This window comes from Triticum aestivum, chromosome 5A (genome assembly GCF_018294505.1).
Source record: "Triticum aestivum cultivar Chinese Spring chromosome 5A, IWGSC CS RefSeq v2.1, whole genome shotgun sequence".
Taxonomy (NCBI): Eukaryota; Viridiplantae; Streptophyta; class Magnoliopsida; order Poales; family Poaceae; genus Triticum; species Triticum aestivum.
Genome location: NC_057806.1, coordinates 42,189,541 through 42,261,629, shown reverse-complemented (window position 1 = coordinate 42,261,629; position 72,089 = coordinate 42,189,541).

Below are 72,089 nucleotides of genomic sequence, written 5' to 3'. Positions count from 1 at the left end.
TTACTTTATGCTCTTAGTTTTTCTCTTGCTTAGTGTTAGCTTTATTGTTGCAAGATATGCCTTGTCTATAAAATATAGCTAGGGGGAGTGTTGATCCTAGTATGTGTGTCGTGTAGTCCAAAGCACTTATCTAGATAGCGCACATCTAGGGGGAGCCCATTTATATTCTAGAGATGTGGGGTTTGCTCATGTTCTTTGTTATCTCCCTTTGTGCAAATCCCGTATTGTCATCAGTCCACCAAAAAGGGGGAGATTATAAGGGCATCTTTATTCCTTAATTGTTTGGGTGATTGATGACAATGATTTTGCGGACTAATCGTGTGCATTGAGTATTTCAGATATATCATGACTAGGCACAAGAAGATTTGGTACCCCTCGAAGACTATTGAAGATGGCGTTTCTCTACGTTTCTTTTCGGTGGGTTTGAGTCATAGGAAAGCCATACTATTAAGAGGGGGTCCGCTTTGGAAAGGTTTGGGTGGAATCATCACGTACATGTCTTCTCCGTTCGCACCTCCTTTCCTTTGGCACTTTGGAGCATCCTCCGTCTTCTCTTTTCTATGCAAAATGTCGTGTTTGCTGAACTTGGGCATGAGGTAGTACTGCTCCTAGGAGCGGTAGTACCGCATGCCCTTGCGGTAGTACCGGCCTCTGGCGTGGTAGTACCGCAAGTGCTAATGGTAGTACCGCTTCCTTGGAGCGGTAGTACTATGGTCTCAGACCAGTCACTGCAGCTTTTGCGGTAGTAGGGGCAGATGTAATTTTTTACATCCGCACCCTACGCAGTAGTAGCATGCTCTGTCCAGGCTCAGGAGCATGTGCGGCAGTCGGGGCGGATGTAATTTTTTACATCCGCGCCCTGTGCAGTAGTACCGCTCTAGGCTTACGGTACTACCATGTCGGACTTTTACATAGATCGCAACTCAGCGGAAGCTTCCACGGATGTATTTTTATACGACCGTGTCTTCCCAAATCTAGGCTATCCCTGCCTTGTGGTGGTACTGCAAGGGGGAGCGGTAGTACCGCGCCAGCGGTTCTACCGCCCTCTGCCTCACAGCTTCAGTGCTAGTCTAGATAGTGTGGCATGGGCGGTACTACCGCAGTGCCTTGCGGTAGTACCGTGTGCCCTTGCGGTAGTACCGCGTCCCCGGCGCGGTAGTACCGTGCTTCGCATGCTGAGTTGGTGGATAACGGTTGGATTTGTTCTTCCACTATATAAGGGGCGTCTTCTTCTCCGAGTTGACCACCTCTTCCACGTCTAAGCTCCAAGCTCCATTTTCATCCGATCTCTCTCCCTAGCCGATCAAACATGTTGATCTCCTAGGGATTGGTTGAGAAGGCCTAGATCGACACATCCACCAAGAGATATTTTATTCCCCCACTAATCCCTCGCGGATCTTGTTACTCTTGGGTATTTGAGCACCCTAGACGGTTGAGGTCACTATGGAGCCATATTCCATTGTGGTGAAGCTTCGTGGTGTCGTTGGGAGCCTCCAATTAAGATGTGGAGATAGCCCCAACCTTGTTTGTAAAGGTCTGATTGCTGCCTCCAAGGGCACCAATAGTGGAATCACGACATCTTGCATTGTGTGAGGGCGTGAGGAGAATACGGTGGCCCTAGTGTCTTCTTGGGGAGAATTGTGCCTCCACATCACTCCAACGGAGACGTACTTCCCCTCAAAAGGAAGGAACTTCAGTAACACATCCTCGTCTTCACCAGCTCCACTCTTGGTTATCTCGTGCCTTTACTTGTGCAAGCTTATTTATATTATATCCCTTGCTTGCTTGTGTGCTTGTTGTTGTTGCATCATATAGGTTGCTCACCTAGTTGCATATCTAGACAACCTACTTTGATGCAAAGTTTAAATTGGTAAAGAAAATCTAAAAATTGTTAGTTGCCTATTCACCCCCCCTCCTCGAGTCAACTATATCGATCCATTCATAAGCTAACAGATGGGTCTAGTCCATCACATCATTCTCTAATGATGTGATCCCGTTCATCAAATGACAACACATGTCTATGGCTAGGAAAATTAACCATCTTTGATAAACGAGCTAGTCTAGTAGAGGCATACTAGGGACACTCTGTTTTTCTATGTATTCACACATGTACTGAGTTTCCGGTTAATAAAGTTCTAGCATGAATAATAAACATTTATCATGATATAAGGAAATCTAAATAACAACTTTATTATTATCTCTAGGGCATATTTCCTTCAGTCTCCCACTTTCACTAGAGTTAATAGTCTAGATTACACAGTAATGATTCTAACACCCATGGAGTCTTGGTGCTGATCATGTTTTGCTCGTGAGAGAGGCTTAGTCAATAGGTCTGCAACATTCAGATCCGTATGTATCTTGCAAATATCTATGTCTCCTTCCTTGACTTGAACACAGATGGAATTGAAGCATCTCTTGATGTGATTGGTTCTCTTGTGAAATCTGGATTCCTTTGCCAAGGCAATTGCACCAGTATTTTCACGAAAGATTTTCATTGGACCCGATGCACTAGGTATTACACCTAGATCGGATATGAAATCCTTCATCCAGACTCCTTCATTTTCTTCTTCCGAAGCAGCTATGTATTCCGGTTCGCACGTAGATCCCGCCACGACGCTCTGCTTGGAACTGCACCAACTGACAAATCCACCATTCAATAAAAATACGTATCCGTTTTGTGACTTAGAGTCATCCGGATCAGTGTCAAAGCTTGCATCGACGTAACCGTTTATGAAGAGCTCTTTGTCACCTCCATAAACGAGAAACATATCCTTAGTCCTTTTCAGGTATTTCACGATGTTCTTGACCGATGTCCAGTGATCCACTCCTGGATTACTTTGGTACCTCCCTGATGAACTAATAGCAAGGCACACATCAGGTCTGGTAAAAAACATTGCATACATGATAGAACCTATGGCCGAAGCATAGGGAATGACTTTCATTTTCTCTCTATCTTCTGCGGTGGTCGGGCATTGAGTGTGACTCAACTTCATACCTTGTAACACGGGCAAGAACCCTTTCTTTGCTTGATCCATTTTGAACTTCTTAAAAACTTTATCAAGGTATGTGCTTTGTGAAAGTCCAATTAAGCGTCTTGATCTATCTCTATAGATCTTGATGCCCAATATATAAGCAGCTTCATCGAGGTCTTTCATTGAAAAGTTCTTATTCAAGTATCCTTTTATGCTATTCAGAAATTCAGTATCATTTCCAATCAACAATATGCCATCCACATATAATATTAGAAATGCTACAGAGCTCCCACTCACTTTCTTGTTAATACAGGCTTCTCCAAAAGTCTGTATAAAACCATATGCTTTGATCACACTATCAAAGCGTATATTCCAACTCCGATATGCTTGCACCAGTCCATAAATGGATTGCTGGAGCTTACACACTTTGTTAGCACCTTTTGGATCGACAAAACCTTCTAGTTGCATCATATACAACTCTTCTTTAAGATATCCAATAAGGAATGCAGTTTTGACATCCATTTGCCAAATTTCATAATCATAAAATGCGGTAATTGCTAACATGATTCGGACGGGCTTAAGCATCGCTTCGGGTGAGAAGGTCTCATCGTAGTCAACTCCTTGAACTTGTTGAAAACCTTCCGCAACAAGTCATGCTTTGTATACAGTAACATTACCGTTAGCGTCAGTCTACTTCTTGAAGATCCATTTATTCTCTATGGCTTGCCGATCATCGGGCAAGTCAACCAAAGTCCACACTTTATTCTCATACATGGATCCCATCTCAGATTTCATGGCCTCAAGCCATTTTGCGGAAACTGGGATTATCATCGCTTCCTCATAGTTCGTAGGTTCGTCATGGTCAAGTAACATTACTTCCAGGACAGGATTACCGTACCACTCTGGTGCGGATCTTACTCTGGTTGACCTATGAGGTTTGGTAGTAACTTGATCGGAAGTTTCATGATCATCATCATTAGCTTCCTCACTAGTTGGTGTAGGAATCACTGGAACTGATTTCTGTGATGAACTACTTTCCAATAAGGGAGTAGGTACGGTTACCTCATCAAGTTCTACTTTCCTCCCACTCACTTCTTTCAGAGAAACTCCTTCTCTAGAAAGGATCCATTCTTAGCAACAAATATCTTGCCTTTGGATTTGTGATAGAAGGTGTACCCAACAGTCTCCTTTGGGTATCCTATGAAGACACATTTCTCCAATTTGGGTTTGAGCTTATCAGGTTGAAGCTTTTTCACATAAGCATCGCAGCCCCAAACTTTAAGAAACGACAACTTGGGTTCTTGCCAAACCACAGTTCATATGGTGTCGTCTCAACGGATTTCGATGGTGCCCTATTTAACGTGAATGCAGCCGTCTCTAAAGCGTAACCCCAAAATGATAGCGGTAAATCAGTAAGAGACATCATAGATCGCACCATATCTAATAAAGTGCGGTTAGGACGTTCGAACACACCATTACGTTGTGGTGTTCCAGGTGGCGTGAGTTGCGAAACTATTCCGCATTGTTTCAAATGAAGACCAAACTCATAACTCAAATATTCACCTCCACGATCAGATCGTAGAAACTTAATTTTCTTGTTATGATGATTTTCCACTTCACTCTGAAATTCTTTGAACTTTTCAAATGTTTCAGACTTATGTTTCATCAAGTAGACATACCCATATCTTCTCAAATCATCTGTGAAAGGTCAGAAAATAACGATACCCGCCACGAGCATCAACACTTATCGGACCGCATACATCAGTATGTATTATTTCCAATAAGTCTGTTGCTTTTCCATTGTTCCGGAGAACGGGGTCTTAGTCATCTTGCCCATGAGGCATGGTTCGCAAGCATCAAGTGATTCATAATCAAGTGATTCCAAAAGCCCATCAGCATGGAGTTTCTTCATGCGCTTTACACCAATATGACCTAAACGGCAGTGCCACAAATAAGTTGCACTATCGTTATTAAACTTATATCTTTTTTCTTCAATACTATGAATATGTGTATCACTTATATCAAGATTTAGTAAAAATAGACCATTCATCAAGGGTGCATGACCATAAAAGATATTACTCATATAAATAGAACAACCATTATTCTCTGATTTAAATGAATAATCGGCTCGCATCAAACAAGATCCAGATATAATGTTCATGCTTAACGCTGGCACCAAATAACAATTATTCAGGTCTAAAACTAATCCCGAAGGTAGATGTAGAGGCAGCATGCCGACGGCGATCACATCGACTTTGGAACCATTTCCCACGCGCATCGTCACCTCGTCCTTAGCCAATCTTCGCCTAATCCTTAGCCCCTGTTTCGAGTTGCAAATATTAGCAATAGAACCAGTATCAAATACCCAGGCGCCACTACGAGCATTAGTAAGGTACACATCAATAACATGTATATCAAATACACCTTTCACGTTGCCATCCTTCTTATCTGCCAAATACTTGGGGCAGTTCCGCTTCCTGTGACCAGTCCCCAGTAGAAGCACTCAGTCTCAGGCTTAGGTCCATACTTGGGATTCTTCACTTGAGCAGCAACTTGCTTGCCGTTCTTATTGAAGTTCCCCTTCTTCCCTTTGCCCTTCTTCTTGAAACTGGTGGTCTTGTTGACCATCAACACTTGATGCTCCTTCTTGATTTCTACCTCCGCAGCTTTTAGCATCGCGAAGAGCTTGGGAATAGTCTTCTCCATCCCTTGCATATTATAGTTCACCATGAACCTTTTGTAGCTTGGTGGCAGTGATTGAAGAACTCTGTCAATGACACTATCAACCGGAAGGTTAACTCCTGGCTGAGTCAAGTGATTGTGGTACCCAGACATTCTGAGTACGTGCTCACTGACAGAACAATTCTTCTCCATTTTGCAACTATAGAACTTATTGGAGACTTCATATCTCTCAATCTGGGCATTTGCTTGAAATATTAACTTCAACTCCTAGAACATCTCATATGCTCCATGAAGTTTAAAACGTCCTTGAAGTCCCGGTTCTAAGCCATAAAGCATGGCACACTAAACTATCGAGTAGTCATCAGCTTTGCTCTGCCAGGTGTTCATAACATATGGGGTTGCTCCTGCAGCAGGTTTGGCACCTAGCGATGCTTCCAAGATGTAATTCTTCTGTGCAACAATGATCCTCAAGTTACGGACCCAGTCTGTGTAGTTGCTACCATCATATTTCAACTTAGCTTTCTCTAGGAACGCATTAAAATTCAATGGAACAACAGCACGGGCCATTTATTTATAATAACATAGACATGCAAAATACTATCAGGTACTAAGTTCATGATAAATTAAAGTTCAATTAATCGTATTACTTAAGAACTCCCACTTAGATAGACATCCCTCTAATCATCTGCTACCTTTTGAGCACTTGCATTGGTTTTCCCTTGAAGAGGAAAGGGTGGTGCAGCAAAGTAGCGTAAGTATTTCCCTCAGTTTTTGAGAAGCAAGGTATCAATCCAGTAGGAGGTTACGCGCGAGTCCCTCATACCTACACAAAACAAATAAATCCTCGCAACCAACGCGATAAGGGGTTGTCAATCCCTACACGGTCACTTACGAGAGTGAGATCTGTTAGATATGATAAGATAATATTTTTGGTATTTTTATGATAAAGATGCAAAGTAAAATAAAGCAATGAAAATAACTAAGTATTGGAAGATTAATATGATGAAGATAGACCCGGGGGCCATAGGTTTCACTAGTGGCTTCTCTCTAGAGCAAAGATATTTTATGGCGGGTGAACGAATTACTGTTGAGAAATTGACAATATTGAGCATACTTATGAGAATATCTAGGTGTGATCATGTATATAGGCATCAAGTCCAAGACAACTAGCCTGACTCCTGCCTGCATCTACTAATATTAGTCCACACATCGACTGCTATCCAGCATGCATCTAGAGTATTAAGTTCATAAGAACAGAGTAACGCCTTAAGTAATATGACATGATGTAGAGGGATAAATTCATGCAATATGATAAAAAACATCTTGTTATCCTTGATGGAAACAATACAATACGTGCCTTGCTGCCCCTACTGTCACTGGGAAAGGACACCGCAAGATTGAACCCAAAGCTAAGCACTTCTCCCATTGCAAGAAAGATCAATCTAGTAGGCCAAACCAAACTGATAATTTGAAGAGACTTGCAAAGATAACCAATCATACATAAAAGAATTCAGAGAAGATTCAAATATTGTTCATAGATAAACTTGATCATAAACCCACAATTCATCGGTCTCAACAAACACACCACAAAAGAAGATTACATTGAATAGATCTCCACAAGAGAGGGGGAGAACTTTGTATTGAGATCAAAAAAGAGAGAAGAAGCCATCTAGCTAATAACTATGGACCCGTAGGTCTGAGGTAAACTACTCACACTTCATCGGAGAGGCTATCGTATTGATGTAGAAGCCCTCTGTGATTGATGCTCCCTTCGGTGGAGCTCCGGAACAGGCCCCAAGATGGGATCTCGTGGATACAGAAAGTTACGGCGGTGGAATTAGGGTTTTGGCTCCGTATCTGGTCGTTCGGGGGTACGTAGGTATATATAGGAGGAAGAAGTACGTCGGTGGAGCAACAGGGGGCCCACGAGGGTAGAGGGCGCGCCTAGGGGGTAGGCGCGCCCCCCTACCTCGTGGCCTCCCTGTTAGTTGCTTGACGTAGGGTCCAAGTCTCCTGGATCATGTTCGGCGAGAAAATCATGTTCCCAATGGTTTCATTCCGTTTGGACTACGTTTGATATTCCTTTTCTTCGAAACCCTAAAATAGGCAAAAACAACAATTCTGGGCTGGGCCTCCGGTTAATAGGTTAGTCCCAAAATAATATAAAAGTGGATAATAAAGCCCAATAATGTCCAAAACAGTAGATAATATAGCATGGAGCAATCAAAAATTATAGATACGTTGGAGACGTATCAAGTATCCCAAGCTTAATTCCTGCTCGTCCTCGAGTAGGTAAATGATAAAAACGGAATTTTTGATGTGGAATGCTACTTGGTATATTTTCAATGTAATTCTTCTTAATTGTGGCATGAATATTCAGATCCGAAAGATTCAAGATAAAAGTTTAATATTGACATAGAAATAATAATACTTCAAGCATACTAACTAAGAAATTATGTCTTCTCAAAATAACATGGCTAAAGAAAGTTATCCCTACAAAAACATATAGTCTGGCTATGCTCTATCTTCACCACACGTATTTAAATCATGCACAACCCCGATAACAAGTGAAGAAATTGTTTCATACTTTTGACATTCTCAAAACGTTTTCAATCTTCACGCAATACATGAGCATGAGCCATGGACATAGCACTTTAGGTGGAATAGAATGGTGATTGTGGAGGAGACAAAAAAGGAGAAGATAGTCTCACATCAACTAGGCGTATCAATGGGCTATGGAGATGCCCATCAATAGGTATCAATGTGAGTGAGTAGGGATTGCCATGCAACGGATGCAATAGAGCTATAAGTATATGAAATCTCAAAAAGAAACTAAGTGAGTGTGCATCCAACTTGCTTGCTCACGAAGACCTAGGGCATTTTGAGGAAGCCCATCATTGTAATATACAAGCCAAGTTCTATAATGAAAATTTCCCACTAGTATATGAAAGTGATAACAAATGAGACTCTCTACTATGAAGATCATGGTGCTATTTTAAAGCACAAGTATGGTAAAAGGATAGTAGCATTGCCCCTTCTCTCTTTTTCTCTCATTTTTTTATTTGGGCCTTTTCTCTTTTTTTATGGCCTCTTTTTTTCGTCCGGAGACTCATCCCGACTTGTGGGGGAATCATAGTCTCCATCATCCTTTCCTCACTTGGGACAATGCTCTAATAATGATGATAATCACACTTTTATTTTCTTACAACTCAATAATTACAACTCGATACTTAGAACAAAATATGACTATGTGAATGCCTCCGGCGGTGTACCGGGATATGCAATGACTCATGAGTGACATGTATGAAAGAATTATGAACGGTGGCTTCGCCATAAATATGATGTCAACAACAAGCAATATGACAATGACGAAGTGTGTCATGATAAACGGAATGGTGGAAAGTTGCATGGCAATATATCTCGGAATGGCTATGGAAATGACATGATAGGTAGGTATGGTGGCTGTTGTGAGGAAGGTATATGGTGGGTGTATGATACCGGCGAAAGGTGCGCGGTATTGGAGAGGCTAGCAATGTTGGAAGGGTGAGAGTGCGTATAGTCCATGGACTCAACATTAGTCATAAAGAACTCATATACTTATTGCAAAAATCTACAAGTTATCGAAGCAAAGTATTACGTGCATGCTCCTAGGGGGATAGATTGGTAGGAAAAGACCATCGCTCGTCCCCGACCGCCACTCAGAAGGAAGACAATCAATAAATAAATCATGCTCCAACTTCATCACATAACAGTTCACCATACGTGCATGCTACGGGAATCACAAACTTCAACACAAGCATTTTTCAAATTCACAACTACTCAACTAGCACAACTCTGATACCATATCTCAAAACAATTAGCAAGCATCAAACTTCTCTTAGTATTCAACGCACTCATAAGAGAATTTTATTATTAATCTTGTATACCTAGCATATAAATATTATTTAAGAAAATTACCATGCTATTTAAGACTCTAAAAATAATCTAAGTGAAGCATGAGAGATCAATAGTTTATATAAAACAAATACACCACTGTGCTCTAAAAGAAATAAGTGAAGCACTAGAGCAAAACTATATTACTCAAAAGATATAAGTGAAGCACATAGAGTATTCTAATAATTTCTGAATCATGTGTGTTTCTCTCCAAAGGTGTGTACAGAAAAGATGATTGTGGAAAACTAACAAATAAAGACTCAAATCATACAAGACGCTCCAAGCAAAACACATATCATGTGGTGAATAAAAATATAGCTCCAAGTAAAGTTACCGATAGAAGTAGATGAAAGAGGGGATGCCTTCCGGGGCATCCCCAAGCTTTGGCTTTTAGGTGTAATTAGATTATCTTGGGGTGCCATGGGCATCCCCAAGCTTAGGCTCTTGCAACTACTTGTTCCATAATCCATCAAATCTTTACCCAAAACTTGAAAACTTCACAACACAAAACTTAAAGAAGAAAATCTCGTGAGCTCCGTTAGCGAAAGAAAACAAAAGACCACTTCAAGGTACTGTAATGAACTCATTATTTACTTATATTGGTGTTAAACCTACTGTATTCCAACTTCTCTATGGTTTATAAACTATTTTACTATCCATAGATTCATCAAAATAAGCAAACAACACACGAAAAACAGAATCTATCAAAAACAGAATAGTTTGTAGTAATCTGTAGCTAGCGCAAGATCTGGAACCCCAAAAATTCTAAAATAAATTTCTGGACGTGAGGAATTTATTTATTAACCATCTTAAAAAATAATTAACTAAATAGAACTTTCCAAATAAAAATGGCAGCAGTTCTCGTGAGCGCTAAAGTTTCTGTTTTGTACAGCAAGATTAACAAGACTTTCCCCAAGTCTTCCCAACGGTTCTACTTGGCACAAACACTAATTAGACACAAAAAACACAACCAAAACAGAGGCTATATAAATTATTTATTACTGAACAGAGAAAAAATCAAGGAATAAAAATAAAATTGGGTTGCCTCCCAACAAGCGCTATCGTTTAACGCCCCTAGCTAGGCATAAAAGCAAGGATAGATCTAGGTATTGCCATCTTTGGTAGGAAATCCATAAGTGGCTCTCATAATAGATTCATAAGGCAATTTATTTTTCTTTCTAGGAAAGTGTTCCATGCCTTTCCTTAATGGTAATTGGAATCTAATACTTCCTTCCTTCATATCAATTATCACACCAATCGTTCTAAGGAAAGGTCTACCAAGAATAATAGGACATGAAGGATTGCAATCTATATCAAGAACGATAAAATCTATGGGCACATAATTCCTATTTGCAACAATAAGAACATCATTAATTCTTCCCATAGTTTTCTTAATAGTGGAATCCTCAAGGTGAAAGTTTAGAGAGCAATCATGAAAATCACGGAAACCTAACAAATCACACAAAGTCTTTGGAATCGTGGAAACACTAGCACCCAAATCACACAAAGCATAGCTTTCATGATCTTTAATTTTAATTTTAATAGTAGGTTCCCACTCATCATAAAGTTTTCTAGGGATAGAAACTTCCAACTCAAGTTTTTCTTCATAAGATTGCATCAAAGCATCAACGATATGTTTAGTAAAAGTTTTATGTCGGTTATAAGCATGAGGAGAATTTAGCACAGATTGCAACAAGGAAATACAATCTATCAAGGTGCAATTATAATAATTAAATTGCTTGAAATCCAAAATAGTCGGTTCATCAATATTTAAAGTTTTGATCTCTTCAATCCCACTTTTATCAATTTTAGCATCAAGATCTAAAAAATCTGAATTCTTAGAACACCTTCTAGGTAAAGGTGGATCATATTCAGTCCCATCATTATCAAGATTCATATTGAAAAACAAATATTTAATAGGGGACACATCAATAACTTTTAGATCTTCAACATTATTATCATGATCTTCCGGCTTAGCGTCCATCTTATTAACTAAGGTAGCCTGCTTATCCGAAACTTCAGCTATTAACTTCTCAAGACAAGCAATTTGGAATCTCAAACCATCAAATTCTTTAGACATATCATCGAGCTCTTTATTCATATAACTCATAAAGATTTTTTGTTCTTTAAGCTCATTTCTAAAGGAAATATTATGCTCAAATTGCAAGACCATAAAACTCCTAACGTTGCTTTCGATTTCTTCTAACCTTTTAAGGTGAAGATCGCCAAATCGGGGAAGAGCCATCAAGACAACCAAGCAATCCAACACACAAGCAAACAAGGAACGGGAAAATAAAACGGCAAATAGAGAAAGAGAGGGAGGATAGAGAGAGAGAGAGGGCGAATAAAATAGCAAGGGTGAAGTGGGGAGAGGAAAATGAGAGGCAAATGGCAAATAATGTAATGCGGGAGATAAGGGCATGTGATGGGTACTTGGTATGTTGACTTTTGCGTAGACCTCCCCGGCAACGGCGCCAAAAATCCTTCTTGCTACCTCTTGAGCACTTGCGTTGGTTTTCCCTTGAAGAGGAAAGGGTGGTGCAGCAAAGTAGCGTAAATATTTCCCTCAGTTTTTGAGAACCAAGGTATCAATCCAGTAGGAGGCTACGCGCGAGTCCCTCGCACCTACACAAAACAAATGAATCCTCGCAACCAACGCGATAAGGGGTTGTCAATCCCTACACGGTCACTTACGAGAGTGAGATCTGATAGATATGATAAGATAATATTTTTTGTATTTTTATGATAAAGATGCAAAGTAAAATAAAAGCAATGAAAATAACTAAGTATTGGAAGATTAATATCATGAAGATAGACCTGGGGGCCATAGGTTTCACTAGTGGCTTCTCTCAAGAGCATAGATATTTTATGGTGGTTGAACAAATTACTATTGAGCAATTGACAGAATTGAGCATAGTTATGAGAATATCTAGGTATGATCATGTATATAGGCATCACATCCAAGACAAGTAGACCGACTCCTGCCTGCATCTACTACTATTAGTCCACACATCGACTGCTATCTAGCGTGCATCTAGAGTATTAAGTTCATAAGAACAGCGTAACGCCTTAAGCAAGATGACATGATGTAGAGGGATAAATTCATGCAATATGATAAAAAACTCATCTTGTTATCCTCAATGGCAACAATACAATACGTGCCTTGCTGCCACTACTGTCACTGGGAAAGGACACCGCAAGATTGAACCCAAAGCTAAGCACTTCTCCCATTGCAAGAAAGATCAATCTAGTAGGCCAAACCAAACTGATAATTTGAAGATACTTGCAAAGAAAACCAATCATACATAAAAGAATTCAGAGAAGATTCAAATATTGTTCATAGATAAACTTGATCATAAACCCACAATTCATCAGTCTCAACAAACACACCGCAAAAGAAGATTACATCGAATAGATCTCCACAAGAGAGGGGGAGAACTTTGTATTGAGATCCAAAACGAGAGAGGAAGCCATCTAGCTAATAACTATGGACCCGTAGGTCTGAGGTAAACTACTCACACTTCATCGGAGAGGCTATGGTGTTGATGTAGAAGCCCTCCGTGATTGATGCCCCCTCCAGCGGAGCTCCGGAACAGGCCCCAAGATGGGATCTCGTGGATACAGAAAGTTACAGCGGCGGAATTTGGGATTTGGCTCCGTATCTGATCGTTTGGGGGTACGTAGGTATATATAGGACGAAGAAGTACGTCGGTGGAGCAACAGGGGGCCCATGAGGGTGGAGGGCGCGCCTGGGGGGGTAGGCGCGCCCCCTACCTCATGGCCTCCCTGTTGGTTGCTTGACGTAGGGTCCAAGTCTCCTGGATCATGTTCGGTGAGAAAATCACGTTCCCAAAGGTTTCATTCCGTTTGGACTCCGTTTGATATTCCTTTTCTTCGAAACCCTAAAATAGGCAAAAAAAACAGCAATTCTAGGTTGGGACTCCGGTTAATAGGTTAGTCCCAACAGTAATATAAAAGTGGATAATATAGCCCATTAATGTCCAAAACAGTAGATAATATAGCATGGAGCAATCAAAAATTATAGATATGTTGGAGACGTATCATCATCTAAGTGATCACATTATCCATTTCAACTAAACCATGTTCGATCATCACATGAGATAGAGTAGCTTTTAATGGTGAACATCACTATGTTGATCATATCCACTATATGATTCACGCTCGACCTTTCGGTCTCAGTGTTCCGAGGCCATATCTGCATATGCTAGGCTCATCATGTTTAACCCGAGTATTCTGCACGTGCAAAACTGGCTTGCTTCCATTGTATGTGAACGTAGAGCTTATCACACCCGATCATCACTGGTGTCTCGACACGGCAAACTGTAGCAACGGTGCATACTCAGGGAGAACACTTGTACCTAGAAATTTAGTGAGAGATCATCTTATAATGTCACCGCCGAACTAAGCAAAATAAGATGCATAAAGGATAAACATCAGATGCAATCAAATAAGTGATATGATATGGCCATCATCATCTTGTGCCTTTGATCTCCATCTCCAAAGCACCGTCATGATCACCATCATCACCGGCTTGACACCTTGATCTCCATCGAAGCATCGTTGTTGTCTCACCAACTATTGCTTCTACGACTATCGCTACCGCTTAGTGATAAAGTAAAGCAATTACATGGCGATTGCATTTCATACAATAAAGTGACAACCATATGGCTCCTGCCAGTTTCCAATAAGTGTTACAAAACATGATCATTTCATACAACAATTTATATAATCACATCTTGACCATATCACATCACAACATGCCATGCCAAAACAAGTTAAATGTCCTCTTCTTTGTTCTTGCAAGTCTTACGTGGCTGCTACGAGCTTAGCAAGAACCGTTCTTACCTACGGCATAATAACCACAACGTGGTATAGTGATTGCTTTTTTATTTTTAGAAAGAACCCTGTCCATTGAATCCGATTCAACTAAAGGTGGAGAAACAGCCACCCGCCAGGCACCTGTGTGGAAAGCACATCGATAGAACCAGTCTCATGAACGCGGTCATGTAATGTCTGTCCGGCCCACTTCATCCAACAATACCACCGAATCAAGAAACAACAAGTGATAGCAAGCAATATGTATATACCCACGCCCACAATTTCTTTGTGTTCTACTCGTGCATATAACATCTATGCATAGACCTGGCTCGGATGCCACTGTTGGGGAACGTAGTAATTCAAAAAAATTCCTACGATCACGCAAGATCTATCTAGGAGAAGCATAGCAACGAGTGGGGAGAGTGTGTCCACGTACCCTCATAGACCGAAAGTGAAAGCGTTGAGTAACGCGGTTGATGTAGTCGAACTTCTTCGCGATCCAACTAATCAAGTACCGAACGCACGACTCCTTCGCGATCTACACACGTTAAGCTTGGTGATGTACCTCGAAATCTAGATCCAGCTGAGGCCGAGGGGGAGTTTTGTCAGTAGGACGACGTGTTGACGGTGATGATGAAGTTACCGACGCAGGGCTTCGCCTAAGCACTATGACAATATGACCGAGGTGGAAATCTGTGGAGGGGGCACCGCACATGTCTAAGAGATCAACTTGTCTGTCTATGAGGTGCCCCCCCACCCGTATATAAAGGAGTGGAGGAGGGGGCCGGCCGGCCTCATAGGGCGCGCCTAAGGGGGGAATCCTACTCCTACTAGGAGTAGGTTCCCCCCTTTCCTAGTATAACTAGGAGGGGAAGGAAAGGAAAGAGGGGAAGAAGGAAAGGGGGAACGACCCCCTTCCCAATTCGGATTGGTCTTGGGGGGCGTGCCCCTCCACTTGGCTGCCTCCTCCTCTCTACCACTAAAGCCCATGAAGGCCCATTAACCCCCGGAGGGTTCCGGTAACCCCCGGTACTCCGGAAAATGCCCGAACCTATCAGAAACCTTTTCGGTGTCCAAACATAACCTTCCAATATATCAATCTTCATGTATCGACCATTTCGAGACTCCTCGTCATGTCCGTGATCACATCCGGGACTCCGAATAACCTTCGGTACATAAAATCACATAACTCATAATGCATATCGTCATCGAACGTTAAGCGTGCGGACCCTACGGGTTCGAGAACTATGTAGACATGACCGAGACTCATCTTTGGTCAATAACCAATAGCAGAACCTGGATGCTCATATTGGTTCCTACATATTCTACAAAGATCTTTATTTGTCAAACCGATCGCATAACAATATACGTTGTTCCCTTTGTCATCGGTATGTTACTTGCCCGAGATTCGATCGTCGGTATCATCATACCTAGTTCAATCTCGTTGTGGCAAGTAACTTTACTCATTCCATAATGGATCATCCCGCAACTAACTCATTAGTCACATTGCTTGCAAGGCTCAATGATGTGCATTACCGAGAGGGCCCGGAGATACCTCTCCGACAATCGGAGTGACAAATCCTAATCTCGATCTATGCCAACTCAACAAACACCATCGGAGAACCCTGTAGAGCGTCTTTATAATCACCCAGTTGCGTTGTGATGCTTGATAGCACACTAAGTCTTCCTCCGGTATTCGGGAGTTGCATAATCTCATAGTCATAGGAACGTGTATAAGTTATGGAGAAAGCAATAGCAATAAACTAAATGATTATAGTGCTAAGCTAACGGATGGGTCTAGTCCATCACATCATTCCCTAATGATGTGATCCCGTTCATCAAATGACAACATATGTCTATGGATAGGAACTTAACCATCTTTGATAAACGAGCTAGTCTAGTAGAGGCATACTAGGAACACTCTGTTTGTCTATGTATTCACACATGTACTAAGTTTCCGGTTAATACAATTCTAGCATGAATAATAAAAATTTATCACGATATAATGAAATATAAACAACAACTTTATTATTGCCTCTAGGGCATATTTCCTTCACGCGCAGCATATAGAGTTGGGCGCGCGGTCCGAATCCCCATCGCGCGCCGTGTATTTGGTGTGCCCGCTTCCGCGTGCCGCACTCTCTCCGCCGCGCCACCTTCGCTCCGCCCGCCCCGCCGCCGGCGAATTGACCCAATATACACCTGCGCCGGCACCCCCCTCACCCTTTCCTACACCCGCGACCCCTCCACCATCGTCGCAAACCCCAGCACGGGGAGCTTTGGCTTCGCCTCCGCCGGAGCTCCTCCAAGCACCGGCATCGCGAACGACCTTTTTCATGCCGCCATGGATGACCTCGGCGTCGGCGGCGGGTGGCAACGCGCCGCCGCCCGCTGTGAAGCCACGTGCCCCCCTCTCGAAGCTCCCAAATGCGGCACGGTTGAAGAAGGGCAACGTATCCATGAAGAAGAACAAGGCGGCGGACAGCTCCAGCTCCCCGAAGCCGTCGAGGAAGAAGTTTGGAGGGCGTGCGATGGACGCAGTGGCTACTGAAGCGCCGGCGAGCTCACTTGTTGCGCCGGAGGCCGAGCGCACAAGGTGTTCGAGGAAATGCCCCAAAGGTATAAAATTTCGCCAAGTTTTTTGTTGTTATTTTTTAATGAATACATATAGGGATCTTATTTGCTTCGTTGTATATACTTTATAGTTTCTACAATGAGGCATATATGTCAACTATGGGTGTTGGCTCCAACAATTCGCATCGGTCTCAAACCAATGACATGCATTTCGATGACCATGAGTTCGAGGTGGACGAGGATGGTGAGGGCATTGTCGATGCACCTAAGGAAAGAGGAGGCAACTACACCAATTATGAAGACGTCTTGCTATGCAATACCTGGTTGCAAGTGTCGAGGGATCCATCCGTTGGAGGTGATCAAAGTAGAGATGCTTATTGGAACCGGATGAAGGAACACTTTGATTTACACAAAAAGAGTGGAATTGACTGCTCGGAATGATCTCTTCGCTCCCGGTGATTGACAATCAACCGAGATTGTCAAAAGTGGGAGTCCGCACAAAAGGCGGTTGACAAGAACCTGAGTGGCACTAATGATGAAGATAAGGTAAGTGCCATTTCATCCAGAAGTTCATCATGCTTGTTTTTGGTGTTTGTAGTGCTAACTTGTTTTGTTTTTATGTAGTTCAATATTGCAAAAAAATTCTTCAAATGAGAGGAGAAGAAGAGCAAGAAAGGGAAGATCAAGAAAGGAAGACCATTTAGCTTGCCTCATTGCTATGAAGAATTGAAGGATGATGATAAATGGAAGAAGCGTGATGATATGGATGATTTGGATATGAGCAACAAACGCAAGCGAACAATTGATTTGGATGATGATGAGGAGGAGGCATCAAGTGATGACGGGAAGAGAAGCCCCACACCAAACTTGGTTTCATACTTGAAGCCAAAACGGCCGGATGGGTGCAAGAAAGACGCAAAAGAAAAGAAGAAGAGGAAAGGAGATGATGAGCTAAAAAATGCTATGGAAGCTATTGCGAAGGCAAGAAAAGAAGCGAACGAGGTGAGGAAGATGGCAAGGAACCAAGATGTCGCGGCCGAGGAGAGGAAGGTGGCATTGGAGGAGAGGAAGGTGGGCATGGAGGAGCAATCTAGGTTGTTGGATTGGGAGAAGTACTTGTTCTTCATGGACACATCTATCCTCAATGAGGCGCAAAAGGTGTATGTCAATATTGCCCGTGAAGAAGTCTTGATCCAAACAAGAGCCATGGTTCGCGGCATGGGTGGCAGTGGCGGTGGCCTTGGCGGCATGGGTGGCGGCGGCCTTGGCGGCATGTGAGGAATCAGTGGCTTCAGAGCTACCATGGACGGAATGGGTGCCATGGGTGGCTTTGGAGCTACCATGGATACCATGGAAGGCATGGGTGGCTCCAGAGCACCTTCGGGCGGCATGAGTTTTGCGTCTCTCATGGGAGGCATGGGAGCACCTCCGGGCAGCATGTCTTCTGGTGTGCCTCACACACCTTCGCATGAAGATGTCATTGAAGATCTTGCCAACACCTTCCGAGCTTCACATGATGATGCGGCGTGCGACAATGAAGAGGAGGAAGAAGAATCGTCTGTTGGAAATATGCCCTAGAGGCAATAATAAATTGGTTATCATTATATTTCCTTGTTCATGATAATCATTTATTATCCATGCTAGAATTGTATTGATAGGAAACTCAGATACATGTGTGGATACATAGACAACACCATGTCCCTAGTAAGCCTCTAGTTGACTAGCTCGTTGATCAATAGATGGTTACAGTTTCCTGACCATGGACATTGGATGTCGTTGATAATGGGATCACATCATTAGGAGAATGATGTAATGGACAAGACCCAATCCTAAGCCTAGCACAAAGATCGTGTAGTTCGTATGCTAAAGCTTTTCTAATGTCAAGTATCATTTCCTTAGACCATGAGATTGTGCAACTCCCGGATACCGTAGGAGTGCTTTGGGTGTGCCAAACGTCACAATGTAACTGGGTGGCTATAAAGGTTCACTACAGGTATCTCCGAAAGTGTTTGTTGGGTTGGCACGAATCGAGACTGGGATTTGTCACTCCGTGTAAACAGAGAGGTATCTCTGGGCCCACTCAGTAGGACATCATAATAATGTGCACAATTTGACCAAGGAGTTGATCACGGGATGATGTGTTACGGAATGAGTAAAGAGACTTGCCGGTAACGAGATTGAACAAGGTATCGGGATACCGACGATCGAATCTCGGGCAAGTACAATACTGCTGGACAAAGGGAATTGAATAGGGGATTGATTGAATCCTCGATATCGTGGTTCATCCGATGAGATCATCGTGGAACATGTGGGACCCAACATGGGTGTCCAGATCCCGCTGTTGGTTATTGGCCGGAGAGTTGTCTCGGTCATGTGTGCATGGTTCCCGAACCCGTAGGGTCTACACACTTAAGGTTCGATGACGCTATGGTTATTAGGAAGACTTGTATGTGATTACTGAATGTTGTTCGGAGTCCCGGATGAGATCCCGGACGTCTTGAGGAGTTCCGGAATGGTCCGGAGGTAAAGATTTATATATGGAAAGTTGTTGTTCGGGTTCCAGGAAAAGTTCGGTTTTTTCTAGTATTGTACTAGGAAGCTTCCGGAAGGTTCCGAAGGATTCCGGAGGGGTCCGGAGATCCGGAAAATGTTCCACCACGTCCAATATAGCAGCATGGGCTGTTAGTGGGCGCCCTAACCTTAATGGCCCAAGGGCACCAGCCCCCCCAAGGCCCATGCGCATGGGAGAGTTGAAACCCTAAGGGGGAGGGCCTCCACTTGACTTGGGAGGCACTCCTCCCCCCTTGGCCGCCGCCCCCAACCCTAGATGGGATCTAAGGGGGGCCGGCCCCCTCTCTCCCCACCTATAAATAGTGGAGGGGGTGGGAGGGCGGCCACACCCTTGAACCTGGCGCAACCCCTCCCCTCCAATACCTCTCCTCCTCCGTGTGAGCTTGGCGAAGCCCTGCCGGAGAACTGCTACTCCATCACCACCACGCCGTCGTGCTGCTGTTGGACTCTCTTCCTCAACCTCTCCCTCCTCCTTGCTGGATCAAGGCGTGGGAGACGTCTCCGTTCCGTACGTGTGTTGACCGCGGAGGTGCCGTCCGTTCGGCGCTAGGATCATCGGTGATTTGGATCACGGTGAGTACGACTCCATCAACCCCGTTCACTTGAACGCTTCCACTTAGCGATCAACAAGGGTATGTAGATGCACTCTCCTTCCCCTCGTTGCTAGATTACTCCATAGATTCATCTTGGTGATGCGTAGAAAATTTTAAATTTCTGCTACGATCCCCAACAGTGGCATCGTGAGCTAGGTCTATGCGTAGTTTCTATGCACGAGTAGAACACAAAGCAGTTGTGGGCGTCGATATTGCCAATTTTCTTGCCGTTACTAGTCTTATCTTGATTCGGCAGCATCATGGGATGAAGCGGCCCGGACCGACCTTACACATACGCTTACGTGAGACTGGTTCCACCGACTGACATGCACTAGTTGCATAAGGTGGCTAGCGGGTGTCTGTCTCTCCCACTTTAGTCGGATCGGATTCGATGAAAAGGGTCCTTATGAAGGGTAAATATAAATTGGCATATCACGTTGTGGTTTTCGCGTAGGTAAGAAACGTTCTTGCTAGAAACCTACAGCAGCCACGTAAAAACTTGTAACAACAATTAGAGGACGTCTAACTTGATTTTGCAGCATATGCCTTGTGATGTGATATGGCCAAAAGGATGTGATGAATGATATATGTGATGTATGAGATTGATCATGTTCTTGTAATAGGAATCACGACTTGCATGTCGATGAGTATGACAACCGGCAGGAGCCATAGGAGTTGTCTTAATTTATTTATGACCTGCGTGTTAACATAAACGTCATGTAATTACTTTACTTTATTGCTAAAGCGTTAGCCATAGTAGTAGAAGTAATAGATGACGAGACAACTTCAAGAAGACACGATGATGGATATCATGATGATGGAGATCATGGTGTCATGCCGGTGACAACGATGATCATGGAGCCCGAAAGATGGAGATCAAAAGGAGCAAAATGATATTGGCCATATCATGTCACTATTTGATTGCATGTGATGTTTATCATGTTTTACATCTTATTTGCTTAGAACGACGGTAGCTTAAATAAGATGATCCCTCACTAAAATTTCAAGAAAAGTGTTTCCCCTAACTGTGCACCATTGCGAAGGTTCGTTGTTTCGAAGCACCACGTGATGATCGGGTGTGATAGATTCTAACGTTCGAATACAACGGGTGTTGACGAGCCTAGCATGTACAGACATGGCCTCGGGACACATGCGAAACACTTAGGTTGACTAGACGAGCCTAGCATGTACATACATGGCCTCGGAACACGGAAGACCGAAAGGTCGAACATGAGTCGTATAGAAGATACGATCAACATGAGATGTTCACCATTGATGACTAGTCCGTCTCACGTGATGATCGGACACGGCCTAGTCGATTTGGATCATGTTTCACTTAGATGACTAGAGGGATGTCTATCTGAGTGGGAGTTCATTAAATTAATTTGATTAGATGAACTCAATTATCATGAACTAGTCTAAATTGTCTTCGCAAATATGTTGTGGATAAATAGCTCACGTTGTAGCTCCCTATTTCAATACGTTCCTAGAGAAAGATTAAGTTGAAAGATATTGTAAGGAATGATGCAGACTAGGTCCGTAGTCCGAGGAGTGTCCTCACTGCTACACAGAAGGCTTACGTCTTTGAGGTACTGCTCGATGTGCAAACCCCTACAACGTTGTCTGTGGATGTTGTGAACACCTGACAGACACATTCTGATGACTACCTGATAGTTTAGTGCACCATACTTTACGGCTTAGAATCGGGATTCAAATGACGTTTTGAACGCCATAGAACATATGAGATGTTCCAAGAGCTGAAATTGGGATTTCAGGCTCATGCCCGTGTTGAGAGGTGTGAGACCTCTGACAAGTTCTTTTGCCAACAAGATGGAGGAGAATAGCTCAGCTAGTGAGCATGAGCTCAGAATGTCTGGGTGCTACAATCACTTTAATCAAGTGGGAGTTAAACTTCTAGATAAGATAGTGATTGATAGAGTTCTCTAGCCACTATCACTAAGCTACTAGATCTTCGTGATGAACTATGACATGCAAGGGATGGAATTGATCCCGGAGCTGTTCGCGGTGCTTAAGACCGCAAAAGGTAGAAATCAAGAAGGAGCATCAAGTGTTGATGGTTTAACAAGACCATTGGTTTCAAGAAGGGCAAGGGCTAGAAGGGAAACTTCATGGATGGCAAACCAGTTGCCGCTCCAGTGAAGGAACCCAAGGTTGAACCCAAACCCGAGACTAAATGCTTCTATTGTAAGGGGAATGGTCACTGGTAGCGGAATTACCCCAAATGCATGGTAGATAAGAAGGTTGGCAACTTCAAAGTATATACGTGTTATTAATGTGTACCTCACTAGTACTCCTGGTAGCACCTGGGTATTGGATACCGGTTTAGTTGCTATTATTGGTGACTTGAAGCAAAAGCTACGGACTAAACAGAGGCTGGCTAAGGGCGAGGTGGCGATGTGTGTTGGAAGTGTTTCCAAAGTTGATGAGATCACCATCGCACGCTCCATCTGCCTTCGAGATTAGTATTGAACCTAGATAAATGTTATCAGGTGTCTACGTTGAGCATGAATATGATTAGATCATGTTCATTGCAATACGGTAATTCATTTAAGTTAGAGAATAATGGTTATTCTGTTTACATGAATGATACCTTTCATGGTCATGCACCCTATGTGAATGGTTCATTGAATCTCGGTCGTGGTAATACACATGTTCACGCCAAAAAGATGTAGAGTTAATAATGATAGTACAACTTTCTCATGGCACTGCCGCTTAGGTCATATTGGCGTAAGATGCATGAAGAAACTCCATGTCAATGGATGTTTGGAGTCACTTGATTTTGAATCACTTGACACATGCGAGCCATGCCTCATGGGCAGGATGACTAAGACCCCGTTTTCAGGTACAATGAAACGGGCAAGTGACTTGTTGGAAATCATGCATGCTGATGCGTGTGATCCAATGAGAATTGAAGGTGCGGTGGATATCCATATTTTCTCATCTTCACTGATGATTTGGGTAGATATAGGTATATCTACTTAATGAAGCACAAGTCTGAAACGTTTGAAAAGTTCAAGCAATTTCAGAGTGAAGTTAAGAATCATCATAACAATAAGATCATGTTCCTACGATCTGATCAAAAGGGGATTTTCTAAGTTATGAGTTTGGCAATCACTTAAGACATTGTGGAATTGTTTCACAGTTGAAGCCACCTGGAACACCACAAGCTAATGGTGTGTCTGGACGTCGTAATCGAACCCTATGAGATATGGTGCGATCTATGATGTCTCTTACCAATCTACCGTTTTCATTTTGAGGTTATGCGTTAGAGACAACTGCATTCACTTTAGATAGGACACCATCTAAGTCCGTTGAGACGACGTCATATGAACATTGGTTTGGCAAGAAACCAAAGTTGCCGTTTCTTAATGTTTGGGGATGCGATGCTCAGGGCTTCAGCCGGAGAAGCTCGAACCCAAAGCGGACAAACACATCTTCATAGGATACCCAAGGGTGACAGTTGGGTATACCTTCTATCTCAGATCCGAGGGAAAATTGTTTGTCGCTGAGAACGAGTCCTTTATCGAGAAGGAGTTTCTCTCGAAAGAATTGAGTGGGAGGAAGATAGAACTTGATGAGGTTGTCGAACCTTTATTTCAACCAGAAAGTGATGCAACACAGAAAGATGTTTTCTGTGGCACCTACGTCTGTTGAATAGGAAGTTAATGATAGTGATCATGAAGCTTCGGATCAAGTTGCTATCGAACCTCGTAGGTCGACAAGGATATGTACTACTCCTGAGTGGTACGGTAATCCTGTCTCAGATATCATGTTGTTGGACTAATGAACCTATGAGCTATGGAGAAGAGATGGTGGGCCCGTATTCCGACAAATGGTTAGAAGCCATGAAATCCAAGATAGGATCCATATATCAGAACAAAGTATGGACTTTGGTGGACTTGCCCGATGATCGGCAATCCATTGAGATAAATGGATCTTTAAGAAGAAGACGGACGTGGGCGGTAATGTTACCGTCTATGAAGCTCGACTTGTGGGAAAGAATCTTTTCACAAGTTCAAGGAGTTGACTACGATGAGAATTTCTCACCCATAGCGATGCTTAAGTCCGTCGGAATCATGTTAGCATTAGCTGTATTTTTCGATTATGAAATCTGACAGATGGATGTCAAAACGAGTTTTCTTACCAGTTTTTCGTAAGAAAGAGTTGTATGTGATACAATCAAAGTTTTGTCGATCCTAAGGATGCTAAAAGGTATGCTGGCTCTAGCGATCCTTCTATGGACTAGAGCAAGCATCTCGGAGTCAGAATATATGCTTTGATGGAGTGATCAAAGCTTTTAGATTTATACAATGTTTGCTAGAAACTTGTATTTACAAGAAAGTGAGTGGGAGCACTACAACATTTCTGATAAGTATATGTGGATGACATATTGTTGATTCGAAATGATGTTGAATTTCTGGAAAGCATAAACGGTTGTTTGAAGAGTGATTTTCAAAGGAAGACCTGGATAAAGGTGCTTACATATTGGGCATCAAGATCTATAGAAATAGATCAAGACGTCTGATGATACTTTCAAAGAATGCACACCTTGACATGTTTTGAAAGAGTTCAAAATAGATCAGTCAAAGAAGGGGTTCTTACCTGAGTTGTAAGGTGTGCAGTTGTGTAAGACTCAAAGATTGACCACGGCAGAAGAAAGAGGAAGGACGAAGGTCGTTCCCTATGCTTTTGTCATAGGCTCTATATGGTATGCCATGCTGAGTACCGCACCTGATGTGTGCCTTGCCACATGTCTGGCAAGAGGGTACAAAGGTGATCTAGGAGTAGATCACCAGATAGCGGTCAAAATTATCCTTAGAGGAATAAGGAAATGTTTCTCAGTTATGGAGGTGATAAAGAGTTCGACATAAAGAGTTACGTCGATGCAAGCTTAACACCTATCCGGATAGCTCTGAGTAGAGATACCGGATACGTATAATGGAGCAATAATTAGGAATAGCTCCAAGTGGAACGTGGTAGCAGCATCTACGATATAAAGTTTTGCGAAATACATAGGGATCTGAATATGGCAAGACCCGTTGACTACAACCTCTCTCACAAGCATAACATGATCAAACCCAGAACTCTTTGAGTGTTAATCACATAGCGATGTGAACTGGATCATTGAGTCTAGTAGACTCTTGGATGTTGATCACATGACGACATGACCTGTGAGTGTTAATCACATGGCGATGTGAACTAGATTATTGACTCTAGTGCAAGTGGGAGACTGTTGGAAATATTCCCTAGAGGCAATAATAAATTGGTTATTATTATATTTCCTTGTTCATGATAATCGTTTATTATCCATGCTAGAATTGTATTGATAGGAAACTCAGATACATGTGTGGATACATAGACAACACCATGTCCCTAGTAAGCCTCTAGTTGACTAGCTCGTTGATCAATAGATGGTTACTGTTTCCTAACCATGGACATTGGATGTCGTTGATAACGGGATCACATCATTAGGAGAATGATGTAATGGACAAGACCCATTCCTAAGCCTAGCACAAAGATCGTGTAGTTCGTATGCTAAAGCTTTTCTAATGTCAAGTATAATTTCCTTAGACCATGAGATTGTGCAACTCCCGGATACCGTAGGAGTGCTTTCGGTGTGCCAAACATCACAACGTAACTGGGTGGCTATAAAGGTTCACTACAGGTATCTCCGAAAGTCACTACTAGGGAAAAGGCTAGCAGCAGCGCGGGTTTTAGACCTATCAGTAGCGCGGGGTGGTGCGCTACTGATAAGGCGCTACAGCTAACGAATAGCAGTAGTGTGCCTCCACCCACGCAACGGCTAAATCGACTTAGTAGCAGCGAGTTCCAGGAGGAGCATTGCTGGTAATTAGTAGTAGCGCTTCTCTCTGCCCGCGCTGCTACTATTATTTCATATTTTATTTATTTTTTATTTCATGTTGTATTCGTACACCTTTACACAAATTTTCATACAACAGGAATTTACAAATTGTTTTTACATCATAATGAGTTATTACATCACGGGGTGAAAGAACCGTGTGGACTAGTTTCAAGTGAACGGACATCCACTTGAAACTAATCCGCGGTTCTTTCACCCAATGATATAATAAATATCATCATCATCATATCATTAACAACTTATCATCATCATCATCATATCATTGGTCACTAGTCGTAATCACAAGTACTCCTGACATCTTCAACTCTAACACATTGTATCACATAATAAACATATTGTACCTCATAGGACCTACTACATTCTCTTAGGACCTACTATATTCTCTAAGGTAAAATAGCAAAAAACAAGATAGCCCCTCGCTCTCCATTATGGAGAATGTAGATTATCCTGTCTCCAATTCTTGCATTTTGCTTAATGTTGCTTCCAAGAACCTCCTTACGAATGTCCAAACATTTTTTCCACTCTTTGATTAGCATGTGTTCACCGGTTTGAGAAATTCTATATGCACAAGTGAGATCCGTAGGATGACCTGGCTGTAGGTTCAGAACTTCAAGGAGACCATTGTAATAAATCAGATGAGGCACACAATCCATCGGGATTTTCTGTTGAAAAACATAGTAATAACTTCGTAGTTAGCAATGATGTACTAGTTTTAGAAGTATGCAAAAGATGCACGGATGTCGTAATAGTAAAATATCTTACCAGGGTATCTCCATAGAAGTTATCGTGGTTCAACACGTGCACTAGTGGCACGTATTCACCATAATTTGGAGGAGTTCGATAATAGGTATTGTAATTCTCAAAAAAAGTACAATAAGCAACCAGATGATTTTTCTCCTTATAAGTTAATTCGGAGCCATCAGTGTAGTGGGTTTTGTCTACCATCTTCTGCACATTCTTTCAAGATTCAAAATAAGATGTCAATGGAAATAAGCTGTCAACTATTTTGAAATAAACAATATAAATTAGTTAATAACTATGTCTGAGAAACTCACATTGCGGTAGAATCGGAAGCATATCAACAAGGACCCAAATGTCCATATTGTCTTGCTTGATTTCAGGATGACCAAGATCCATGGTGACAATCATACCCTCATAAAAACCATACATTTTGCAAAGTGCTTCCCAATTTTGACAACCAAAATGGGTTACGCTCTGAGAATTATACAGATTTACTTCAAAATCGATATCATGATGGGTCCTTAGGTGTATTTTCTTTGTTTGAAAATTTTCATGGTCTTCAAAACCCATCCTCTCCAAGACATAGCGTCTTGCATGGCATGGGATAAGCTAGTCGAATTGTAAAAGATGAAAATTAGACGTTGGAATAGTTGAAGTCATGCTTAATTACGAAAAAAACACTTATCGTTGTTGCGTACCGTTTCAACATCGAAGGTCTCCTCGAGCTTAATGCTGAAGCGCCGATCTTCGTCCAGCTCAACGAACCTATCGCACATACCTCGATCGTCGTGGCACCAGCTGCACTCCCCCGGGAGACTGTCGTCGTCCGAGTACGACATTTCCTACGTTCATAATTCAAAGATTAAACTTGTACAATTAAATATATGTACCAAAATACCTAAATTAGATCATTATTTTCAAAGAAAATCCAGGCCACTCAATATTTCCCACATATTCTAGCACAAGTCATGCCAAAATTCACGGAAAAATCCGGCATGACCTTTGCTAAAAAAGGACATATCGAGCGCCTGAAATTTCCCGGAACGGAAATTAATCAACACTCCGGCAAAACATAGGCCACTCGGAGGTGTAACCAAAACATGAAATGATTGCTTAAACTAAAAAATAACACCAAATATGGCATGTTCAACTAGTTCTATTAATTCAACTAGTTCTTACTAAATATAAACTTAGTATAAAAAGAAAAAACTAGTTCTTTCTAAAAATGAAGTAGTTCAACTAGTTATTAATTTACTTACTATACTAGTTCAACTAAAACTTAACTAGTTCAACTAAAACTAAACTAGTTCTATTAATTCAACTAGTTCTTACTAAATATAAACTTACTATAAATAGAAAGAAACTAGCACATCTACTACTACTAATTAACATCTAACTTCTACATCTACTACTAATTAACATGTACTACTGCTAATTATACATCTACTACTAATTAACATCTATCCACTACTTCTAAAAATCGTTATCTATGAACCCTAAATTAGCATCTACTACTACTAAAATCATCTACTAACTAAGAAAAGAGAGAGGGGGTTGGGGAGGGTGGGGGGCTTACAGAGGGAGAGACGGTGGCGGGGAAGTGCTCGGCGACGGAGGGGCGGCGAGGGCGGGCTCGGGATCGGGAGGGCGGCGGTCCTAGGCGGCGGGCTCGGCGGGCTCGGTCGAGGGCGGTGGCGGTGAGGTCGAGGGCGGCGACAGTGTGGTCGAGAGCGGCGGCGGTGAGGTTGAGGGCGGGCGGCGGCGGCGGCGGTGAGGGCGCAGGCGCGCTCGGGCTCGGGCGGCGGCGACAGGGAGTAGGGGAACAGGCCGGTGGGGGGAAAGGAGGACTTAGCGAAATTTTGATGCGGGGGGTGGTTAACTCGAACTAGCAGTAGCGCACGTACAGAAAACGCGCTATAGCTAACTTATCTACAGCGTGTTTTGGGAAAAACCGCTACTGCTAATGGAAGCAGTTATTTCTTTTGTTTAGTAAAAACATCAAAAATATACATTGGTCATCATTGGTGTTTTTGTGTATAATCTAAATAGTCAACATGAATCCTGACTGTACCTGTATAGGTACAGGCGAGGATTCATATTGCAACCACAAAATCATACACATATAGTTCAATGAAGACCAAGTGCTCGAGATAGGTTGAGAAGCAACATATTTAAGGTGGTAAACACCTTGTTCGCTTAGCAGTATGGGACTAAACTTAATTAGTTGCAGTCATACTTACCAGCAGCAAGTTTTGAGCAAAACCGCTGCTACTAAGTTCTTTAGCAGTAGCGCGTCCACGGGAAGGGCGCTACTACTATATCTAGCCTGGAGGCAACACCGTGGCAATTATAGTAGTAGCGCTCTTTTCACCTAGAGCGCTACTGCTACTCAGTCATTTACAGCGCTCTTTCTAAAGCTCGTTGCTGCTAATTAGCAGTAGCGTCTGTTTTTATACCGCGCTGCAGCTAAGATTCTGTGTATAAGGTTTTCCCTAGTAGTGAGTGTCTGTTGGGTTGGCACGAATCGAGACTGGGATTTGTCACTCCGTGTAAAAAGAGAGGTATCTCTGGGCCCACTTGGTAGGACATCATCATAATGTGCACAATGTGACCAAGGAGTTGATCACGGGATGATGTGTTATAGAACGAGTAAAGAGACTTGCCGGTAATGAGATTGAACAAGGTATCGGGATACCGACGATCGAATCTCGGGCAAGTACAATCCTGCTGGACAAAGGGAATTGAATACGGGATTGATTGAATCCTCGACATCGTGGTTCATCCGATGAGATCATTGTGGAACATGTGGGAGCCAACATGGGTATCCAGATCCCGCTGTTGGTTATTGGCCGGAGAGTTGTCTCGGTCATGTCTGCATGGTTCCCGAACCCATAGGGTCTACACACTTAAGGTTCGATGACGCTATGGTTATTAGGAAGACTTGTATGTGATTACCGAATGTTGTTTGGAGTCCTGGATGAGATCCCGGACGTCCCGAGGAGTTCCGGAATGGTCCGGAGGTAAAGATTTATATATGGAAAGTTGTTGTTCGGGTTCCAGGAAAAGTTCGGTTTTTTCTAGTATTGTACCGGGAAGCTTCCGGAAGGTTCCGATGGATTCCGGAGGGGTCCGGAGGTCCGGAAAATGTTCCACCACGTCCAATATAGCAGCATGGGTTGTTAGGGGGCGCCCTAACCTTAATGGGCCAAGGGCACCAGCCCCCCAAGGCCCATGCGCATGGGAGAGGGGAAACCCTAAGGGGGAGGGCCTCTACTTGACTTGGGAGGCACTCCTCCCCCCTTGGCCGCCGCCCACAACCCTAGATGGGATCTAAGGGGGGCCGGCCCCATCTCTCCCCACCTATAAATAGTGGAGGGGTGGAAGGGCAGCCACACCCTTGAACCTAGCGCAGCCCCTCCCCTCCAATACCTCTCCTCCTCCGTGTGAGCTTGGCGAAGCCCTGCCGGAGGACTGCCACTCCATCACACCACGCTGTCATGCTGCTGTTGGACTCTCTTCCTCAACCTCTCCCTCCTCCTTGCTGGATCAAGGCGTGGGAGACGTCTCCGTTCCGTACGTGTGTTGAACGCGGAGGTGTCGTCCGTTCGGCGCTAGGATCATCGGTGATTTGGATCACGACGAGTACGACTCCATCAACTCCGTTCACTTGAACGCTTCCGCTTAGTGATCTACAAGGGTATGTAGATGCACTCTCCTTCCCCTCGTTTCTAGATTACTCCATAGATTGATCTTGGTGATGCGTAGAAAATTTTAAATTTCTGCTACGATCCCCAACATCGTCTTTGAAGGAGGAGGATGAATCGGAGGAAGATGAGGATAAAGACGAGGACGAGGCTTGATTGTTGATGTGCCTTTCGTTGGTGTGAACTTTTGTGTCATGAACTTGGTTTGGATTTTGAACTTGGTCGGATGATGTTGTGGTCATAAACTTGAACTTGTGGGCATGACCTTTTATGTCATCATGAACTTCTGTGTGTGATTTAAATTATGCCATGTCTTTGTTTTGATGTTTGAAATTCATTTCGTGTCCAAAATGCAACATATGGCAAGCGTCGACTTTGCTTTGGCGGCGAAGATGCTTGTGCTGAATAAAGATTCTTCAGATCCTTTTCTGACGAGGCCATCGGTCTTATGGTGGTGATGGATTTGGAAACCACTCTGTTCAAGCGAGGATGGCGTGGCGGCGGCATCCTCGTGGTGGACTTGTGTCCTCGGGCTCCGCCGTTGCGATGGTGTTTGCTCCAGCGTTGGCGCGGAGCTTGGGAGGTAGTCCAGGAGCGGATGCAGATTGTGGTCTGCATCGACGACATCTAGAAGACGGGACGTGTGCTGGGTTCGTGGTCCGTGGATGGCAGGTATGGTTTGTTGAGTATAATGTTTATTAGGAAAGACGAGATAGACTAGGACTTGTTCTGGCTTGTCTTGTACTCCAAGTAGATCATTGTACTCCTATATATATGCCCACGAGGCTCAAGCAATACAACAAAAACTATTCCACCAAATCCCTCTCTCCCTTCTAACATGGTATTAGAGGCAAGTCGATCCTAAACCCTAGCCGCCGCCACTTTCGCACTTGCGTGCCGCCCCCGGGCGGTTGGCCTCCATGACCGCCGCCGGGGGCCGCACCGCCCGTACCTAGGGTTCCTTCGCCGGTCGTGTTGGCCAGCTGCCCTAGATAGTCTTTTTCCCGAGCCCTTGCTCTGGGTTTTTCGCTCTCTTGTTGGTCATTTTGATCGGTGTTTTTCTTTTTGGTTTTCCGATCTAATCTTGATCGGTTTGCGTCGCTCGCCGCCGCCGTCGACCCCCCGTGCGCCTCTACCCCAACACCGTCGCAACAGGTCGGCTCCTACACCGACCCGGCAGCCTCGCGCGACAAGCGGCCCCTCACGGACGTCGTCTGCGCGTCGGCCCGCCCATCGATCTACACCGACCGTCTCTGCCCTATCCGACCGGGACACCTACATCGCCTTCACCCGGCGGCCTCGCGCCATGCAGTGATAACCCACAAGTATAGGGGATCAATTGTAGCCTCTTTCGATAAGTAAGAGTGTCGAACCCAATGAAGAGCTAAAGGTAGAAGAAATATTCCCTCAAGTTCTCTCGACCACCAATACAACTCTACGCAGGCTTGACGTTCGCTTTACCTAGAATAAGTACAAAACTAGAAGTACTTTGTAGGTGTTTTTGGATAGGTTTGCAAGAATATGAAGTACACGTAAATAAAAACTAGGGGCTGTTTAGGTAAAGAAGCAATAAAGTTAGTATAGCGAGTGTGGAAAAGTGGTGGTAGGAGTTGTGAAATTGTCCCTAAGTAATTGACTATGTTACTAGACCGATACCAAGTTTTACGTGGGAGAGGCCACTGCTAGCATGTCATCCCTGACTTGGAATTCTATGCACTTATTGTAACTATTAGCAAGCATCCGCAAGTACTAACCTTCATTAAGGTAAAACCCAACCATAGCATTAAGATATATTGGCCCCCCTTCAATACCGTACACATCAATTTCTATGCTCGGTTGAAGCTTCTGTCACTCTTGCCCTCCAATACATAGTCCTATCAACATACAACTAACCCTATGGTATGATCCACGCGCGCGCTCATATGATGGGCACCAAAGGACAACAACATAACCACAGGCAAATTAAATCAATCCTAGTAATTCACCAATCATCGATAGGACAACGAAAATCTACTCAGACATCATAGGATGGAAACACATCATTGGATAATAATATGAAGCATAAAGCAACATGTTAAAGTAGAGGGTACAGTGGGTTGCGGGCGAGTGGACCGCTGTAGATATAGGGGGGAAGGTGATGGATATGTTGGTGAAGATGGCGTAGGTGTTCGTGAAGATCGCGGTGATGATGATGGCCCCGGCGGCATTCCGGCGCCACCGGAAGCGAGGGGGAGAGAGCCCCCCTTCTTATTCTTCTTCCTTGACCTTCTCCCTAGATGGGAGAAGGGTTTCCCCTCTGGTCCATGGCCTCCATGGCATGGGAGGAGACAGAGCCCCTCCGAGATTGGATATGTCTCTCTGTCTCTCTCTGTTTCTGCGTTCTGGGATTCTGCCCTTTCACCGTTTCTTATATATCCGGAGATCCGTAACTCCGATTGGATTGAAATCTTCGCCCAGATTTTTCTCTGAAAATTAGCTTTCTTGCGGCTAAAGAAGAGCAGCAACCGCCTTACGGGGGCCCCACGAGGGTCAGGGGAACGCCCAGGGGGCGCGCCCCTGCCTCGTGGCCCCCTCGGGCACCTTCTCGCGTTGATTATTCTTCCCATATTTCACAAATATTCCAAAAAATATTCTCCATCAATTTTTATTCCGTTTGGTCTCCGTTTGGTATGGGGCTTCTGCGAAACATAAAACATGCAACAAACAGGAAATGGCACTGGGCACTGGATCAATATGTTAGTCCCAAAAATAGTATAAAAAGTTGCCAAAAGTATATGAAAGTTGTAGAATATTGGCATGGAACAATAAAAAATTATAGATACGACGGAGACGTATCAAAATCCCCAAGCTCAATTGCTGCTCGTCGTCGAGTAGGTAAATGATATAAAGATAATTTTTGATGTGGAATGCTACCTAGCATAATCTTGATCATGTAATCTAATCATGGCATGAATATTAAGACACGAGTGATTCAAAGCAATAGTCTATCATTTGACATTAAGACAATAATACTTCAAGCATACTAATAAAGCAATCATGTGTTTTCAAAATAACATGGCCAAAGAAAGTTATCCCTACAAAATCATATGGCCTGGCTATACTCCATCTTCACCACACAAAATATTCAAATCATGCACAACCCCGATGACAAGCCAAGCAATTGTTTCATACTTTTGACGTTCTCAAACCTTTTCAGCTTTGATGCAATACATGAGCGTGAGCCATGGATATAGCACTATAGGTGGAATAGAATATGATGGTGGAGGTTGGGTGGAGAAGACAAAAAGGAAGAAAGTCTCACATCGACGCGGCTAATCAACGGGCTATGGAGATACCCATCAATTGATGTCAATGTGAGGAGTAGGGATTGCCATGCAACGGATGCCTAGAGCTATAAGTATATGAAAGCTCAAACTGGAACTAAGTGGGTGTGCATCCAACTTGCTTGCTCATGAAGACGTCGGGCATTTGAGGAAGCCCATCATCGGAATATACAAGCCAAGTTCTATGATGAAAATTCCCACTAGTATATGAAAGTGATAACTCAATGAGACTCTCTATATGAAGAACATGGTGCTACTTTGAAGCACAAGTGTGGTAAAAGGATAGTAACATTGTCCCTTCTCTCTTTTTCTCTCATTTTTTTTGTTTTTTTCTTTTTTGGTGGGCTTCTTTGGCCTTTTTTTTTATTTGGGCTTCTTTGGCCTCTTTTATTTTGATAACCTCACATGGGACAATGTTCTAATAATGATGATCATCACACTCTTATTTACTTATAACTCAATATTACAACTCGATACTAGAACAAAGATATGACTCTATATGAATGCCTCCGGCGGTGTACCAGGATGTGCAATGATCTAGCGTACAATGACATCAAAAAACGGACAAGCCATGAAAACTCCAAGCTAGCTATCTTATGATCATGCAAAGCAATATGACAATAAATGCTCAAGTCATGTATATGATGATGATGGAAGTTTCATGGCAATATATCTCGGAATGGCTATGGAAATGCCGTGATAGGTAGGTATGGTGGCTGTTTTGAGGAAGATATAAGGAGGTTTATGTGTGATAGAGCGTATCGTATCACGGGGTTTGGATGCACCAACTCTCGAGGTGAGAAAGGGCAATGCATGGTACAGAAGAGGCTAGCAATGATGGAAGGGTAAGAGTGTGTATAATCCATGGACTCAACATTAGTCATAAAGAACTCATATACTTCTTGCAAAAGTATATTAGCCCTCAAAGAAAAGTACTACTACACAAGCCCCTAGGGGATAGATTGGTAGGAAAAGACCATCGCTCGTCCCCGACCACCACTCATAAGGAAATCAATCAAAGAACACCCCATGCTTCAAATTTGTCACACAACGTTTACCATACGTGCATGCTACGGGACTTGCAAACCTCAACACAAGTATTTCTCAATTTCACAACTACCCACTAGCACGACTCTTATATCACCACCTTTATATCGCAAAACTATTGCAAGGAACCAAACATATCATATTCAGTGATCTACAAGTTTTATGTAGGATTTTATGACTAACCATGTGAATGACCAATTCCTGTCATCTCTCTAAATAGATATAAGTGAAGCAAGAGAGTTTAATTCTTTCTACAAAATATATTCCCATGCTCTAACAAATATAAGTGAAGAAAAAGAGCATTCTACAAATGGCGGTTTTCTAAGTGAAGAGAAACAGGGAATCCAAACTTCAAAAGATATAAGTGAAGCACATGAAGCATTCTATAAAGCCATACTCAAAAGATATAAGTGAAGTGCAATGAGCATTCTATAAATCAACCAAGGACTATCTCATACCAGCATGGTGCATCAAATAAAAGTGAAAACTAAATGCAAAAGACGCTCCAAGTGTCGGCATTCTGAGAACGGGGGTCCCCAGACTTGCCTGCCTGCGACCCACGGCGTGGTTGGGCTGGCAGGTCTGTACGGCCCATCTTCATCGACAAGGCATTCAAGACCCTCGCGAGGGGCCAAGCCACATGAGGCAGACGACACAAGACCTCCTCAGGAGCGGCCTTGCCAGGCAGGCTCACGAGGGGCAGAGAGATCAAGGCAAGGCAAACCTCGCGAGATTCTCGTGACGTGAGTCATGACGATCAAGGCCAAGCGGGTGCCAACACCCGCAGTGTCCTTGCTTCCTCTTTGGTGCCAAGGGGGAAAGCGCAGGTGCGGAGTACCGAGGCATCAAGCAAAGATTTCCATATTGGTGCAACGAGACCAATACCAGAAGGACCATGGAGCCCAGGATGGCGTCACCACCAGAGCCTTTGGCAGGCGAAGACCGCTTTTGTCAGGATAAGTTGTACTAGCTGTCCCCTTTCAAATTGGCCGTTGTTGGCTCCATTCCCGCTCAATATTTGGGGAGAGGACCAGGGCCTATATAAGTAGGACTAGCCACCATAGTAGAGGGGATCGACCTTATCACGGATCAACCTCAAGACAAGTCGAGAACGGATCCAAGATCATCTCACCCACACAAGTTCACCAAGCACAAGAACACATCAACCTCAGGAGGCTGTTCTTCCCCTTATACTATTCATCATCAGCCCAATAGGCAATCCACCACCACCACACTAGAGTAGGGTATTACACCACAACAGTGGCCCGAACCAGTATAATCTTGTGTCTTTCTATGTTGTGAGTTTGTCGAGTTCGTCCGCGAGATCTTAGAGAGCTAGGGCGTGGATCGATAGGGTGAAAACCTTCGTGCGCACCCCAGTGTTTAGACTTTGAGGGCTTTACCGAAACCCGTGATCCGACATTTGGTGCGCCAGGTAGGGGAGCGCCGAAGCTTCCTTCCGTGCCCAGCGCCCCGTTGCCTCGTTGTCTCCATGGCAGACGCGCGCCGCACTCGCGTTGAGCGCCGGGCTGCCCTCGCCGCCCATGTTGCTCAGACGGCTCCCGTCGGCGGGCCACCTCGTCGTTCCCCATCGCCTGCCGCCAACGCCGCCACCGGCCCGGCGGTGAACGAGTAGCAAGCATCCTCGCTGCACCCCTCGGTGCGGCGCGACGGCCGCACCACCACTCCATCGCTGACCCTGTCTGGTTCTTCTTCACATGCACATCACCCTCCCATGGACGCACGGTCCGCGCTCCTCATGGCACACGAGCTCCTGCGCTACCGCCCAGTCGACGATCTCTACGAGGACTGGCTCGACCACATCATTGAGCTTTTCCACGCCATAGGGGGCTCCCCTGCGCCATCCCTCTCTCCGCCTCGCCCTTCGCCAGCTACGGGCGACGTAGCTCACGGAGAGCCTCCACCACCTCTGCCCCAAGACGGCGCCCTGGCGCCAAGATGCGCGGCTCCGTGACGTGACCCGCCGCGTCCCGCGCCCGCGTGTGAAGAAAGAAGCTGTCAAGAAGTCCCTCAACCCCAAGAAAACGCTCCGCCGCTCCTCACACCATCGCGCCGGGACCGGCCACTATGGCAAGACCGCGCGCCACCTATAGCGGCAGGGCATGGACCCCATCAAGACCAAGCTCCACCCCCAAGGCGGGTCCCAGTGACCACAGCTTGCTGCCGCGCTCTCATCCCCGAGCTGCGTAGCGTCGCCTGGCCGGGCAAGTTCAAGCCGGATCTGCCTCCTCGCTACGACAGCACCCCCGACCCCGCGGAGTTCTTGCGGCACTACGAGCTTAGCATCGAAGTGGCCAACGGCGACGAGAAAGTCATGGCGAACTGGTTTCCCATGGCTCTCAAGGAGGACGCCCGCTCCTGGCTCCTGAACCTGCCTCCAGCCTCAATTTCTGCCTGGGACAAAATGTGCACCCGCTTCATCGCCAACTTCTAGGGCACTCGCGACCACCCCCTGGTCGCGGGCGACCTGCTCCTCGTCAAGCAACAACCAGGAGAGACCCTGCAAAAGTACATTCAACGCTTCAACAACACATGGATCAAGATCCCCAAGGTGACCGACGAGGCCATCATGTCAGCATTCTCCGACGGTGTCCGCGATGTCAAGATGAAGGACGAGCTCGCCATCCATGAAGAGCTGTGCATGACCCTGGAGCTGTTCAACATCATGATCAAGTGTGCTAGAGCTGAGGAGGGGCACCTCTCCCTCCTCGAGCTCCCTTCTGCGGACCCAGAGGAGAAGAATACCAAGGCCAAGGACGTGAAGCGCAAGGGAGCAGCCATGCTCGCAGCGGAACCAGACACCAAGCGTGGCAAAGACCAACCAGAGTCATCCAAGGGCAGTCGTCCGTTTTGCGCCTTCCGTAACCTAAACACCCACAACATCAGCAACTGTCAAGAGCTCAGAGCCATTCGCGATGGATGCTTCGGTCGGCGCCCCGAGTGTGGCGACCGGGGCTACGGCCGAGGAGAAGGACGTGGTGGCGGATGCTGGGACGACCGTGGCCAACGCCAGGAGTGGCGCGACCGCCTCGTGAGGACAGCTGGCGGGATCAACCTTGCGAGGGCGCCTGGAGGGATAAGCCTCGTGAGGATCATCCTCAAGGAAATGCCGGACTCCCTCCGCTGCCAGCACCGCCAAGAAGGAATGACGAACACCATCAAGACGAGGGGGCTGGAGGCTTCCAGGAACCGCGTGCTATCGCCTGCATCTTGGACGGAGCCCAGGCCCCAGCCTCATAGTGTATCTTCAAGCAGTTTGCTCGTGAAGTGAATGCAGTCCTTCCTAAGCTCGAAGCCACACACCCGCTCAGATGGTCCCAGTGCCCCATCACGTTCAACTCGGCAAACTAGCTCAAGTGCGCAGCTACCACTGGCGCCCTCCCGATGCTTTGCTCCCCAGTCATCAGCAACGTGCAAGTTATGAAGACCCTCATCGACGGTGGTGCAGGGCTCAATGTCATGTCTATTGACACGTTCGACAGCCTCCAAGTGTCGTATGACCAGCTTCATCCCACCAAGCCTTTCTCATGAGTGACCGACGGTTCTACCACACCGATAGGGCAGGTCCGCCTCCCTGTCACCTTCGAGGAACGCAGGAACTACCGCACTGAGCTCATCAACTTTGACGTCATGCACATCCATCTGCCGTACAATGCCATCCTCGGGTATCCAGCCCTGGCCAAGTTCATGGCGGTGACCCATCACGGCTACAATGTCATCAAGATGCCGGGAAGCGGCGGGATCATCACGACCCCATGTGAAGAAAGAGATGTGGTGTGCTCCCTCGAGCGTGCCTTCCAAGCTGCAGCAATCGATGACCCCAACAGCAAGGGCGCGGGCCCTCCCGAGGCCATCCCCAAGAAGAAGAAGAAGCAGCTGCGACACGCAGGACCTTAGGAGCGTGGCGTCACAGCTGGCACCTCGTCAGGATCAGCGCCCTCTCCAGGGGCACCTCCCTCCATCGCATAGGAAGGCGCGCCCGGCGCCCTTCTTGGGCAAGGCTAGGGGGCTTTCTTCTGGAAGGCCTCAGACCTTGTCCACATCACGAGGGAGGCGCTCGGGCACCACATGGAGGCGTTCTTCATGGCACGTTTCCCTCAGGAGGGCACAGGGCAAGGATTGCCCACCGTTCAGGAGTTCATCATCAAGACCACCCAGGAATTGCAAGACGCAAGGGCCATGTGCGGCGACCGCCGCTCACGAGACGCAGCTTCCCATCCAGGTGAGGATGCCGGGCTGCGTGTCTGCATCGACGTTCTATGGTTCAACAGGGCCACTTCTCAGGAGCTTTTCTCGCCTTCGCGCGTGGGACGCTGCGAGGGCCCACTGCACAGCTACGTTCGCATGCCCTTTGGCCTGCTGAGTGTATCGTCCACCTACCAGCGTAGCTTGCAGCGCATCCTAGCGGCTCAGGAGGCCAGGCACCACGCCATCCAGATGGAGATGGAGACGGTCCTCAAGGAAATACCTGAGCCCCCAGAACCTCCCGAGGCTCAGAGCTTCGGAGGCTCGTGAGGAGCAACCCCTTCGCCGTGGACCTTCAGCTGCCCCAACTCCCCTTCGTCAACATGACCAGGTGACATCTTTCCAAGTTCATTTAGCTGGGAGTGCCCCTCGGGCTGCATCATTCCTAGGCCGCGTGGGTCCATCTCTCTGGCATGTATCCCTTTTTATGCCTTTAGCTTACCGTGTTGGGGGCGCCCCTCGGGCTGCATCATCCCCAACCCGCTCGGGCCTGACCCAGTGGCACGTATCTCCCATGCACTTATTTAAGCCTGCTACTCTCATGATTAATCTACCTATGATTATTACCCGCTCAATCGTCGCCTCCCACGGGGCCTCCTCACGCCAGCACGGCGCTGGTGCACGGGTCCGTCCCTACCACTTCGATAAACCTAAGCGGTCGAGCTCTGCCTCGCGGCACGCCCCGCGCACGTCACCTCACCAGGCCCTCAGTGCCTTCACCCCCTCGCGGAGCAACCAGCGGCAGGCTGGCAACCATAATGGCAGATCGTGTTCTTCCTTGTGCTGGCTCGCAGGAACCTCACGAGGATAGCACCAGGCGGCACCGTGAGCTCCCACCTCTTCCAAGTAATCCGCTTGCACGTTAAAGGGGGGCTCCTAAGCATCGCGACTCAGGAGCTCTTACTGGCTCTCCAGCCCTCACCCCCTGGCCTTGACCACGGCACGCGACCTGGCATACCAGCGGTGGCTAAGCTCGCTCGAGGGCCGGGACCGGAGGACGTAGAGCACAAAGGAGAGCATAGGAAGGGGGAAGGCTCGTATGGGCCTGACCTAGCTACGCTGCGGATGTTCGCACAGGTCTGGCACATCACGAAGAATCGACCCCGGATCACCAAGATAAGTCACGAGCTCAGATCAACTAATCGTTGGGACCTAGGGGACACGCTCGCCGCATCCCTGTTGCGGCAACGTCGCCTCCCCTTCTTATCTTACCATGGCTGCTTGAGCGCTAAAGGGGACCCCCTGAGCATCGCGCCTCAGGAGCTCTTACTAGAACTTGGGCCGCTCACCTCCTGGCCTTAACCACGGCAGGCGACCTGGCATACCAGCGACGGCTGAAGCTTGCCTGGGGACCGGGAACTGTCAGCGTAGAGCAACAAGCTGTCGCGAGATTGGAAAGGGAAGACCGAGCCTAAGCAGGACTTGCGCTCACAAGGCTTCCATAATTAGGATATTAGCAACGAAAGACATGGCAAACTCTTTACACGCCCCCACGGGGTACTTCTTGATTCCTGCTACCTCTTGAGCACTTGCGTTGATTTTCCCTTGAAGAGGAAAGGGTGATGCAGAAAAGTGGCGTAAGTATTTCCCTCAGTTTTTGAGAACCAAGGTATCAATCCAGTAGGAGCCCACGCACGAGTCCCTTGCACCTACACAAACAAATAAATCCTCGCAACCAACGTGATAAGGGGTTGTCAATCCCTACATGGTCACTTACGAGAGTGGGATCTGATAGACATGATAAGATATTATTTTTGGTATTTTTATGATAAAGATGCAAAGTAAAATAAAAGGCAATAAAAATAACTAAGCGTTGGAAGACTAATATGATGGAAGATAGACCCGGGGGCCATAGGTTTCACTAGTGGCTTCTCTCAAGAGCATAAGTATTCACGGTGGGTAAACAAATTACTCTTGAGAAATTGACAGAATTGAGCATTGTTATGAGAATATCTAGGTATGATCATGTATATAGGCATCACGTCTGAGACAAGTAGACCGACTCCTGCCTGCATCTACTACTATTACTCCACACATCGACCGCTATCCAGCATGCATCTAGAGTATTAAGTTCATAAGAACAGAGTAATGCTTTAAGCAACATGACATGATGTAGAGGGATAAACTCATGCAATATGACGTAAACCCCATCTTGTTATCCTCGATAGCAACAATACAATACGTGCCTTGTTGCCCCTATTGTCACTGGGAAAGGACACCGCAAGATTGAACCCAAAGCTAAGCACTTCTCCCACTGCAAGAAAGATCAATCTAGTAGGCTAAACCAAACTAATAATTCGAAGAGACTTGCAAAGATAACCAATCATACATAAAAGAACTCAGAGAAGATTCAAATATTGTTCATAGATAAACTTGATCATAAACCCACAATTCATCGGTCTCAACAAACACACCGCAAAAGAAGATTACATCGAATAGATCTCCACAAGAGAGGGGGAGAACTTTGTATTGAGATCTAGAAAGAGAGAAGAAGCCATCTAGCTAATAACTATGGACCCGAAGGTCTGAGGTAAACTACTCCCACTTCATCGGAGAGGCTATGGTGTTGATGTAGAAGCCCTCCGTGATCGATGCCCCCTCCGGCGGAGCTCCGCAAAAGGCCCCAAGATGGGATCTCATGGATACAAAAAGTTATGGCAGTGGAATTAGGGTTTTGGCTCCGTATCTGGTAGTTTGGGGGTACGTAGGTATATATAGGATGAAGGAGTACGTCGGTGGAGCAACAGGGGGCCCACGAGGGTGGAGGGCGCGCCCAGGGGGGTAGGCGCGCCCCCTCCATCGTGGCCTCCGGGTTGATGTCTTGATGTAGGGTCCAAGTCCTCTGGATCATGTTCGTTCCAAAAATCGCGTTCCCGACGGGTTTCATTCCGTTTGGACTCCATTTGATATTCTTTTTCAGCGAAACCCTAAAATAGGCAAAAAAATAGCAATTCTGGGCTGGGCCTCCGGTTAATAGGTTAGTCCCAAAAATAATATAAAAGTGTATAATAAAGCCCAATAATGTCCAAAACAGAATATAATATAGCATGGAACAATAAAAAATTATAGATACATTGGAGACGTATCAAGCATCGCCAAGCTTAATTCCTGCTCGTCCTCGAGTAGATAAATGATAAAAACATAATTTTTGATGTGGAATGCTACTTGGAATAATTTCAATGTAATTCTTCTTAATAGTGGTATGAATATTCAGATCCGAAAGATTCAAGACAAAAGTTCAATATTGACATAGAAATAATAATACTTGAAGTATACTAACTAAGCAATTATGTCTCTTCAAAATAACATGGCCAAAGAAAGTTATCCCTACAAAATCATATAGTCTGGATGTGCTCTATCTTCACCACACAAAGTATTTAAATCATGCACAACCCCGATGACAAGCCAAGCAATAGTTTCATACTTTTGGTGTTCTCAAACTTATTCAATCTTCACGCAATACATGAGCGTGAGCCATGGACATAGCACTTTAGGTGGAATAGAATGGTGGTTGTGGAGGAGACAAAAAGGGGAAGATAGTCTCAAATCAACTAGGCATATCAACGGGCTATGGAGATGCCCATCAATAGATATCAATGTGAGTGAGTAGGGATTGCCATGCCATGGATGCACTAGAGCTATAAGTATATGAAAGCTCAACAAAAGGAACTAAGTGGGTGTGCATCCAACTCGCTTGCTCACGAAGACCTACGACATTTTGAGGAAGCCCATCATTGGAATATACAAGCCAGGTTCTATAATGAAAAATTCCCACTAGTATATGAAAGTAATAACATAGGAGACTCTCTATTATGAAGATCATGGTGCTACTTTGAAGCACAAGTGTGGTAAAAGGATAGTAGCATTGTCCCTTCTCTCTTTTTCTCTCATTTTTTTTATTTCAGCCTTTTATTTCCTTTTATGGCCTCCTTTTTTTATTTGGGCTTCTTTGGCCTCTTTTTTTTATTATTTTTCGTCCGGAGTCTCATCCCGACTTGTGGGGGAATCATAGTCTCCATCATCCTTTCCTCACTTGGGACAATGCTCTAAAAATGATGATCATCACACTTTTATTTACTTACAACTCAATACTTAGAACAAAATATGACTCTATGTGGATGCCTCTGGCGGTGTACCGGGATATGCAATGAATCAAGAGTGACATGTATGAAAGAATTATGAATGGTGGCTTTGCCACAAATACAATGTCAACTACATGATTATGCAAAGCAATATGACAATGATGGAGCATGTCATAGTAAATGGAACGGTGGAAAGTTGCATGGCAATATATCTCGGAATGGCCATGGAAATGCCATGATAGGTAGGTATGGTGGCTGTTTTGAGGAAGGTATATGGTGGGTGTATGATACCGGTGAAAGGTGCACGGTATTAGAGAGGCTGGCAATGGTGGAAGGAAGAAAAGTGCGTATGATCCATGGACTCAACCTTAGTCATAAAGAACTCATATACTTATTGCAAAAATCTACAAGTTATCAAAGCAAAGTATTATGGGCGTGCTCCTAGGGGGATAGATTGGTAGGAAAAGACCATCGCTCGTCCTCGACCGCCACTCATAAGGAAGACAATTAATAAATAAATCATGCCCCGACTTCATCACATAACGGTTCACCATACGTGCATGCTACGGGAATCACAAACTTTAACACAAGTATTTCTCAAATTCACAACTACTCGACTAGCATGAATCTAATATCACTGAGGGATCCTGGATTAGGGGGTCTCCGGACAGCTAGACTATATCCTTTGGCCAGATTGTTGGACTATGAAGATACGAGATTGAAGACTTCGTCCCGTGTCCGCATGGGACTCTAATTGGCATGGAAGGCAAGCTAGGCAATACAGATATGTATATCCCCTCCTTTGTAAGCGACCTTGTGTAACCTTAGCCCCCTCCTGTGTCTATATAAACCGGAGGGTTTTAGTCCGTAGGACAACAGACAATCATACCATAAGCTAGCTTCTAGGGTTTAGCCTCTTTGATCTCGTGGTAGATCAACTCTTGTAATACTCATATCATCAAAAACAATCAAGCAGGACGTAGGGTATTACCTCCATCAAGAGGGCCCGAACTTGGGTAAATATCATGTCCCCTGCCTCCTGTTACCATCCGTCTTAGACGCACAGTTCGAGACCCCCTACCCGAGATCCGCCGGTTTAGACACCGACATTGGTGCTTTCATTGAGAGTTCCACTGTGTCGTCACAATAAGGCTTGATGGCTCCTTCGATCATCGCTAGCGATGCGGTCCAGGGTGAGGCTTTCCTCCCCGGACAGATCTTCGTATTCGGCGGCTTCGCACTGTGGGCCAATTCGCTTGGCCATCTAGAGCAGATCGAAAGCTACACCCCTGGCCATCAGGTCAGATTTGAAAACTTGCACTACACAGCCGACATCCGCGGAGACTTGATCTTCGATGGATTTGAGCCCATGCCGGACGCGCCACACAGTCGCGACGAGCAAGACATAACTCTGCTGTCGGACAGTGTTTGGGAGATCGCATCCGCAGCTACTCCGGCCGTTAATCCGGAGCAAATCGCGCCATCCGAGAGCGGAGGGATAGACCCCGCCATGGAGGCCGCACTCTCAGCAGTGATAGAGCCAGATACTGACTTCACCCCTTTCAAGAGACGCGTCACCAAACCACTGGATTTATCCCCGCCCACGGACTCCGAGCCGCTCACATCCGTTCCCGTCGAATCCGAATGGGTGCCAATCATGGAGTTCACCTCCGCGGATATATTTCAGCACTCACCTTCCGGAGATGTGCTAAATTCATTAAGGTCTCTCTCCCTGTCATTAGAACCTTGGCCGAACTATGTCCGGCTAGAATGGGATGCGGACGACAAAGAAATTCGCTGCCCACCCACCACCCACTTAGTAGCCACTGCCGACTTAACCGACATGCTCGATTTCGACCCCAAAGACATCGATGATATGGGCGACGATGCAGGAGACGAACCGGAACCACCGCCAATAGGGCGCTGGACCGCTACTTCATCACATGACGTATACATGGTGGATGCACCCAGAGAGGGCAATGGCGAAGAGACAGCTGATACATCTCCGTCGTATCTACTTTTCCAAAAACTTTTGCCCTTGTTTTGGACTCTAACTTGTATGATTTGAATGGAACTAACCCGGACTGACGCTGTTTTCACCAGAACTGCCATGATGTTGTTTTATGTGCAGAAAACAGAAGTTCTCGGAATGACCTAAAACTCCACGGAATATCTTACAATAAATAATAAAAAATCCTCGCCAAAGATGAAGACCAGGGGTCCCACACCCTGTCCACGAGGGTGGGGGCGCCCCCCCTAGGGCGCGCCCCCCTACCTCGTGGGCCCCCTGGAGACCTCCCGACTCCAACTCCAACTCTATATATCTGCTTTCGCGGAGAAAAAAATAGGAGAGAAGATTTCATCATGTTTTACGATACGGAGCCGCCGCCAAGCCCTAAAACCTCTCAGGAGGGCTGATCTGGAGCCCGTTCGGGGCTCCAGAGAGGGGGATTCATCGCCGTCATCATTATCAACCATCCTCCGTCACCAATTTCATGATGCTCACCGCCATGCGTGAGTAATTCCATCGTAGGCTTGCTGGACGGTGATGGGTTGGATGAGATTTATCATGTAATCGAGTTAGTTTTGTTAGGGTTTGATCCCTAGTATCCACTATGTTCTGAGATTGATGTTGCTATGACTTTGGTATGCTTAATGCTTGTCACTAGGGCCCGAGTGCCATGATTTCAGATCTAAACCTATTATGTTTTCATCAATATATGAGAGTTCTTGATCCTATCTTGCAAGTCTATAGTCACCTATTATGTGTTATGATCCGTTAACCCCGAAGTGACAATAATCGGGATACTTACCGGTGATGACCGTAGTTTGAGGAGTACATTTATTCACTATGTGCTAATGCTTTGTTCCAGTTCTCTATTAAAAGGAGGCCTTAATATCCCTTAGTTTCCATTAGGACCCCGCTGCCATGGGAGGGTAGGACAAAAGATGGCATGCAAGTTCTTTTCCATAACCACGTATGACTATATTCGGAATACATGCCTACATTACATTGATGAATTGGAGCTAGTTCTGTGTCACCCTATGTTATGACTGTTACATGATGAACCGCATCTGGCATAATTATCCATCACTGATCCAATGCCTACGAGCTTTCCATATACTGGTTTACGCTTATTTACTTTCCCGTTGCTATTGTTACAATCACTACATAATACCAAAAATATTACTTTGCTTTCATTACTCTTTTGTTACCGTTACCACCACTATCATATTACTTTGCTACTAAACACTTTGCCGCAGATACTAAGTTTCCAGGTGTGGTTGAATTGACAACTCAACTGCTAATACTTGAGAATATTCTTCGGCTCCCCTTGTGTCGAATCAATAAATTTGGGTTGAATACTCTACCCTCGAAAGCTGTTGCGATCCCCTATACTTTTGGGTTATCAAGACAAATTTCTGGCGCCATTGCCGGGGAGCATAGCTCTATTCTTTGAGTCGCTTGGGATTTATATCTGCTGGACACTATGAAGAACTTGAAAGACGCTAAGACAACAATTTATCCCTCAACTACGAGGGGAGGTAAGAAACTTCCATCTATCTCTGCACTTGATTGACCTTCTGTTATGAGTAAGCTTGCGACACCTAAACCTGCTTCTGCTATTCGTTCTGATATGTCACATGTTATTGATGATGCTACTTCTACTATACATGATACTTATGATGAAACTACTTCTATGCTTGATACTACTGTGCCACTTGGTGATTTTCTTGAGGAATGACTTGCTAGGGCTAGAGAGATTGAAAATATTGAATCTGATTATGATGATGAAAGTGATGATGAAGAATCACTTGTTATTCCTGAGGGTTATTTATTTGATCAAGAAGCTTCTTTAGCCATTTTAGCTTGCAAAGATAGATATGAACTCAAAAGGTTATTAGCTAAATGGAATAAGAAATCTCTAAATGCTAGGATGAAACCTGACCCTGCTTTTGCTACTTCACCTATCTGTGTTGCTGATAAGGATTATGAATTCTCTGTTGATCTTGATATAATTACTTTAGTTGAATCTGATCCTTTTCATGGCTATGAATATAAAACTGTTGTGGCACATCTTACTAAATTAAATGATATAGCCACCCTGTTCACTTATGATGAGAGATCTCGCTACTTTTATATCCTTAAAATATTTCCGTTCTCATTAAAGGGTGATGCTAAGATATGGTTTAATTCTCTTGATCATGGTTGTGTGCGTAGTCCCCAGGATATGATCTATTACTTCTCTGCTAAATATTTCCCTGCTCATAAGAAACAAGCTGCTTTAAAGGAAATATACAACTTTGTGCAAATTAAAGAAGAGAGTCTCCCACAATCTTGGGGGAGGCTTCTCAAGTTACTTAATGCTTTTCCTGATCATCCTCTTAAGAAAAACGAAATACTTGCTATCTTTTTAATGGACTAACTGATGCTTCCAGAGATTACCTGGATAGTTGTGATGTTTCTCTTTTCAGAGAAAGAACCCCGGATGAAGCTGAAATCTTATTGAACAATATGTTGACAAATGAGAATAATTGGGCACCTCCTAAGCCAGCTCCTGCTCCAATTAATGATCCTATTCCTAAACCAACTCCGAAGAAGAGAGGTGTTCTATTTCTCAGTCCCGAAGATATGCAAGAGGCAAAGAAATCTATGAAAGAAAAAGGTATTAAAGCTGAACATGTTAAGAATTTACCTCCTATTGAAGAAATACACGGTCTTAATTTACCGCCTATTGAAGAAACATATGATCTTAATCCTCTAATTATTGAAGAATCTCCAGACCTTGATAACCCAACACAGGTAGTAAAGGTGAATTCTCTCTATAGATATGATAAAGCTGAAATCCCTCCTACAAAAATTGCTAGTCAATGCTTGGACGAGTTTGATAATTTTATGTTTAAGCAAGAAGAGTTCAATGCTTATTTTGGTAGACAATTAAAACAAGATGCTGATATGATTAAATACTTGGGTGATTATATGGCCAATATTAGAGGTGAACTTAAACTTGTTAGCAAACATGCTTCTATGGTTACCACTCAAGTAGAACAAGTACTTAAAGCTCAAAAGGAATTGGTCAATGAGATGAATAGTAAGAAAAATAATTATGTTGTTAAACTGGCTACTAGAACTGGTAGAATGACTCAGGAACCTTTGTATCCTGAAGGCCACCCTAAGAGAATTGAGCAAGATTCTCAGAGAAATAAAATTGATGCACCTAGTTCTTCTAAAAAGAAGAAAAAGAAAAATGATAGAACTGTGCAAACTTCTAGTGAACCTATTGCTGAACCACCTGATAATCCAAATGATATCTCTATGTCTGATGCTGAAACACAATTTCGCAATGAACATGAACCTAATGAAAATGTTAATGATGATGTTCATAATGATGCTCAACCTAGTAATGATAATGATGTAGAAATTGAACCTACGGTTGATATTGATAACCCACAATCAAAGAATCAACGTTATGATAAGAAAGACTTTGTTGCTAGCAAACATGGTAAAGAAAGAGAGCCTTGGGTTCAGAAACCCATGCCTTTTCTTCCCAAACCATCCAAGGAAAAGGATGATGAGGATTTTGAGCGCTTTGCAGAAATGATTAGACCTATCTTTTTGCATATGTGATTGACTGATATGCTCAAAATGAATCCTTATGCTAAGTACATGAAAGATATTGTTACAAATAAAAGAAAGATACCAGAAGCTGAAATTTCCACCATGCTTGCTAATTATACTTTTAGGGGTGGAATACCAAAGAAACTTGGAGATCCAGGAGTACCTACTTACCATGCTCCATTAAAAGAAACTATGTTAAAACTGCTTGATGTGATCTTGGAGCCGGTGTTAGTGTTATGCCTCTCTCTTTATACCGAAGACTTGACTTGAATAAGTTGACACCTACTGAAATATCTTTGCAAATGGCTGATAAATCAACTACTATACATGTCGGTATTTGTGAGGATGTGCCTGTTGTGGTTGCAAACGTTACTATTTTAATGGACTTTGTTATTCTTGATATTCCCGAGGACGATAGTATGTCTATTATTCTTGGAAGACCTTTTCTTAATACTGCAGGGGCTGTTATTGATTGCAACAAAGGCAATGTCTCTTTTCATGTTAATGGTAATGAGCATATGGTACACTTCCTGAGGAAACAACCTCAAGTTCATAGTATCAATTCTATCAGAAAAATTCCATCGATTATATTTGGAGGTTTTGAATTTCTTCTTCCTACTGTCAAGAAAAAATATGATATACTTATTATTGGGGATGTGCATATCCCTATTGAGGTAACCTAGTGTTATTCGAAATTTCTCCGATTTCATGTTAATCAGAATGAGTTTGTTAACAAGACTTGATCAACCTTGTGAGTGGATTCCTTTTGATGAGCATGAGACGGATGAAACTAGAAGCACAACCTTCTGTACCCTCTCTATACTTTCTGTTATTTAGTTGAAATAAAGTAAAAATAAATAATTTCTGTCTGTTATCTGATTATCCGTGCAATATAAAAATACCTCGAAAATAAAAGTTCTCTAAATGCCCTGAAAATTAAATATGATTTTTTCTAGAATATTTGAGGATTTATGGAACAAACACACCAGGGGGGCCAACCACATTGCCAGGAGGGTGGAGGGCGCGCCCTACCCCCGTGGGCGTGCCCCCTGCCTCGTGGGCCCATGGTGGCCCCCTCCACTTATTCCTGCACCCATCCTCTTCTTCTTCCTCCCAAAAAACTCGAAAAACCTACTCAAGCACGAGTTCCAGCTCCTCATGGCAATGGGTACCCGTTACCCGCTAACCCGACGGGTAAAAACCCCTATTAGGGTAAGGGTATGGGAAAATAAAATACCCATGGGTATTTAAATGAGAAAAATCTATACCCGTCGGGTAAGCCGGGTATGGGTACGGGAATGCAATACCCATACCCGTCTACCCGCCTACCCGTAGGTTACTACACCTTACATGTAGGCCCCCTATGTCATTCACTAGAAAAAGAAAAAAACCCTAGCCTAAGCACACAGTGGCCGCAACCCTAGCCCCTGCAGGCCCACACCGCACAAAACCCCCTCCGCCCCTCGACCCCTCACCCTCACCCCATCGCGCAGTCACACCCATCTCTCTTACCCGGGCTGCAACCCTAGGTGGCTGCCGCCGCCGGCCGCTGCGGCTGCCAAGGCAGGGCACCAGGCCATCTCCCTCGTCTCCACATCTCCTCCCTCCACAGCGCCTCCTCCACTCATCTCGCTTGCCGTTGCCGCAGCTCTTCCATCTCAACCGCCGGAGTAAACAGAGCACCTCCCAGCCTGAACTTCGGCGCGGATGGAGAGCGGTCCAGAGGACGTCGAGGAGGCCCACTGCTTCGGCGCGGATGGGGACCTCGTCCACTCAACCTCAACACCCGTGGATGAGGAAGATCTCGGACAAGATGGCGCCGGCGGGAGTGGTTCTCAGGTGCGGACGCCGACGCCTTCGTCTACCTCCAAGAACATGCGTCTCCAACCACCTTCAACGGGGCAGAATCCTGGGCGCCGCTCCAACTCATCTGCGCCCGGTTACAAGGTGGGTCGTGGCCGTGGCCGTGGAGGCGCGACGGCGGCGGCCAGCACCCGGCAGAGTCCGGCTGCTCCTGCTTCTGCGAGGAACAAATCGACCCCACCATCGAAAAGGGCACCAAAGCGTCCAAAGTGGTGAAATTTTTCTCACTTTTTCATAAAATTCTATGATGCATGAACTGGTCTATTTGATTCTGTTGTGTATGAAGTATGTTGTAACATGAAAGTGAGTGTTGATAAATATGTACTAAATGTTGTTATCTTCTTGATCTTTAGAATTAGATTTTATTGTTCTAGTTCAGGATAGAAGTTTTGTATACCCATGAATTGGAACAACAGATTTGGGAGTTAGAATGCCATGCGATAAATTTATTTCCAGATCATTGACTTGTTCTAGTTTAGGAGAAAAACTTGTATATACAAAAGAAGGTTATATAAAGTGAATCATTTCTGTAAATCATTTAGTTTAGTTTGATCTTGTAATACAAAAGAAGGTTATATACAGTGGATCATTTCTGTAACTTTTACAAAGCAATTTCTATGACTGTTTCTGTAAAAAAAATTGTGTGGTATATTAAGTTTGGACAAATCTGGTTCTGCTATATAGTGAATTGTTAACTTTCTTGTGCAGTGATACAAGCCAAGTAGATGAGTCCATGGACACAGCGACACCAATGGATGAAGATGGAAATCATGTTAGCATTTCAGACGATGAAGGAGAAGAGGATGAGGCAGAAGAGGTGCATCCGCGTCAACCATCTAGTCGCAAGCTCACGTCTAAGGTTTGGTTGGACATGAAGAAGATCAAGATAAATGGAGAATGGAAGGCCAAGTGTAATTGGTGTCATAAGACACTTACCGCAGGATCAAGGAATGGTACTAAGCATCTAAAGTTGCATCTTCAGAGTTGCACTCTTAGGAAGTTGAAGACGAAGGATGGTAAAACTTTGCATCGAGCCTCATTGAAGGTGATGGCCGAGAATGATGGGAAAGTGAGCATGGGGAGCTACACTTTTAATCAAGAGTATGCTAGAGCAGAGCTTGGCAACATGTTGGTGTTGCATGATTATCCTTTGCCTATGGTGGACCATGTTGGTTTTAGGAGATTTGTTGCTGCACTTCAGCCATTGTTCAAGCTGCATACTAGAAATACTATTAGGTAATAACCGTAATATGCTGCTATGTCTTTAGTTTTCTGTTTCCTCTTAATGTTTCTTGTTTCTCTTGTGCAAATAACATTGACTCTATTCCTTATCTTCTGTTTTGTAGAACTGACATTGTGGAAAGGTACGACATAGAAAAGAAGAAGGCCATCGAGTATATGAGTATGGTACAATCAAGGGTCGCATTCACCACCGATATGTGGACTTCTGACAGCCAAAAGAAGGGATATATGGCTATTACAGCCCATTTCATTGATGAGTCTTGGAGGCTAAGGAACATTCTCATGAGGTATATACATGTTCCCACATCATATATTTTCAGCAGTCCATTTCATTGTACTTATTTTCAGCAGTCCATTAATAAGCTTTCGTCAAATATTGTGTTTGTGTGCATATTGTAGGTTTCTTTATGTTCCAGCACCACATAATGCGGAAGTGATAGCTGATCAGCTCCATGAATCATTGGTTGAATGGAATCTTGATGAAAAGCTCTTGACTGTGACCGTTGATAATTGCAACGCCAATGGCAAGGCAATTGCGGAGATTGTGGGGAAGATAGAAAAAAGTAAGCTTCTTTGTGAAGGTACTTTACTTCACATGCGTTGTTGTGCACATATTTTGAATTTGATAGTGAAGGATGGCTTAGATGTTATGCAATCAGCTATAGAAAACATTCGTGAAAGTGTGGCATATTGGACCGCCTCACCAAAAAGGATAGAGAAGTTTGAGGAAATGGCCAAGTATAAGAAAGTGAAAATAAAAAGGAAGTTGAGACTTGATTGCCAGACTAGGTGGAACTCTACTTTTGTAATGCTTGATATTGCTTTGCCTTATAGACCTGTCTTTGAACGTGCAAAAGAAAAAGAAAAGCAATATGAGTGGCTGCCTAGTTCAGAAGAATGGGATTTTGTTGTAGATGTTGTAGAGAGGCTTAGGTTGTTCTATGAAATAACCGAGCTATTTTCTGGAACTGATTATGTGACTGCCAATGTGTACTTTCCTAAGATATGTGAAATTAAAATGAAAATGAGGCAGTGGGAAGCATCTAGCAACAACATTATCAAAGAAATGACAAAAAGCATGACTGAAAAATTTGATAAGTATTGGAGCGACATCCAAGGTCTAATGGCTATAGCTATAATTCTTGATCCTCGATACAAGAAGCAAATGTTGGTATCTTGCTTTGCCATGCTCCATGGCATTGAGCCATCTTCTTATGAATGCATTGAAAAAGTTGATGACATAGTTGCTAGTCTGCGCTTATTATTGGAAGAATATGAAGTGGAAAATGAGGCATATACACCGGATGAAGAATCTATGATTTCTACAATGAAAGCTCCTGCAATCATGAGTGTCTTCAAAAACATTGTAGCTCAACAAATGCCCGCAACAACTAGACTTCAAGGTGAAATAGATCAATACTTGAATGATGGATTAGTGCCTTACGTTGAGAAGTTCAACGTGTTGGATTGGTGGAAAGTGGCTAGAACTAGGTATCCAACCTTAAGGAAAGTTGCAAGGGACATATTTGCTATTCCTGTTACAATGGTTGCTTCAGAATCAGCCTTTTCTACAAGTGGCAGAAAGCTCAATGACCATAGAAGCCAATTGACACCACATATGGTTGAGGTTTTAATGTGCTCACAAGATTGGCTTAGAAACAAGTTCAAAGGTGAGCAAATAGTGCTTTCTATTAATATTTTCTCTTGTTTTCAGATTGTTGACAATTGTTTACTTTTGTAGATGCTAACACAGGAGAAGCTAGCTTTTGGACTTGCCTTCAAGACATCCAAGAAGGGATGCAGGTACATAAGAAGTGCACACATACCTTTCTTGTTTATGCCTTGGAAATATATAACTCTCCACAATTCAAGTTCTCATGTCTTTCTTGCATATGTTTCAAACTAGGATTTGGCGCTTTGAGTGAGTTGTCAAGGCTCATGAAGATGAAGTGGAGAGAAGATCAATCTACTCAATTGGATTTTGTGTCATGTAGGAGATGTTAAAGTTGATATGATGACTATGTGTCGAACTTGAACCTATTTGTGCATTGAACTTGAACCAATTTTTCTCAAACCTATGTGCTTGTTGAACCTTTATATGTCGAACATATTTGCTTGTCGAACCTATAACCTATTTGTGTCCAATCTATGGCTGAAATGTGTTATGTCTATGGCTGAAATGCTATCTATATGTGCTGAAATGCTGTTTAGATGTGCTGTAATGCTGATTATATGTGCTGTAATGCTGTATATAAGTGCTGAAATGCTGAAATATGAGCTGGAATGCTGTTTATATGTGCTGGAATGATGTATATAGGTGTTGCAATGCTGAAATATGTGCTGGAATGTTGTCTATATGAGTTGAAAATGGGTTATATGTTGCTAAAATGTTGACTTGTGGTATATATGTTGCTAAAATGATGAAATATGCTTGTTGAATTGATGAAATGTTGTAATATATGTGATGAAACGCTCCAATATACTTGCTGAAATGTCAATTGGGTGAGGTGACAGAGTTGGGTATTTTTACCCGCGGGTATTACCCATACCCGGCCGGTTACGGGTATGGGAACAATTTTATACCCGGGGTGCGAGTAAGGGTATGGGTATGGGCTAAAAATGTTGAGATGGGTAAGGGTTTGGGCGTGTATTACCCGCACCCGAACCCGGCGGGCGCCATGAGGAGTTCCAGCCCTCTTTGCTGCCATTTTTGATCTCCTTGCTCAAAGCACCTCTCACAAAACTGCTTGGGGGAGATTGTTCCTTGGTATGTGACTCCTCCATTGGTCCAATTAGTTTTTGTTCTAGTGCTTTATTCATTGCAATTTTTTGCTTCTTAGGTGACCCTGTTCTTGAGCTTGCATGTCAAATTTATATGGTCAAAAGTAGTTTTGATGCATGATATAGGCCCTAGGCACTTGTAGGAGTGGTTGCTATCAATATTATTGAGTTTGGTTTACTTTTATTTTGAAGTTACTAAAAATTTCAGAATTTTTCAGAAAATGATGAGGAGACTTTTGAGGGGCTCATCAAGCCAAAACTCGAAGGAGAAGGCACCGAAGCCTAAGTACAATTTTCCTCGCACCACAGAGGTTCGGGCGTGTGAATGGTCTTCCGAGGATTTCTTAAGAGCAGCCGGGATTTATGAAGATTTTCATGAGTTGGCTCAGACTGCAGGCCTTACCGCTTTCCTCCACGACCAATGCAATCAGTATCTCTTGCTCACAAATACCTTTCTGCAAAACTTTCATTTTCATTCTAAGAACTCACCACCTACGGTGGAGTTTCATTTATATTATGAGCGTAAGGAGATGTCACTTTATGATTTCTGTCGGATTTGTTTAGTCCCTTTTGGGGGCAAGACAGAAGAACCACATCGTGATGATGTGGAGGGATTTATTGACACTATCACTTTAGGGGAAACAAGGAAGGTTTCCGATGCACGAATCACTAGCATACATTTTCCTGTTTTACGCTACTTTGCATTATTTGCTAGTCGTTGCTTAATTGGTCGCGGAAACTGTGGAAACCTGAGTATCCCTGATATTATTATTTTGCACCATGGTTTATACAGTGATAACTCTTTTAGTATAGGAAGCATTATTGCCAGACGGTTAAGTATGAATCGTACTAAGGGTCCCATCTTTGGAGGCATTTATGCTTGTCGCCTCGCTGCACATTTTAACATACCTATTAGGCATTATGAGAAGGAAGAAAAGGTGTTGCCTCGTGTTTATTTAGATTATAAAAGTATGGTAGCACATGATTTTATTGTTAAGAATAGGGAAGGAGAGCTTAAATATAAATTTTTCTTTAATAAACATCATCCTGAGACTATTACCTTGTCTGCTCCCTCTTTGTTTGATTTGACTGTAGGCACGTACCTTGTTCCATTGACGACTATCCACGCCTACCGGAACCCTGCACCAGCCGAGGAGCCAGAGCCGGAACCACAATTTGATCCTTCAAGACAGTCTAATTACCAGTGGGATCCGGAGATGATTGTGAGCCAGTGGCAATCTGAGCCTTCTTCTTCCTCATCACAGTACGACCCCAACAACTATTATTATGGATATCCGCCAGGCCAGCCGTGGCCATAGACCAACTTAGGCCAAAAGCCTAAGCTTGGGGAAGTATGTATTTCCCACCGACATTACATTTATGTTCACACACTCATTGCTAGATGTCGGTGTTCATACTTTTTCATTGTATCATCCATGCTAGTTTATTTCCTTTTATGCTTTCTTCTTGTGTGCTTGATAAACCTTAAGAAAACAAATAGTAGTAGTTTACTTTTCTTACTGTAGTAATAATTAAAAAGAAAACCCAAAAATATTTCCCGTTCTTCTTTTGCTTGTTGGGAGCTTTCCCGTGTAAATAGTTTTATTTCTTTTCTTTGGGGGTCAGTAGGAGAAGACCATGATTAAATTGTTGAAGTGGATCTTATACGCTCTATTGTTGATTTAACCAAGAGCCCATATTTCTTTGTCTTCTCCTATTTAATGAATGCTCGCAGATTCCAGCTTAGTCCAATGCACGTGCACTCTTATTATTATTCACATCGTTCGGTCGTGCAAGTGAAAGGCAATTATGATGATATATGATGGACTGACTGAGATGAGAAAAGCTGGTATGAACTCGACCTCTTTTGTTTTTGTAAATATGATGATTTCATCGTTCTTGATTCAGCTTGTTATGAATAAACATGTTTGCAATGACAATTAGAGATCATAGTTGCTTGTGCCATGCTTGATTAGCTATGAGTTATAATGGTTTACCTTGCATGCCAACATGCTATTGAGATGGTTATGATGTGGTATGATGGGGTGGTATCCTCCTTTGAATGATTTAAGTGGCTTGACTTGGCACATGTTCACGCATGTAGTTGAAACAAATCAACATAGCCTTCACGATATTTGTGTTCATGGTGGATTATATCCTACTCATGCTTGCATCCAATGTTTATTAATTTTAATGCATGTACATCGCTGTTGTCGCTCTCTAGTTGGTCGCTTCCCAGTCTTTTGCTAGCCTTCACCTGTACTAAGCGGGAATACTGCTTGTGCATCCAATCCCTTAAACCCCAAAGTTATTCCAGATGAGTCCACTATACCTTCCTATATGCGGTATCTACCTGCCATTCCAAGTAAATTTGTATGTGCCAAAATCTAAACCTTCAAATAATCATCCTGTTTTGTATGCTCGAATAGCTCATGTATCAACTAGGGCTATCTGTATCTTCCATGCTACGCGGGTTATTATCAAGAGGAGTGGACTCCGCTCCTCACTCACGAGAAAATGGCTGGTCACCGGGATGCCCAGTCCCATGCTTTATGCAAACTAAATCAAAATAATTGCAAAACAAAACTCCCCCTGGGACTGTTGTTAGTTGGAGGCACTCGTTGTTTCGAGAAACCCATGAATTGATGTTTGTTGGTGGAGGGGGAGTATAAACTTTACCATTCTGTTTGGGAACCGCCTATAATGTGTGTAGCATGGAAGATATCGCCATCTCTTGGTTGTTATGTTGACAATGAAAGTATACCGCTCAAAATATTATTCACCTCTATTTCAAAACCGAGCTGTGGCACCTCTACAAATCCCTGCTTCCCTCTGCGAAGGGCCTATCTATTTACTTTTATGTTGAGTTATCACCCTCTTATTAAAAGCACTAGCTGGAGAGCGCAACTGTCATTTGCATTCATCACTATTAATTTATATTGGGTGTGACTATGATTGGATCTCTTTTACCATGAATTACAATGTCTAGTCAGTCCTTGATCTTTAATGGTGCTCTGCATTTATGTTTTGCGGTCTCAGAAAGGGCTAGAGAGATACCATCTTGTTATATCATATTATGATTGTTTTGAGAAAGTGTTGTCATCCGAGATTTATTATTATGGCTTGCTAGTTGATTATGCTATTGATATGGGTAATCATGAGACCTGAGAATTATTGCAAATATGGTTAGTTATAATCTTCGCTAAAAACTTTAATGCTAGCTTGACATATTTACAACAACAAGAGCAAACCGAGTTTGTAAAAGTTTTTCTTTATTTCTTTTAGTTTGTCAACTGAATTGCTTGAGGACAAGCAAGGGTTTAAGCTTGGGGGAGTTGATACATCTCCGTCGTATCTACTTTTCCAAACACTTTTGCCCTTGTTTTGGACTCTAACTTGTATGATTTGAATGGAACTAACCCGGACTGACGCTGTTTTCAGCAGAACTGCCATGATGTTGTTTTATGTGCAGAAAACAAAAGTTCTCGGAATGACCTGAAACTCCACGGAATATCTTAAAATAAATAATAAAAAATCCTCGCCAAAGATGAAGACCAGGGGGCCCACACCCTGTCCACGAGGGTGGGGGGCGCCCCCCCCCCCTAGGGCACGCTGGAGACCTCCCGACTCCAACTCCAACTCTATATATCTTCTTTCGGGGATAAAAAAATAGGAGAGAAGATTTCATCGCGTTTTCTGATACGGAGCCGCCGCCAAGCCCTAAAACCTCTCAGGAGGGCTGATCTGGAGTCCATTCGGGGCTCCGAAGAGGGGGGTTCATCGCCGTTGTCATCATCAACCATCCTCCATCACCAATTTCATGATGCTCACCGCCGTGCCTGAGTAATTCCATCGTCGGCTTGCTGGACGGTGATGGGTTGGATGAGATTTATCATGTAGTCGAGTTAGTTTTGTTAGGGTTTGATCCCTAGTATCCACTATGTTCTGAGATTGATGTTGCTATGACTTTGCTATGCTTAATGCTTGTCACTAGGGCCTGAGTGCCATGATTTCAGATCTGAACCTATTATGTTTTCATCAATATATGAGAGTTCTTGATCCTATCTTGCAAGTCTATAGTCACCTATTATGTGTTATGATCCGTTAACCCGAAGTGACAATAATCGGGATACTTATCGGTGATGACAGGAGTTCATGTATTCACTATGTGCTAATCCTTTGTTCCGATTCTCTATTAAAAGGAGGCCTTAATATCCCTTAGTTTCCATTAGGACCCCGCTGCCACGGGAGGGTAGGACAAAAGATGGCATGCAAGTTCTTTTCCATAAGCACGTATGACTATATTCGGAATACAAGCCTACATTACATTGATGATTGGAGCTAGTTCTGTGTCACCCTATGTTATGACTGTTACATGATGAACCGCATCCGGCATAATTATCCATCACTGATCCGATGCCTACGAGCTTTCCTTATACTGGTTTATGCTTATTTACTTTCCCGTTGCTATTGTTACAATCACTACATAATACCAAAAATATTACTTTGCTTTCATTACTCTTTTGTTACCGTTACCACCACTATCATATTACTTTCTACTAAACACTTTGCCGCAGATACTAAGTTTCCAGGTGTGGTTGAATTGACAACTCAGCTGCTAATACTTGAGAATATTCTTTGGCTCCCCTTGTGTCGAATCAATAAATTTGGGTTGAATACTCTACCCTCGAAAGCTGTTGCGATCCCCTATACTTGTTGGTTATCAACAGCGGAGGATGCACCCTCCAAGCAACCCAAGCGCCGACATCAGCGGCGCCGCTCTAAGTCCCGCCATAGCAAAAACAGCGATAACAGCGCAAGAGGAAATAATAGTCCACGCGACTACGGAAGAAACGACAACTGCACCACCCCGGTGGGAGAACACGATCAAGATGGAAACTGCAAACATAGTACGGATCCGACGTTCGAACACGATGACGACAAAGATAAGCCTCATCAATCCCCGTCTAGGGAAGAAAACAGTCCAGACGAAGGTGCACGCATCATCCCAGAAACACACTTGGAGCAAAAGAACCTCCGTAGAAGGCTTATTGCCACAGCAAGGAGCCTGAAGAAACAGAAGCAAAGGCTCAAGGTCGCACAAGATATGCTCAATATCAAGTGGAACAAAGTAACAAAGTATGGTGGAAGTTACCATAAAAATAGCGATCCAAAGCGCAAGCTATTACCGAAATTCGACGATGAGACCTTAGAGCCCATACAGCCGAAAAGTGCTACGGCCAACCGGCCGGATCCACCACCCTGTGAACGCGATAGAGCAGCTAACAAAGTCGCGCATAAGTCAACACACGATCTATGTGAGAACTTGCGTCAAAAATCCGGCGCGACCGGATCTATCTATGGATCTAGGAAGCGCGCTACAGTACACAACCAACACCGAATACTACAACCGTCCGAACACCATGGCGCATCCCAATACAGGGGTGCCTCACACCCCTTATGTTTCACTGATGAGGTGCTGGATCACGAATTCCCGAAGGGATTCAAACCGGTGAACATAGAGGCGTACGACGGAACCACAGACCCTGGAGTCTGGATAGAGGACTTTATCCTCCATATTCATATGGCTCGTGGAGACGATCTCCATGCCATTAAATACTTGCCCCTCAAGCTTCAAGGCCCAGCTCGACACTAGATGAAAAGCCTCCCCGAAAACTCAATTGGAGGTTGGGAGGAGCTCGAGGACGCTTTTCGGGCCAATTTTTAAGGGACTTATGTCCGACCTCCGGATGCAGATGATTTAAGTCATATAATCCAACAGTCCGGAGAGTCTGCCCGAAAGCTTTGGAACAGGTTCCTCACCAAGAAGAACCAAATCATCGACTGTCCGGATGCCGAAGCCTTAGCAGCTTTTAAACACAGCGTCCGAGACGAATGGCTAGCCAGACACCTCGGTCAAGAAAAAATGAGAACAATGGCAGCCCTAACAAGTCTCATGACCCGCTTTTGCGCGGGCAAGGACAGCTGGTTGGCCCGTAGCAGCACTAGCGACCCAAGCACATCCGAAGTAAGGGATGGCAATGGTAAACCACGACGCAACAAAAACAAGCGTCGAAATAAAGCAGGTAGCCTAGATAACACGGCGGTAAACGCCGGATTCAGGGGCTCCTGACCAGGTCAGCGGAAAAAGCCTTTCAAAGGCAGCAGCGAAGGACAATCTGGCCTAAACAAAATTCTTGACAAACTCTATCAGATTCACGGCACCCCAGGCAAACCTGCAAATCATACCCACCAAGAATGCTAGGTCTTCAAGCAGGCCGGTAAACTAAACGTCGAACACAAAGGGGAAGAGACATCAAGCGAAGACGAGGATGAACCTCGCCAGCAAAATGCCGGAGGACAGAAAAAGTTCCCACCAGAGGTTAAAACAGTAAACGTGATCCATGTGACAAAGAGGAGACGCAATCATGCACTCCGATGCACGCGCACCATAGAGCCTGTCACCCCTAGGTTCAACCCCTGGTTGGCCTGCCCGATCACTTTTGATCATAGGGATCATGTTACAAATATCCGGCGCGAAGGACTGACGGCCTTGGTGTTAGACCCAATAATAAATGGGTACCATTTCACACGGGTCCTCATGGACGGCGGCAGTGACCTAAATCTGATATATCAGGACACAGTCTGCAAAATGGGGATAGACCCGACACAAATAAGCCACAGTAATACTACCTTCAAGGGAGTAATACCAGGCCAAGAGGCCCGCTGTATGGGCTCTCTACTACTAGAGGTGGTATTCGGTTCTCCCGATAACTTCCGAAGCAAAACGTTAACTTTTCACATCGCTCCATTCCGAAGTGATTATCAAGCACTACTAGGAAGGGCGGCTTTCGCTCGTTTTAACGCAATACCGCATTATGCTTTTCTCAAGCTCAAGATGCCCGATCCACGTGGCATCATCATAGTTAGCGGAAATATCGAACGTTTTTTACGTACGAAAGAGGATGCGGCGGCTCTAGCAGCCGCAAACTAGACGGCCTCACCAACCAGAAAAATGGCAGGTCGTCAAGACCACGGACACGGTTAGACGAGTCTAGCATTCCATCATATATGCATGAGATTGGTTTTCAACCCTCATAAACGATACCAGGGGCTTCCCACGTGTAATCAGGGCCAGCCCGGCTCAACTAGGCTTCTCTTGAATTTTGATAGTTCATTGACCATAACCAATTCTTCTTTTTGGCATGGCAACTTTCACTTAAGTTATTTCCTTTTGCAGATGACAATCGTGCTACACCCATCCAGGACACGGCACAACGGAGACACTGGCGCAGACGTGCAGCAGGGACCTTCCCAAAGGTTTCTTTTTAGATTAAGACCCTGCGTAAACCTTTTTTACTGTCTCTTGTTGCTCACATCCTCCGGATACTCCACAAAACCGAGAAGGATGCTGGCATTATTGGCATGTGGCCATGCCAGAATTTTGCACATACCTGGACACATGGCGTTTCTTATTAAGGGCATTGTTTAGCCCAGTATATGTTATAAAGACCGAACACCTTAGGGAGTGTTCGGCGTCGCGAGTTTGGCCCTATATGCATCAGCTCCGAATCATTTCTTTGGTCAAATGTTGGGTTTGCCCGGCTCCCACATTTTGGTACCTTACGTTCCGTTATATCGGCTAAGTTAGCACTGGGAGAACTACTGCGATTGTGCCCTGGTTCATCGGGATGAGCACCTCAGTAGAGAAAGCCGAAAACTGACTGTCATGATATAGAAAGAGACTGGTCAACCACTCGATGACTCATCGGAATCTTTGGGATTCCTCCGCATTAAAGAAGGGCCGTTTGCCGGTCATGTACATACGCGCCCCGTATTCGGACGAGCGCAAAAGTACCAGGGGCTATATAGTAGCCCCACTGTCAAACTCCTACGGCTAAGTGAAAGTGTTAAAGCAATATAGTCCGGTTGCCTCGTTTGCTACGCTATCACCTCCTTAACGGACCAAGACATTGGATCAAGTGTGGATATGCATCTTTTGCAAACACCCCCGCATTATATGCGTGGGGGCGGAAGCCGACGACTGCAAACTTTCAGGTTATACACATATATACATAAACAGCCGCACAGGAGGCACCATAGTACTTTCGGGCAAAAGTATAAATACAGCCTTGATAATTCAATAAAACATTGTTTTTACAATGGGAATACATGTCACTTGAACATAACATTCTTCGAGCACTGAGCCTCTATCGAACGAGCGCCTTCAAGAACTTCTTCAAAGTAGTGCTCGGCAGCCACTCGGCCTACGGCCGAACCCTGTGTCGCAATAGTGGTGGCCTCCATCTCCGCCCAGTATGTCTTGACATGGGCAAAGGCCATCCGCGCACCCTCTATGCACACCGATCTCTTTACAGCATCGATGCGTGGCACAGCACCAAGGAATTGTTGCACTAAGCTAAAGTAGCTATTAGTCCTTGGCCCTCCCGGCCACAGGTGATCCACAACGGACCTCATGGCAAGTCCGGACAACCTATGGAGCTCGGCCCACTCGGCCAATCGCTCATTCAACAGCAGCGGACGGACTGGAGCGTGGAACTGTGACCAGAACAGCTTTTCCACTTCGGGGCCTTTCTGATCCTTGAAGTACTCGGGCGCGTCAGCAGCACTTGCAGCCAAATCCATGTACGTGTCCGCAGAACTCCATATCCAGTCCAGAGGAGCATACTTTCAATCTCCGAACTTAGTCCGCAACAAGAAGGGCTTCCCAGTCACGATATCGGCAGCTTGATTCAGCTCATCCTTCGTCACTCTAATTTTGGAGTGGGCTTCCTTGGCAGCCACCCGGGCCTTCTCCAGGTCCGTCGCCTTCGCCCGGTTTTCTTCTTGAAGAAGCTGGAAACGGCCAGCGGCATCTTTTAACTCTACAGCCATCTTGGCTATTTTTTCCTTGCTCTCGCAATGCGTGGCCTGTTCGTCCCTTAACTCTTCGACCGCCTTTAGAGCGGCCGCATTGCTACTCCTTGCTTGCTCCTTGGCTCGGGCAAGCTCCGCCCAAAGGGTCTCCACGATGGCAGCTCCATCTGAAGTCACAACATATTAAATATAATAGCATCATGCTACTCTTATTATGTGACGATCACCAGAAAAATCACTCACCCTGTGCCTCGTCAACCCGCTTGTTGACAAGCACGATGTCGGCATCTGCCGAATCCAGTTGCTGCTTTAGCTTGGCAAACCCATCAGTCCGGCTAGCCACCGGAGTTTCAGCCACCTACACATAAAGGTGGTCTGGTTATTACCTGGGACTATGATCCTCTGTTTGCCGCCGCTTTCGACGACAACCAGAGTCTCAGGGGCTAGTATCTGCATAGGGCATACCTAATGTATGCGGTACTATTAAAAACATACATTATTTCACGTACCTCGAAGCCTTTTAGCACACTCATAAAGGCTTCATACAAACCGCTTTTAGCAGATGAAATCCTTTCAATTACCGTACCCATTAGTGTATGATGCGCTTCCGAGATGGCCACTTGCCCCAGAAGATCCTTCAGCATCTCTGACCGCACACTGTATGGACCCTTGTTGTCGCTCTCTTTATCAGTTGGATACTGGGGATTCCAGGTAGCCAAAGGGTTATCGCCTGGCCCTAGTGGATCCGGAGATACCCTTCACGACGACACTTCAAGGTCGCCCGCTTCTTGAGCTGGGGTGTCCGGGGGAGGCGTTTCGCTCTCCATCATCTTCGGAAGAAGATCCCCCGAAGATGAGCTCTGTCGAGAAGGGCTACGATCCGGACTACAATTTATAAGCATCGGTTATTGTCTGCGGAAGTAAGGTAGGGTGTTTTCACTATTAAGTACTTTTTGATTACTTACAGCTCGGTAGAGGGATGATCCACTCGCGGACATTGTGCGGGAAGAATACCCTTTGATGCAGGACCCTCTAATGAAGATTTCTTCTCCCGTTTGGAAACCTTGGTTTCCGGATCTTCAGAGGTAGTCCTCTTCCTTACTCAGGGAGAGAGAATGTCAGATTCTTCCCTTTGATAGTCCTCCCTCGCGGAGGTGCTCATTCCCCCGGCTGGAATAAGTAGCGAGTGAGGCCCGCTTTTGCCCTCTTTATTCCCCCATCATCTTCCTTTGAGGACACTGGATAAGGCGTCGGCTCGAGCATCTTGTCCAGTACCGGATTGTCCAAGCCCTTAGGAAGGGGGGCCGAACACCTGATCATCATCGCCTTTGTTATCTAGTCCTGGTCAAAAGGCGGCTCTTTAGAATGATGCCATGATAAATAAAAGGACAGCAGGTTCGGCATGGTATTACTTACTTGGGCAGCGTGGCGTTTGCAGCTCAGGCCCACGTCCTCGGTGGTGTCCGGACACTCTATTTGGGGTCTGAAGAACGATTTGTGCATCTCTTCATGCGTCATGCCGAGGAAATGATGAATAGCATGCGGTCCATCCGGGTTGAATTCCCACATGCGGAGGGCGCGGCGTTTGCAAGGTTGGACTCGACGAACCAGCATAACTTGCATTACCATAACCAGACTGAAATCTCCCTCGAAGAGATCTCGGATACGGCTCTGCAGCATTGGGACGTCCTTGGCTGGACCCCAGCTCAGCCCCCTACTGATCCATGACATCAGTTGTGGTGGGGGGCCCGAGCGAAAGGTAGGGGCAGCTACCCACTTGGCACTTCTGGGAGCTGTGATGTAAAACCACTCCCGCTGCCACAATCTGGACACCTCTGGGAAGGAACCCTCTGGCCATGGAGCGTCAGCGATTTTGCTTATCAAAGCACCTCCACACGCTGCGTGCTGCTCCTCAATCATCTTCGGCTTCACATCGAAGGTCTTGAGCCACATGCCGAAGTGAGGGGTAATGTGGAGGAAGGCCTCACATACGACAATAAATGACGAGATGTGAAGAAGGGAATCCGGGGCCAGATCATGAAAATCCAGCCCGTAATAGAAGATAAGACCCCTAACAAAGGGATCTAGAGCGAGGCCTAGTCCTCGGAGGAAGTGGGAGATGAACACAACGCTCTGTTTGGTTCGGGAGTAGGGACGACTTGCCCTCGGGCGGGCAACCTATGTGAAATTTCGGCGGTCGGATATCTGTCCTCTCTCAACTTCTTGATGTCCTCCTCTGTGACGGAGGAAGGCATCCACCGACCTTGAAGGTTGGGTCCGGACATAGTTGAAGGTCCGAAGCACCTGACCTGAGCTTTTGGTGTTAGAACTCGAGGCGGGGGAAGGATTCGATTGAGCGCGGGAGGGAAAAAAGAAAAAGCCTTGTCCCATTTATAAAGAGGGTGAATATCAGGCGTCCTCCTCATGGCCGTTTGAGACTTACCTAAGATCTAGGTGTCATACCAGCAGGCACGGTTGGGTTACCCACGTTTGTAATGATGAGAATCCCGTGATAAGGGGAACATGATCTCTGCTTTGACAAGGCGTGTCAAGGAAACCGCCTCGCGTTATGTGCAGAGTTGGTTAAGAAAAATGTTCGAATAATCACCGGGCCGTGGCGTGATGTCATGCTGTCAAAACGTGTCAGCAGATTAGATTTGTGGAAATATTATTCTCTCTACAGTGGTATGTGGAACCTATTTTGCGGGGTCGGACACTGTCCTTGTATTCAAACTCTTCCATGGTGTATTTGAAGGAGGAACCCGCCTTGCAATGCCGAAGACAACACTGCGCGCCAGACTCATCGCCATTGAAGCCTGGTTCAGGGGCTACTGAGGGAGTCCTGGATTAGGGGGTCTTCGGACAGCCAGACTATATCCTTTGGTCGGACTGTTGGACTATGAAGATACGAGATTGAAGACTTCGTCCCATGTCCGGATGGGACTCTACTTGGCGTGGAAGGCAAGCTAGGCAATACGGATATGTATATCCCCTCCTTTGTAACCGACCTTGTGTAACCCTAGCCCCCTCCGGTGTCTATATAAACCGGAGGGTTTTAGTCCGTAGGACAACAAACAATCATACCATAGGCTAGCTTCTAGTGTTTAGCCTCTTTTATCTCATGGTAGATCAACTCTTGTAATACTCATATCATCAAGAACAATCAAGCAGGACGTAGGGTATTACCTCCATCAAGAGGGCCCGAACCTAGGTCAACATCGTGTCCCCTGCCTCCTGTTACCATCCGCCTTAGACGCACAGTTCGGGACCCCCTACCCGAGATCCGCCACTTTTGACACCGACAATCACCATCTCCATATCTCAAAACAATTATCAAGTATCAAACTTCTCATAGTATCCAACAGACTCATAAGAAAAAAAATATTAATCTTGAATGCCTAACATAATTAAGGCAACTTGCCATGCTGTTTTGTAGGACTCTCAAAATAATCTAAGTGAAGCATGAGAGAACAATAGTTTCTATAAAACAAATCCACCGACGTGCTCTAAAAGATATAAGTGAAGCACTAGAGCAAAAACTATATAACTCAAAAGATATAAGTGAAGCACATAGAGTATTCTAACAATTTCTAAATCATGTGTGTCTCTCTCAAAAGGTGTGTACAGCAAGGATGATTTTGGAAAACTAACAAATAAAGACTCAAATAATACAAGACGCTCCAAGCAAAACACATATCATGTGGTAAATAAAAAATATAGCTCCAAGTAAAGTTACCGATGGAAGTAGACGAAAGAGGGGATGCCTTCCGGGGCATCCCCAAGCTTTGGCTTTTAGGTGTCCTTAGATTATGTTGGGGTGCCATGGGCATCCCCAAGCTTAGGCTCTTTCCACTCCTTGTTCCATAATCCATCAAATCTTTTACCCAAAACTTGAAAACTTCACAACACAAAACTTAAAGTAGAAAATCTCGTGAGCTCCGTTAGCGAAAGAAAACAAAACACCACTTCAAGGTACTGTAATGAACTCATTCTTTATTTATATTGTTGTTAAACCTACTGTATTCCAACTTCTCTATGGTTTATAAACTATTTTACTAGCCATAGATTCATCAAAATAAGCAAACAACACACGAAAAACAGAATCTGTCAAAAACAGAACAGTCTGTAGTAATCTGTAGCTAACGCACGATCTGGAACCCCAAAAATTCTAAAATAAATTTCTGGACGTGAGTAATTTATCTATTAATAATCTTCAAAAAGAATTAACTAAATATCACTTTCCAAATAAAAATTGCAGGAGTTCTCGTGAGCGCTAAAGTTTCTGTTTTTTACAGCAAGATTAAAAAGACTTCCCCCAAGTCTTCCCAACGGTTCTACTTGGTACAAACACTAATTAAACACAAAAAAGACAACCAAAACAGAGGCGAGATAAATTATTTATTACTAAACAGGAGCCAAAATTAAGGAATAAAAATAAAATTTGGTTGCCTCCCAACAAGCGCTATCGTTTAACGCCCTTGGCTAAGCATATAAAGCAAGGATAGATCTAGGTATTGCCATCTTTAGTTGGTAATTATTTAATGAGACATCTATCACCTTTAGGAGTTTCTTTCCTTTTATCAATAATCAAACTTATAGGTACAAGATCGAAAAAATCATTAGTAGCAAATGGTTCCTTAATGATAGCAAAAATATTACGATGAATACTTATAGATTTGAGATCCGTAGTTTCTTTGCTAGAGGATTCACCCTTATTTTTAGGAACATACATAAGCTTGGCAATTTTAGTTGGAGGACTTGGAGTACTCTTTATGGAAGAAAAAGAGGTTCCCAAGTTGGTAATGATACCCTCAAGTTTATCGATTCTAGTGGAATCATGATTTATTCTTTCATTAACTATATGTTCCTTCTCTTTAATATTTTTCAAAGTTACTCCTACTTTAGATCCATATTGGGTAATTTGGTTGTGGATCTTTTTATCGAAATTTTCAATTAACTCAACGGTAGCAACATTATATTCAATAATTTCAAGTTTTTGCATTACATGCTCCAAAGTTAACATAGTTCCATTAACCAAAAGAGGAGGTGAGCCAAATAAATCTATCATAGCAGTATCAGAATCAAAAGTGTGGCTACCCAAGAAGTTCCCTCCGGTAATGGTATCAAGGACATATCTGTGCCAAGGAATAGCACCTACATAAAAATTGCAAAGAAGAATAGAACTAGATTGCTTCTTGGTAGATCTATTTTGAGCATTGCAAATTCTATACCAAGCGTCTTTTAGGTTTTCTCCTTCCCTTTGCTTAAAATTAAGAACTTCATTTTCGGGAGACAACGGAGAAGATAGGGGACTAGCCATAATGACAAGAAAGCAATCCTACACACAAGCAAATGAGAGACGGGCAAAAAGAGGCAAATAGAGAAAGAGAGGGAGGATGGAGAGAGAGGGCGAATAAAACGGCAAGGGTGAAGTGGGGGAGAGGAAAACGAGAGGCAAATGGCAAATAATGTAATGCGGGGGATAAGGGTTTGTGATGGGTACTTGGTGTGTTGACTTTTGCTCGAACCTCCTCGGAAACGGTGCCAGAAATCCTTCTTGCTACCTCTTGAGCACTTGCGTTGGTTTTCCCTTGAGGAGGAAAGGGTGATGCAGCAAAGTAGCGTAAGTATTTCCCTCAGTTTTTGAGAACCAAGGTATCAATCCAGTAGGAGGCCACGCACGAGTCCCTCGCACCTATACAAACAAATAAATCCTCACAACCAACGCGATAAGGGGTTGTCAATCCCTACACGGTCACCTACGAGAGTGAGATCAGATAGATATGATAAGATAATTTTTTGGTATTTTTATGATAAAGATGCAAAGTAAAATAAAAGGCAATAAAACTAATTAAGTGTTGGAAGACTAATATGATGGAAGATAGACCCGGGGGGCATAGGTTTCACTAGTGGCTTCTCTCAATAGCATAAGTATTCACGATGGGTAAACAAATTACTGTTGAGCAATTGACGGAACTGAGCATAGTTATGAGAATATCTAGGTATGATCATGTATATAGGCATCACGTCCGAGACAAGTAGACCAACTCCTGCCTGCATCTACTACTATTACTCCACACATCGACCGCTATCCATCATGCATCTAGAGTATTAAGTTCAAGAGAATAGAGTAACGCTTTAAGCAAGATGACATGATGTAGAGGGATAAACTCATGCAATATGATGTAAACCCCATCTTGTTATCCTCGATGGCAACAATACAATACGTGCCTTGCTGCCCCTACTATCACTGGGAAAGGACACCACAAGATTGAACCCAAAGCTAAGAACTTCTCCTATTGCAAGAAAGATCAATCTAGTAGGCCAAACCAAACTGATAATTTGAAGAGACTTGCAAAGATAACCAATCATACATAAAAGAATTCAGAGAAGATTCAAATATTGTTCATAGATAAACATGATCATAAACCCACAATTCATCGGTCTCAACAAACACACCGCAAAAGAAGATTACATTGAATAGATCTCCACAAGAGAGGGGGTGAACTTTGTATTGAGATCCAAAAAGAGAGAAGAAGCCATCTAGCTAATAACTATGGACCCGAAGGTCTGAGGTAAACTACTCGCACTTCATCAGAGAGGCTATGGTGTTGATGTAGAAGCCCTCCGTAATCGATGCCCCTCCGACGGAGCTCCGAAAAAGGCCCCAAGATGGGATCTCATGATACAGAAAGTTATGGCGGTGGAATTAGGGTTTTGGCTCCGTATCTGGTAGTTTGGGGGTACGTAGGTATATATAGGAGGAAGCAGTACGTCGGTGGAGCAACATGGGGCCCATGAGGGTGGAGGGCGCGCCCAGGGGGGTAGGCACGCCCCCTACCTCGTGGCCTCCTGGTTGATGTCTTGATGTAGGGTCCAAGTCCTCTGGATCATGTTTGTTCCGAAAATCACGTTCCCAAAGGTTTCATTCTGTTTGGACTCTGTTTGATATTCTTTTTCTGCGAAACCCTAAAATAGGCATAAAAACAGTAATTCTGGGTTGGGCCTTCGGTTAATAGGTTAGTCCCAAAAATAATATAAAAGTGTATAATAAACACCAATAATGTCCAAAACAAAATATAATATAGCATGGAACAATCAAAACTTATAGATACGTTGGAGACGTATCAATTCCTCGTAGGGAAGAAATGATGATAACCTAGGAGAATCCTATCTACACATCCCCGCGACCCACGCCATCATCAACAGTGGGCCGCGGGAGGCCGGCGCCAACCCCATCCAGATCAGCGGCCGCGGCCGGACATTGCAGCCCTGCTCCGAGCGCGGTGAGAGCTCGGGGGCACGTAGCTATTGTTGCTCGTCTCCGGTGTCTCGTAGAGCTCGGGGAACCGCTGGATTCCCAAGAGTCGCTGCTACTGGAGCAGCCGCATGCGGGGCGCGCTCATCCTGGCGCTCCCCTTCGGGGTAACACTCCAAGCGGCGACCCTCCGTGTTGAAGACCTTGAAGAACAGCATGGAGGCGCCATCGTACTCGAAGTGGATCGCGAGGGCACCCTCCGCACTGCAAACCCGCGCGACCTTGCCCCATCCGCGGGTCATGAAGATCTTGTCGGTGGAGACTGCTTCAACCTCAGCCCCGGTCGCCGAAGCGTCGCAGTCGGCATGCTGCAACCAGAGCTCGAGAGGCCCCCTCGGCGGCATCACGTCGAAGAAGAAGCGCGGGAAGCGGATCCAGTAGCTTGGGGGCATAGCCTCCCACAGCACGAGCTCATGTGAGGAGTCCGCGACATGGACTCCAGGAGCGACGGCGCTCGTCGTCGCGGCGCATCGACCTTGGCCGCGGTGCGCGCACCGACGCTCGTTGCTAATTCCTCCGAAGCCCCTGGCTTGGGCGTACAAGGGCAGCAGATACCCTGGAGGAGGCCGCTCACACCAAGGCCTCGTCACCGCATGCATCTCCGCTGCGTCGCGATGGTGGACCGACCTCTTCTTCGGCGGGAGCAGCGCTGGCACGTCGAGGGGAACCTTTCCCTTCTCCTCAGCCGAAAACCTACGGATCAGTGCCATTGAAGTTGCTGCTAGTAGTGGAGCAGAGGAGGAAGAAGCAGACAGAATGGGAAGAAGTGGGGGACGGGGGCTCCGCCCCCTTCCTCATTTATAGCAGGAGAAGGCCAACCAGCGCCCCCCACGATCACAAGTAATGATGGTTTTCCTTGCATGTCGCAGGGACTTGTCAAGTCGGGCAGTTGCCGAGGCAGCATGGGGAAGCGGAGACGCCCACGTCCAATCAACCGCCATGCATCAACCGAGGTCGCGGGCTTTTGGGGCCCGCGGCGCTCCGCGCTTGACCTTTGGCTTCGCCTTGAAGCCAAGCCCGAGTGCGCCTTGGGCCCGGGGGCTAGTGTCGGCGTTCTGGGAACGGGGGTCCCCAGACTTGCCTGCCTGCGGCCCACGGCGTGGCTGGGCTGGCAGGTTTGTACGGCCCATCTTCATCGACAAGGCATTCAAGACCCTCG